Source organism: Chiloscyllium plagiosum, unplaced genomic scaffold, assembly GCF_037043375.1.
Source record: "Chiloscyllium plagiosum isolate Xiang-an unplaced genomic scaffold, Cpla_swu_hap1 HiC_scaffold_37, whole genome shotgun sequence".
NCBI lineage: Eukaryota > Metazoa > Chordata > Chondrichthyes > Orectolobiformes > Hemiscylliidae > Chiloscyllium > Chiloscyllium plagiosum.
This window is the reverse complement of record NW_028270175.1, coordinates 97,208,783-97,280,871: the sequence shown is the minus strand read 5'-3', so window position 1 is coordinate 97,280,871 and position 72,089 is coordinate 97,208,783. Positions and strand designations below refer to the sequence as shown.

General features: G+C 44.6%; 1 long non-coding RNA gene across 2 annotated transcripts; it reads left to right on the top strand.

Moving 5' to 3' along the window:
• Positions 1 to 30,330: 30,330 nt before the first annotated feature.
• On the top strand, positions 30,331 to 61,631 carry LOC122551872 (uncharacterized). 2 transcript variants are annotated; one of them, XR_015753398.1, is made up of 6 exons: positions 30,331 to 30,375; positions 34,106 to 34,210; positions 39,106 to 39,212; positions 46,903 to 47,011; positions 52,274 to 52,380; positions 61,527 to 61,631. It is a non-coding gene; the product is annotated as an uncharacterized LOC122551872 (long non-coding RNA). The 2 variants fall into 2 exon arrangements; XR_015753399.1 differs by lacking the exon at positions 39,106 to 39,212.
• Positions 61,632 to 72,089: the final 10,458 nt, after the last annotated feature.

The window sequence follows — 72,089 nt, the reverse complement described above, 5'->3', positions numbered from 1 at the left end:
TGTTGAAAGCGGCAATTGGTACACTTGTCTTCATTGGTCAGAGCATTGAGTACATGAGTTGGAGATATTGGTAACATTGTCGTCTATATTTCTCCTGGGCAGAGGAGGCCACGGGGTGACGTTATAAAAGTTTATGAAACCATGTAGGGTCTAAGTAAGGTGAATTGCCAAGGGTAGGTGAGTCCAAAGCTAGAGGCATAAACATGAGGTGTGAGACCAAGGATTTAAAGAGGGAGCTGAGGGTCAACATTATCCACAGAGGATGGTGCATAGACGGAATGGACTGCCAGAGGAAATGGTAAAACAAGTACAATTACAACATGGAAAAGACACTTGGGCAGGTACATGGAGAGGAGAAGATTTGAAGGGATATAGGCCAAACACAGGCAAACGCAACTCATTCCATTTAGGGAACCTTGGCCGAAGAGTCATGCCACACAGAAACAGACCCGATGTCTCCAGTTATTGGAGGAGGACAATATCGAGACAAGGCATGTTGTAGAGACTGAAGCAAGGTACAGCAATAAGGATGGTCATCTGGACTGGAAGTTTCAAATATGTGAAATAATTGGTTAGAGGGGAGGAGATGACAGAGATAGGAACTGTTGCAGGAGTTAGAATGATTGAAGACGCTGGTCCTCAATACAAGACATTGATACAGTGTTGGAGAGGGAATAGGGAACAGAAAGATCCCGGGGCAGCATTTCCCCTCAGTTGTTCTGATGCTCCCTAAAAAGCACAGGTAGGACATATAACTGTGAACTCCCGATGCTGTCTCATTACAACAAAACTTGTAGCAGGCGCGGTGATTGAGCCTGGGGTGTGTCTGTACTGTGCTCCCCCTCCAGCACTTTATGTCATGTCTTGTTAGCTGATGTTTGGATCCCCCTTATTACTTTCTGCTCTGTGCACTGGAATGATCTTACCTGGCAGCAGGATTTATTGAAGACTCCCGACCTCCCTGACTTTGTCTTTCTGGCTGACCAACCATCGTCCCAACCAACAGTTGGCAAGTCTATTGAGTCAGGAACTCCATGAGTACCTGTAGAAGACACAGAAATAGGCAGAATGGGAAATTAGACTAATGCTTTGGGGGTTACACACATGGAATGGCACTGAGCCCACAGAGATCTGGAAAATCCAGTCTACATTCCTGACCTGTGGTGCCTCATCTCTCTGGAGTGGACAATTCTGTTGGCTCATGATCTGGAGTAACTTCAAGAGTGAGAGACGCTGACAGAGGCAGCAATTAGACCACACAGTGATGGAGACCACATGCAGAGGTACTGAGTAACATCACCAGATTGCTGGGTCAAACAATTGTGCAGGAAGAAAGAGTTTTGATTCATGTTGCACTGGGATATACAAACTGTTAGCAGGCGAAGTGATGGCCTAGTGGCATTATTGTGTGACAATCTATCCAGAAACTCAGCAAGTGCTCTCTGGAAACAGGTCCAAATCCCACCATTGCAAATGTTTGAATGTGAAGTAAATGCTTCAAAAACGTTGTAATTAAAAACCTGTAAATGAGTATTAAACAATTGCTGATGTTAGTAAAAATCCATCGGGTGCATTCCTGTCTTTAGTGAAGTAATCGAAGATGGGACTGGGATATCACAGTTATTACAGAACAACAGCTGAGGGAGGGACAGGACAGGCAGCTCAATGTTCCAGGGGACAGATGCAGCAATTAGACCCACACAGTGATGGAGACCACATGCAGAGGTACTGAGTCACATCACCAGAGTGCTGGGTCAAACAATTGTGCAGGAAGAAAGAGTTTGGATTCATGTTGCACTGGGATATACAGGAAGGACAGAAGGGGAGCTGAGAGAGGAGGAGAGCTGCTGGCTCTGATTGGGTGAAACATCACAGCAGGACTGAGAGAGGATATTCCTGTGGGACCGCCCAGTGACGCTGTGTTCGTGGGATTAATCAATAACAATGGATCTTCCCTTTCCTCTGATTGTTCTACAGACCCCAATAACCCCGCCCTCCTGCACCTTGACCTTCTCAAGTTGGCGGCCCTCAGGCCCGCGCTCCCTCTTGCCTCAAACAAATGGCGGCCGTGACCCTGAGCCGCTTCCCTGATCAGAGACTGCCACCTCCTTACACGGGCCTGGACGGTCTTTTTCGAGTTATTTTTAACCTATATCCAGGACTTGTGAAATCTCCCCGCACCTTTCTCCCAGCGCGGCTCCCGCACACCGGCTCTGAAGCCGATCGCAGCCGCTGCCGGAGAAAGCAGCTCCATGTCTCTCTCTCTCTCTGTACCCTGATCAATGTGACATTGCGCATGCTCCACATCGAAACCAAACTGCGCGTGTGTCTGACATTACCGGTGAGTTTATAGAGAATATTCATATCTGCACGGGATCATGGGTGAAATATTAGTCATTAACAATTGCTCTGACGAGTTACAGTCATTGAGATGATTAGTATGCAAATAGATTGTTCGGTCCAATTTAACCATACTAGCCAGGTATGCAAATTACCAATGGTTCTGGGAATTTGAAAATAAGTTTCTTACTCGAGTTGTGTAAACAGACCTGTGAATTATTCACACCGACCTGCGAATTACTCTCAGCTCGTCCCCCTACACTATTGCAAAATCACTTAAGTGTTTATCTAAGGATTGCTTAAATCTCCCAAATGTACGTTATCAGATTTACATGTCAACTATTTCTTTAAAATCTCACATTGATTCATGGGTGAGATTTAATGCTCCACTATGTAGTAAGAATGATCACTCCTGCAAAATAGTTTGCTTTCTGACCAATCCTGAAGCGTTCACTCCCCGAGAATGCTTTGGCCCCGTTCGTCACTCACTCTGGTCAGACGACCGGCCGCTGCTCGGTCCTTCTGTTCCGTCCCTTCCTCCCAATTGCAGAGTTGTTTCAGGCGTGACTCAGCAGGCTAAGGGACAAGGGAAGTTAGAGTCGATGCCTTGTGATGTGGTGAAAAAATCCCGAATCTTGGATCGAGAGACCTGAGTTCATTTCATAGCTTGCGCAGGTGTGTGTAATAACAACTTTATGAAGAAAAAACAAGGGAAGGCAGGAACAGAGTAAATACAATAGAACATGCAAACAATGTGGTAGGGCTCTCAATGCTCTGGTGATTTTAGTCTTTACCATGTATTTCAGGGCCCCAGGGCATCCCAGTACAGACTGTGCCACTCCTCCTTGTGCACAGCCAGTTACCACGATTGTGGGGCAAAGTGATGTGGTGGGGTACAGATTCTGGATTAGTGGTGCTGGAAGAGCACAGCAGTTCAAGCAGCATCCGAGGAGCATTAAAATCGACGTTTTGGGCAAAAGCCCTTCATCAGGAATAAAGGCTGAGAGCCTGAAGCGTGGAGAGATAAGCTCGAGGAGGGTGAGGAGAAAGTAGCATAGATTACAATAGGTGAGTGGGGGAGGGGATGAAGGTGATAGGTCGGGGGCAGTCGGAGGATGTAGTGGATAGATGGAAAAGAAGACAGGCAGGTAGGACAAGTCAGGTCAAGTCACGGGGACAATGCTGAGCTGGATGTTTAGAACTGGGATGAGGTGGGGGAAGGGGAAATGAGGAAACTGTTGAAGTCCACATTGATGCCCTGGGGTTGAAGTGTTGCAAGGTGGAAGATGAGGCATTCTTCCTCCAGGCATCTAGTGGTGAGGGAGTGGCGGTGAAGGAGGCCCAGGACCTCCATGTCCTCGGCAGAGTGGGTGGGAGAGTTGAAATGTTGGGCCACAGGGCGGTGGGGTTGATTGGTGTGGGTGTCCCGGAGATGTTCCCTAAAGCGCTCTGCTAGGACGTGTCCAATCTCCCCAATGGAGAGGAGACCGCATTGGGAGCAACGGATACAATAAATGATATTAGTTGATGTGCAGGTAAAACTTTGATGGATGTGGAAGGCTCCTTTAGGGCCTTGGATAGAGGTGAGGGAGGAGATATGGGCGCAGGTTTTGCAATTCCTGCAGTGGCAAGGGAAGGTGCCAGGTTGGGAGGGTGGGTTGTGGGGGGCGTGGACCTGACCAGGTATTCACGGAGAGAACGGTCTTTATGGAAGGCAGAAAGGAGTGGGGAAGGAAATATATCCCTTGTGGTGGGGTCTGTTTGGAGGTGGCGGAAATGTCGGCGGTTGCTTTAGTTTATGCGAAGGTTGGTAGGGTGGAAGGTGAGCACCAGGGGCGTTCTGTCCTTGTTACGGTTGGAGGAGTGGGGTCTGAGTGCGGAGGTGCGGGATGTGGACGAGATGCGTTGGAGGGCATCTTTAACCAGGTGGGAAGGGAAATTGTGGTCTCTAAAGAAGGAGGCCACCTGGTGTCTTCTGTGGTGGAACTGATCCTCCTGGGAGCAGATACGGCAGAGGCGGAGGAAATGGGAATACGGGATGGCATTTTTGCAAGCGTTAGGGTGGGAAGAGGTGTAATCCAGGTAGCTGTGGGAGTTGGTGAGTTTTTTAAAAATGTCAGTGTCAAGTCGGTCGTCATTAATGGAGATGGAGAGGTCCATGAAGGGGAGGGTGGTGTCATTGATGTTCCAGGTAAATTTAAGATCAGTGTGGAATGTTTTGGTGAAGTTGATGAATTGCTCAAACTCCTCGCGGGAGCACGAGGTAGCGCCAATGCAGTCATCAATGTAGCGGAGGAAGAGGTGGGGAGTGGTGCCGGTGTAATTATGGAAGATCGACTGTTCTACGTAGCCAACAAAGAGACAGGCTTAGCTGGGGCCCATACGTGTGTCCATGGCTACCCCTTTGGTCTAGAACATAGAACATAGAAAAATACAGCGCAGTGCAGACCCTTTGGCACTCGATGTTGCGCCGATCCAAGCCCACCTAACCTACTTTGGCCCACTATCCTCCATATGCCTATCCAATGCCCGTTTAAATGCCCATAAAGAGGGAGAGTCCACCACTGCTACTGGCAGGGCATTGCATGAACTCACGAATCGCTGAGTAAAGAATCTACCCCTAACATCTGTCCTGTACCTATCACCCCTTAATTTAAATCTATGCCCCCTCGTAATAGCTGACTCCATACGTGGAAAAAGGTTCTCATGGTCAACCCTATCTAAACCCCTAATCATCTTGTACACCTCTATCAATCACGCCTAAACCTTCTTTTCTCCAATGAAAACACCCCCAAGTGCCTCAGCCTTTCCTCATACGAACTTCCCACCATACCAGGCAACATCCTGGTAAACGTCCTCTGAACCCGTTCCAGTCCATCCACATCCTTCCTATAGTATGGCGACCAAAACTGCACACAAAGCTCCAGATACGGCCGCACCGGAGTCTTATATAACTGCAACATGACCTCAGGGCTCCGGAATTCAATTCCTCTACCAATAAAAGCCAGTACACCATATGCCTTCTTCACCGCACTATTTACCTGGGTGGCAACTTTCAGACATCTGTGTACATGGACACCAAGATCCCTCTGCTCATCCACACTGCCAAGTATCCGACCATTAGTCCAGTACCCCGTCTTTTTGTTACTCTTACCAAAGTGAATCGCCTCACACTTACCTACATTGAACTCCATTTGCTACCTTTCTGCCCAGCTCTGCAACATATCTATATCCCGCTGTAACCTGACACATCCTTCCTCACTGTCAACAATTCCACCGACTTTTGTATCATCCGCAAACTTGCTCACCCAACCTTCTAGCCCCTCCTCGAGGTCATTTATCAAAATGATAAACAGCAATGGTCCCAAAACAGATCCTTGCGGAACACCGCTAGTAACTGCACTCCAAGATAAACCTTTACCATCAACTACTACCCTCTGTCTTCTTCCAGTCAGCCAATTCTTAATCCAAACCTCCAACATACCCTCAATGCCATACCTCCTTTTTTTTAAAAGTAGCCTACCATGGGGAACCTTATCAAACGCCTTACTAAAATCCATATACACCACATCTACCTCCTTAGTCACCTTCTACATGAATTCAATAAGGTTTGTGAGGCACGACCTGCCCTTCACAAAACCATGCTGACTATCCTTGATCACATTATTCCTACCCATATGTTCATAAATCCTATCCCTTCTCTCTAAAACTTTGCCCACAACAGAAGTGAGACTCACTGGCCTATAGTTACTCGGGTTATCCCTACTCCCCTTTTTGAACAAGGGAACCACATTTGCTATCCTCCAGTCTTCTGGCACTATTCCTGTAGACAACGAGGACATAAAAATCAAGGCCAATGGCTCTGCCATCTCCTCCCTTGCTTCCCAGAGAATCCTAGGATAAATGCCATCAGGCCCAGGGGACTTATCTATTTTCACCCTTTCCAGGATTTCCAACACCTCTTCCCTACGTACCTCAAAGCCGTCCATTCTAATTAATTGTGACTCAATATTCACAGCGGCAACAATGTTCTGTTCCTGAGTAAACACTGACGAAAAGTATTCATTCAGTGTCTCCCCAATCTCTTCAGCATCGACACGCAACTTCCCACTACTATCCTTGACTGGGTCTATTCCTACCCTCGTCATTCTTTTATTGCTGACATACCTATAGAAAGCCTTAGGGTTTTCCCTAATCCTACCAGCTAAGGACTTTTCGTGTCCCCTCCTTGCTGCTCTTAGCTCTCTCTTTAGATCCTTCCTGGCTACCTTATAACTCTCAATCGCCCCAATTGAACCTTCACGCCTCATCTTTACATAGGCCGCACTCTTCCATTTAACAAGAGATTCCAATTCCTTATTAAACCACAGCTCCCTCACACGACCCTTTCCTCCCTGCCTGACAGGTACATACTTATCAAGGACACTCAATAGTTGCACCTTGAACAAGCTCCACATATGAATTGTGCCTATGCCTTGAATCCTACTTTTCCAAGCCACGCATCCTAGGTCGTGCCTCACTGCATCATAATTTCCCTGCCCCCAGCTATAACTCTTGCCCTGCAGTGCACACTTATCCCTCTCTATCACTAGAGTAAAAGTCACCGAATTGTGGTCACTGTCCCCAAAGTGCTCACCGACCTCCAATTCTAACACCTGGCCTGGTTCGTTACCCAGAACCAAATCCAGTATGGCCTCACCTCTTGTTGGCCTATCTACATATTGTGTTAGGAAACCCTCCTGCACACATTGGACAAACACCGACCCATCTAACGATCTCGAGCTATAGCTTTCACAGTCAATATCTGGAAAGTTAAAGTCCCCCATAACAACCACCCTATTACTTTCACTCTTCTCCTGAATCATCCTCGCAATCCTTTCTTCTATATCTCTAGGACGATTCGGAGGCCTGTAGAAAACTCCTAACAGGGTGACCTCACCTTTCCTATTCCTAACCTCAGCCCAAATTACCTCAGATGGCGAGTCTTCATCCATCATCCTTTCCACCGCCGTAATATTATCTTTGACAAGCAATGCCACACCTCACCCTCTTTTACCCCCACCTCTGACCCCACTAAAACATTTAGACCCTGGACCTGCAACAGCCAATCCTGTCCCTGTTCTGCCCATGTCTCCGTAATAGCCACAACATCGAAATCCCGGGTACCAACCCACGTTGCAAGTCTGGAGGAAGTGGGAGGATTCGAAGGAGAAATTGTTAAGGGTGAGGGTCAGTTCGGCCAAACTAATGAGAGTGTCAGCGGAAGGGTACTGTTGGGGACATTGGGAGAGGAAAAAACGGAGGGGTTGGAGGCCCTGGTCATGGTGGATGGAGGTGTAGAGGGATTGGATATCCATGGTGAAGATAAGGCGTTGGGGGCCGGGGAAACAGAAGTCTTGGAGGAGGTGGAGGGCGTGGGTGGTGTCTCGAACGTATGTGGGAAGTTCCTGGACTGGGGGGATAGGTCAGTGTTGTGTTAGGTAGAGATGAGATCAGTGGGGCAGGAGCATGCTGAGACAATGGGTCGGCCAGTGTGGTCAGGCTTGTGGATCTTGGGAAAGAGGTAGAACTGGGCAGTGCAGGGTTCCCGGACTGTGAGGTTGGAAGCTGTGGGTGGGAGATCTCCTGAGGTGATGAAGTTCTGTATGGTCTGGGAGATGATGGTTTGGTGATGGGGTTGGGGTCATGGTCGAGGGGGCAGTCGGAAGAGGTGTCCTCGAGTTGGCTTTTGGCTTCAGCGGTGTAGAGGTCAGTGCGCCAGACTACCACTGTGCCCCCTTTATCTACTGGCAAAATGGTGAAGTTGGGATTGGAGCAGAGGGATTGGAGGGCTGCGTATTGTGAGGGTGAGAGGTTGGAGTGGGGGAGGAGGGTAGACAGGTTGAGGCGGTTAATGTACCAGCGGCAGTTGGAAATGAAGAGGTCGAGGGCAGATAATAAACCAGCACGGGGTGTTCAGGTGGATGCAGTGTGTTGGAGGTGGGCGAAGGGGTCCTCGGAAGGTGGGCGGGAGTCCTGATTGTGAAAGTAAGCTCGGACGCGGAGGCGACGGAAGAATTGTTCGACGTCACGGCGTGTATTAAATTCATTGATGCGTGGACGGACGGGGATGAAGGTGAGGCCTTTGCTGAGAACTGATCGTTCGTCCTCAGTGGGGGAAGGTCTGGAGGGATGGTGAAAACTCGGCAGGGCTGGGAGCTGGGATCTGGGAGTGGGGGCAGAGCCTGTAACTGGAGTGGGAGGAATGGAGGTGGAGTCATGAGCAGGGTTCCACCCCCATTCCCCCCACGTTGACGTCATCATCCTAGGAAAAATACTTCCACTCTCTACCTTTCTAATCCTCTGATCATCTTGTATGTCTCTATAAAATTCCATCGAGCCTTATTCTTGCCAATGAGAAGAGTTTCAAGTCTCTCAGCCTTTCCTCACAAGACCTTCTCTCCAGACCAGGCAACGTTCTGGTAAATCTCCTCTGCACCTTTTCCAATGTCTCCAGATCCTTCCGGAAATATGGGCACCAGAACTGAACACAATATTCCAAGTGTGGCTGCACCAGCGTTTTGCATAGTTGCAGTATGGTATTTCAACTTCGGAACTCAATCCCTCCACGAATGAAACCTAACACACCGTTTTCCTTCTTAACAGCACTACCAACCTGGGTGGCAACTTTCAGGGATCTATGTACATGGACTCAAAGTTCCCTCTGTACACCACACTACTAAGCATTTTTCCATTGACCCAGTATTCAGCCTTCCTGTTATTCTTCTCAAAGTGCATCACCTCACATTTAGTTGCATTGTACTCCATTTGCCACCTCTCAGCCCAATTCTGCAGTTTATCCAAGTCCGCTTGCAACCTGTAACATTTTTCCACACTGTCCACTACTACACTGACTTTAGTGTCGTCCGCAAATTTCCTAATCCATTCACCTATACTTGCAGTGGTCCCAAAAAAAATCCTGGTGGCACGTGACTAGTAACTGGACTCCAGGCTCAATATTTTCCATTAACCACCACTCGCTGCCTTCTTTCAGAAAGCAAGTTTCTAATCCAAACTGCGAAATCACCCTCAATTCTATGTCTCTGCATTTTCTCCAACGGCCTACCATGTGGAACCATGTCAAAGGCTTTACTTTTGTCCACGTGTACCACGTCAAATGCCCTACCCTCATCTACAAGTTTGGTGACCTTCTCAAAATACTCAATGAAGTTTGTGAGACATGACCTGTCCTTGACAAAACCAAGTTGACTATCTGAAATCAAATTGATGTTTGCCAGATGATTATAAATCTTATCTCTTATAATCCTTTCCTAAACATTTCCTACAACAGAAGTAAGGCTCACTGGTCTATAATTACCTGGGTCATCTCTACTGCCCTTTTTGAACAAGGTCACATTTCCAAACTTCCAGTGCTCTGGTACCAAATCTGCAAACAATGACAACTCAAATATCCAAGCCAAAGACTATGCTACCTTCTCCCTAGCTTCCCAGAGAATCCTCGGATAAATCCCATCCAGCCCAGGGGACTTCTCTATTTTAACTCCTTCCAGCATTGATAACACCTGTCCGTAACTAACCTTGATAATTTCTAGTCTAATATCTCATACCTCATTCTCTTCCTCTACAGTATTCTCCTTTTCCTGAGTGAAAACCGATAAGAAATGTTCATTTAGCGTCTCTCCGATCTCCACAGGGTCAACACTCATCTTCCCATTCTGTCTGTGATCGGCCCTATTCCTACCCTCATCATCTTTTTTATTTCTCACATACCTATAGAAAGCTTTAGGGTTCTCCTTTATTCTATTTGTTAAAGACTGCTCGTGTCCTCTCTTTGCTCTTCTTAACTCTCTCGTTAAATCCTTCTTAGCTGATCTGTAATTCTCCATCGCCTCATCTGAACCATCTTGCCTCATCAACACCTAAGCCACCTTCTTCTTCGTAACAAGAGATGCAGTTTCCGCAGTAAAACAAGGTTCCCTTACCTTATCACTTCCTCCTGCCTGACAGGGACATACCTATCAAGGACACGCAATATCTGTTCCTTAAACCAGCTACACATTTCCATTCTCTGCATCCCCTGCATTTTGCTACCCCATTCTGTGCATCTAATTCTTGCCTAATAGCATGATACTTGTCCTTGCCCCATCAATAACTCTTGACCTGTGATATGTACTTATTCCTTTCCATCGCTAAACTAAACTAAACTGAATTATAGTCACTCTCTCCAAAGTGCTCACCGACAACTAAATCAAACACCTAGTCTGGTTCATTACCAAGGACCAGATCCAATGTGGCCTCCCCTCTTGTCGGCCCTTCAACATACTGTGTCAGGAAATCCTCCTGTACACATTGGATAAAATCCGATTCATCCAACATATTAGAGTTATAGCACTCCAGTCAATTTTGGGGAAGTTAAAGTCCCCCATAATGACCACCCTGTTACTTTCACTCCTATCGAGAATAATTTTGCTAATGCTTTTTTCCACCTCCCTGGAACTCTGCGGAGGCCTATAAAAAACCACCAAGCAGTGTGACCTCTCCTCTTATATTTTTAACATCAGCCCACAATACCTCAGGAGACTAGTCCTCATCAAAAGTTCTCTCAGCCACCGTTATACTCTCCTCGACTGACGTGACATGCATGGACCCATTGCAGAGCTTCAAACTCCACGAGGCAGCCATTCTCTCTCACAGACAGACTCAGTCTGTAACCACCTCTGTCCTTAAGACCTTATGCACTGCCTGTGCTCCTCCATTTCCCCTTTGCACGTTCCTTTTCCAACGCACCTCACCTGCATCACTCAACGAATGGTGCTGTCAAGGGCAGAAGTCTATGGAATAGCCTCCCTAACCTTCTCTATCCTCCTTTAAGATGTATTTTAAAATCATTCTCTTTAATCAATGTTTTGATCATCCAGGAAACACCTTAGGAGATTTGCCATTGTGAAAGATTCCATACAAAGCAAGTAGTTGTTGTTATTGCCGTACATTAGGAGAAACAGGAATGATGCATTCAAAATTCTAACAAGAAAGTCTCTGACAGGTGTAATGTGCAGGCCACCAAATAATAACATCACATTGTGATGGGCAATAAACAAAGAAATAACTATTGCCTGTAAAAATGGTATGGTTATGGGTGATTTTAATCTACATGTAGATTGGTCGAACCAGCTCAGTCAGGTTAGTCTTGAATTTATTAAGTGTATCCATGATAGTTTTTTTGACGAGGATGAAATGGAACTGACAAGGGAGCAATCTTTCCAGCATCTGGCCCTGTGCAATGAGACAGGAATAATTAATGACCTCAGAGTTAGGGATCCTCTTGAAAGAAGTGATTACTGTATGGTTGAATTTAGAATACATATGGAGAGTGTGAAGATAAAATCTAATACCTGAGTCCTGTGCTTCAACACAGGGAGCTACAATAGAATGAGGGAGAACCTGGATAAAGTAGACTGGAAACAAAGATTTTATGGTGGGACAGTTGATGAGCAGTGGAAGATTTTCAAAGGCACTTTACAAAGTGCTCAACAATGATATATTTCAGTGAAAAGGAAGGACTATAAGAAAAGGCATACTCTGCGATGGGTATCTAAAGAAAGCGATCAAATTGAAAGAGAAGGCATACAAAGTGGCCACAAACAGCCTGAAACTAGAACTGGGAAAACTTTAAATGTCAACAGAAAGCCACAGAAGAGTTATAAAGAAACGTAAGATAGAACAGGAGAAAAATAAACTAGCACAGACTATAACGACAGATAACAAAATTTTATATTGAATGAGAAAAGAGTGGCTAAAGTAAATGTTGGTCCTTTGGAAAATGAGAAGGAACATTTAATTATGGGACATCACAGTGGAGGAAACTAATATCTTGCCAATAATTAGCAAAGAGACAAAGAGAGGTGAGGATTTGGAAACTATCATTATTACGGAACAGCTAGTGATGGACTGTTGGAGTTAATTGAGCTAATGACAGAAAAGTCTTCTGACCCTGATGGAATGCATCCCAGGGTACTAAAGGAGATGCCAGGAGAAATAGCAAATGCACTGGCAGTAATTTTCCAAAATTCACTGGACTCTGTGGCAGTCCCAGCAGATTGGAAAGCAGCAAACGTGATGCCACGTTTTTAAAAACGAGGTGGTCAAAAGGTAGGGAATTATACACAAGTTAGCTTATTCTCTGTAGTGGGAAAGATGCTTGGGTCTATTATCAAGGAAGAAATAGCAGGCAATCTAAATAGAAATTGTCTCATTGGACAGACAGAGCATGGGTTCATGTAGGACAGGTCATGCTTCACAAATCTTTTGGAATTCTATGAAGACATTTCGAGCAAGGTGGACACGGGGACCCAATGGATGCGGTGTACCCGGATTTCCAAAAGGCATTCAACAAGATGCTGTGCAAGAGGCTGTTGCATAATATAAAGGTGCATGGCGTTAGGAGTAGAGTATTAGCATGGGTAGAAGATTGGTTGACTAACAGGAAGCAAAGTGTGCGGATAAATGAGTACTATTCTGGCTGGCAATCAGTGACTAATAATGTGCCTCAGGGATCAGTGTTGGGACTGCGATTATTTAGAATTGATACAGATGATTTGGAGTTGGTGACCACATGTAGGGTGTCAAAGTTTGCATATGACACTAAGATGAGTAGCAGAACAAAGTGTGCGGAGGATTGTGAAACTTTGCAGAGGAACATAAATACATTGATTGAGTGGGCAATGGTCTGGCATTTGGAATAGAATGTTCATAAATGTAAAGTCCTACTGTTTGGTTGGAGTAACATTAAAAAAGAGATTATTACTTGTATTTTAAAAAGTTGCATCATTTGCTATGCAGGGGCACCTGAGTAACCTTCTGCATGAAGGTTGGTCACCAGGGACAACAATCAATTCAGAAAGCAAATGGAATTTTGGCCTTCATTGCTGAAGGGATTGTGTTTAAAAGCAGAGGTTATGTTCCAGCTGTATTGGGTGCTAGTGAGGCCACACCTGGAGTACTGCATGCAGTTTCTGTCTCCTTACTTGCTCAAGGATGTACCGGCACTAGAGAGGGTGCAGAGGAGGTTAACTGGGTTGATTCCGGAGTCGAGGGGATTGGCTTAACTGAGGCTGAGTAGATAGGGATTATATTCCAATGGGAAACATATAAGATAATGAATGGAATGGATAAAACAGAAGTAGAGAGAATGTTTCCACTGGCAGATGAAGCCAGGACAAGAGGGCATCACCTCAAGATTAGAGGCAGCAAATTTAGGACTGAATTGAGAAGGAACTTCTTAAATCTATGGAATTCATTGCCCAGGGAAGTAGTTGATGCTAGTTCAACAAACGTTTTTAAAGCTAAGGTAACTTTTTTTTTAAAGAAATAACTAATTAATTAAGGGATATGGTGAGAACATTGGTAAATGACTCTGCGTTCACAAAATGATCAGCCATGACCTTAATGAATGGCAGAGCAAGCTCAAAGGGCAGGACGGCCTTCTCCTGTTCTTAGTTCATTTGTTGTTGTACTTTGCATTCCTCCCGCACTCTTGACTTTCAGGTGCTGGTGTTGGATTAGGATGGACAAAATTAAAATTCACAGAACACCGGGTTATAGTCCAACAGGTTTATTTGGAAGCACTCGCTTTGCAGCTTCTTCATCAGGTGGTTGTGTGATTTTTAACTTTGTGCCTCACTCTTGTAACTGACAAACAGCAACAAAAGCCACGAAGCAGTGTGCATGCTCCAGGCAACAATGGGCCCCTGGTGGTTGATGTCAGGGGAAGACCAATGGAAAGGCAGGGGCACAGCTGGAGGACCTGGCGGGGCATTTGGTCCTCCGACCAATCAGAGTAAATAAGGGACTGGACTGGACTAGACTATACCACGTGATCATCGTCACGTGGGCGCGGATGTGCGGGACGTGTGGATGGAGAGCTGTTGGAAGGAAAGAAATAAACAGCAGGACGTTGGACGGAAATGGTGTTGGTATGGGCAGAGAGGTTTGACAAACATTTGCTGAACATCGGAAAATACAAATTTGAAACTTACAGTCCTGTATTTGCAGTAAACTGGAAAATAACCTGATCGTGTGATCGCCGCCATCTTTATTCGGGGCAATGATTCACTGGTCACGTGCGCGGCCGCCAGCGTTGTAGGGGGCAAAGTTCAGAGGTGTGTCTGTGCAGCCCTCCCTGGTGGAGAGTCATAGGGCAGGATTTACACAGACCACATTCAAACCCAGAGAAATGGATATTTGTTTCTGGATTTGTTTCTTCATCCTTTTAAATGATTTGGATGTGAATAGAGCCGGTACGGTTCGTAAATTTGCAGATTACACCAAAATTGGAGGTACTGTGGACAGTGATAAAGGTTGTCTCAGAATACAATGGGATATTCATCAGATGGGCCAATGGGCTGCGGAGTGGCAGATAGGGTTTAATTTAGATAAATGTGAGGTGCTGCACCTTAGAAAAGCAAATCAGAGCAGGACTCACACTGAATTGTAAGGTCTTGGAGAGTCGTGCTGAACAAAGAGACCTTGGAGTGCATGTTCATAGTTCCTTGAAAGTAGAGTCACAGGTAGATAGGATAGTGAAGAAATTGTTTGGGATTCTTCCCTTCGTTGGTCAGAGCATTGAGTAAAGGAGCTGTACAGGACATTGGTTAGGCCACTTTTGGAGTATTGTGTGCAATTCTGGTCTCCCTCTTATCAGAAAGGGGCACTGAAACATGGAAGGTTTGACAATTGATTTTTTAAGGATGTTGCCAGGGTTGGAGGATTTGAGTTGCAGGGAGAGGCATAATAGGGTGGGACCATTTTCCCTGCAGTGTCATAGGCTAAGGTGTGATGTTGAAGAGGTTTATAAAATCGTGAGGGGCATGGATAGCGTAAATAGACAAGGTGTTTACCCTGGGGTGGTGGAGCCCAGAACTAGAGGATACAGGTTTAGGGTGAGAGGGGAAAATTCAAAAGGAGCCTAAAGGGCAACCAAAATTGTAACATTTAAAAGGCATTTAAATAGGAAGGGTTCAGAGGGATGTCGGTCAAGTGCTGGTAAATGGGAATAGTTTAGGTTAGAATATTTGGTTTGCATGGATGGGTTGGACTGAAGAGTCTGTTTTTGTGCTAGACATCTCTGGCCGTGGGATCATAAAAGTGAACACTGCTCTGATTCACCTCTGGGCTCCTTGATGTCCACATGTTCGTTATCTAGCTTCCTCAGTCTGACATGTGTATTTTTGCCATGTTTAGTATTTTACTACTACGTTCACAGACCTTTTTGTAAATGGATTGTCCACTGCTGCCCGACTCCTGACCGTATGCTGCTCCATTATCAGATTATTTTTTCCACAATATCTTTGACAGTCAATAATTCTTTTTTCCAATAGTGAGTGGATTTTTCTTCCACTTCTGACAGTCAAATTCTGCACCATTTTCATTCCCTACAATTCACTACCTGAAACATCATGTGTATTTCTCCTTCCACAGATACCAGTGATCATTACCAAAGCCCTGTTGTCTGTGGAGAGGGTGATGTTTGACTTCCTTGTACAGCTGCAGTTTGAATGGTGAAGGCACTCCCACAACATGGTTGGGTAAGAGACATTACAGATTATTCACTCAGCAATCGTGAAAAGTAGAAGATATCTGTACAATTCAACATGTTTTTAATTTCACAAAAACATTGAGAACGTTTGACATAAGGCCACAGCTGGAGAATATTATGTCCAGTGACCAAAACCATTGCCAAATAAGCAATTTTTCAGGAATGCCTTAAAGGAAGAAAACAGATCTTAGAGGGTGGGAATTCCAGACCGTGTTGCCGAGGAATCTATAGAAACAGTCACTTGGCTGAACTCAAAAATAAACACATCATTGGGAGTCTAAACTAAAATTAGTTATTGAGATATGAAAGGGTGTGTGGTGCAGGAAGATAGGAATGATTACAGCCCGGAATTAAGTCAAGGGTGTGAAAGTAAATTATTGTTGCTTATAAATGGGAGCCTTTTGATGGATCAGCAAGTTCTGGTACAAGTGAGCACTTGGGCGGTACAGTTTTCAATATTCTGGAGATTATAGGGAGGGTGATTGTGGGATGCTGGCCAGGAGTGGGTTTAGATAATGAAATCTAGAGTTAACAAAATGAATGAATGAGAGTTTCAGCAAATGAGCTGAGACTGTGGTGAGGTCAGATGATATCACTGAAGTCGAAATAGTGGTCTTGGAGTGGGACTGGGCTATCACCCTCCCCTCATCTCTGGAATTCAGCTGTTTGTCAGTTTGTGAATCAAGTCTGGAAAAAGATCAGGAACTGAGTGACCCTGGCAGAACCCAAACTGGGTGTCACAGAAGGTTATTGCTGAGCAGCTGCGTGACAACACTGTTGATGACACCTTCCATCACTTCACTGCTGAGCGAGTGTCGACTGATGGAGGGAAATTGGCTGAGTTGGCTCTGTCCTGCATTTTTGTGTTGAACAAACCTGGGAAATGTTCCACAATATCAGTAGGTGCCAGTGCTGGACTTGCCTTGGTGGGCAGCAATTTCTGGAGCAGAGCCATCAGTATTATTGCCACAATGTTGGCAGGGCTGACAGCCTTTACACTACTTCTCCATTTCTTGATCTGATTTGAAATAAGTTTTCAACCAAGTTGAATCACGTCTGCGATGTCAGGGACCAATGTAGAAGTGTCATCCACTTGGCACTGCTGGCTGAAGATTGCTGCAAATGCTGTTGTCTTGTCTGTTGCATGGATGTGTGAGACCCCTCCATCAGTAAGGTTGGGGATATCTGTGATGCTTCCTGCAGTGAGTTGTTTAATTGCCCATCACCATTCCTGACTAGGTGTGGCAGAACTGCAGAGCTCAGATCTGATCCATTGGTTGTTGGATCACATAGTTCTATTTGGTGTTGCTTGCGCTGTTTGGCGTGCAAGTTGGGTAGCTTCACCAGGTTGGCACCACATTTTTAGGGATGCCTGGTATTGCTCCTGGCATGCTCTGCGGAACTCTCCATTGAACTACGGTTGATCCAGTGGCCTGATGTTAATGGTTGAGTGGGGAATATACCAGACCATGAGAGTTCAGATTGGGCTGGAGTACAGTTCTGCTGCTGTTTTAACCCACAGTGAGACAGAAGTTGCAGGGTCAAGAGGGCTGATTGAGTTGTTGTATTTTCCAGTGCATTGGTAGATGTAATGTGGTCCATCCAGTTTCGTACCTTTGTTGAGACTGTGCAGTGATTAATACAATGAGTGATTTGATGGGCCACTGTCAGGAATGCAACTTTTAAAAAAAGGTTTTGTGATTTACACATGAAAGAAGTGAACCTATCATGGTATTCGAACAGATGAAAGACTCAACAGACAATCAAGGTATTTTTCAATGGATAATTTCAGTTACATCACACTAAATTTTTGCTATAAACTCTGTGCCTTAGAATTGTGCCCTCCACAATCACCTGATGAAGGAGCGGTGCTCCGAAAGCTAGTGTGCTTCCAATTAAACCTGTTGGACTGCAACCTGGTGTTGTGTGATTATTAACTGACAATATTACAGCACTACTAACAGGGCTGCATGTAAACAGGCTCAGTCCAGTTAATCAATACATTCAGAAGGATTTCCTCCAAGTTTGATGAGGCATTATTCGTCAAAACCGTCAACTTCAACCTGCAATGTTGTTATTCACAAAAACTTCAGGCTGACACAAAGCTCCCCACCCCACTGCAATGTGGTAACCGGGTCCGGCCCAGGAACTGGAACTGGGACATTTGTGGACTGTGATCTCAAAGGAAGGGAGCAAACACAATTCTGACAGATTAGTCCTCAAAGATGAGTAGCAAGTTTGAGACAAGGCAGGTGGTATGCTGCCTTGCACTTACCTTAATTGCATTTCTTATTTACAGTCGTGTTTTGCAAAGTATAAAGAACCGGTTTGTTTTCTGTGGTTGGGGAGTTTTATCCTCGTTGATCACAGTTGCTGCCTCTCGCTCCCCATGTCAAACCATAGGATCGATAACAAAACAATAAACTGCAGGTGCTCGAGATCTGAACCCCAGAAACAAAGTGCTGGAGAAACTCAGCAGTTCTGAGGGCATCGGTGAAGAGAAAAAAATGTTACATTTCAAGTTCACTGACTCTTCATCTGAACGGACAAAGGTCACTGGACTTGGAACTTACAATGTTTAATTCCCCTCAGATATGCTGCTGGACCTGCGGTTCTCCAGCACTGTGCTTTCTATATTGAACTTGAGTATTTTTCCAATCTGTTCGTAAATAATCTCCAAAAGTGAAAGGTTCATTGCAAACATGAGCATAGTTTCCACACGTGAGTTACACAAGCACGTCTCAGTTTAAAAACAAGATTTAACTCAAAGTAACATTCCATCTCAAAATTAGCCAAGTTACACCAGTAATAAAGCTCATCCACCCAATGAGGCACTTCACAACATACTGCAGTGTTGTACACAGCCACCTTTACCAAAGAATGATCACGTCACAAAATTGAAGGCCAAGAGCATGTCTCTTTAAAGGAGCTGAAGTCAAACTCAATTTTTGGAAGGATTTTTATTAAACCTGATTGAACATTTAAACCTCAGAGCATAATCTTTGCTTTTTTAAACAAAGTGTGTGGGAAACATCCCACATCTTGGTAAAAGTTCAGTGCGGCCTGATACATAGAGCCAAAGTCAAGCAAACATCACACTTTCCATTCACTTCTACAAAGGGCTGACATCACATTTCTTCAGGATTCATAGTATTTTATAAATTGTTTGTAAAATCATTTGTCACATTAAAGAACTAGACAATAAATGTCATTGTATACAATAAGAGTGAAGCCTGTGACAGCAAATTGAGCTTTGGAGGGCAGTGTATGCGCTTTCTAAATTCTGGGAGCACTTTGGGAGATTGCTCCCAGATGGTGATAGTGAGCATATCTGGAATGCACGTTTTAGATTTGAGAATCATTGGGAGACAATCTGTGGTTTAAATAGTACTTGGCTTGCGTTGTTGGTGTACAGTAAGCAATTCATAAAGTTACCTATATATTGTTGTTGACTACCTGCACGGTATTCAAATCTACCAGGTTGCCTTCAATCGTGTGAATGCATCTATTGTAAATATTTGGAATATTCCAGAACTGCCCAGTGCTTGACAAATTCAGGAGGGACAAAAAATCACATTGAGTAATTTGAAATTAAGAATCCAAGAGGATGTAACCACTGAAGTATTCAATTCAAATAGTTAAATGGAGTGCTCACATTTAAAATACCTCTTATCCATAGGAATAGAGGGACTGACAGAATTGGGATCAAAATCCTGGCTGGGGAGTGTGAAATGTGCTTTGATAAAGTCACCGCATTTACCAACAATAATTTGGCAAGCTCAGAAATTTAAAAAAAAAAATATGAGCTTCATTGCGACTCCAGTCGGGTCCCAAGCTCTGTGAAAACTATAGCAATGTTCAGGTTTATTGCATACACTCTGAAACACATGTTTCTTCTACAGATCCTGCAAGTTTCCCCAATGAGCATAGTCCATCCAAATGATGTTGCTAACTTTGGCCAACTCCTTTCTTTCCGAGCCTCTATAACCTGAAGAGTGACCAGAAGCAATTACTCCACATATGTGGGAACATTACTGACGAAGATTCTTTCCTTCAGAATTGACTTCCATATTTTCAGTGCCCAGAACAGATAAAAATCTTGTTATCTTTTATAAAGCAACCTTTTCTTGCTTAATAATCAAGCTGCCTAAATTTTAAATTATGAACACTTCTTAATAGTTGACTAGATACTAACGAAATATTTTGTGTGAAACAAATCACATGATACATAGTTATTCAGATAATAAAACAAGTTTGTTCATTGAAGAACCCAGAGGAAAAGGTCATGAAACAATGTGACTTTGATACACCTCAATCATCATTTCAAGTGCATTCTCTGCATAAATTCTCCTTTTCCTCCTCGAAGTATTCAACTTCTTGAATAACTGAGAGAATGAAGTCACAGTTGTAGAACACAAAATCAGACCCTTCAGTCCAACTTGCTCATGCTGACCAGATATCCTAAATTAATCTAATCCCATTTGTCAGCATTTGTTCCATATCGATCTTAAACCCTTTCTACTGATTATCAATTTATTTTACTTTATCAGCACTTGAAATACTGACTTTTTTTTCTCCCAACATTGGTTAAAGAAATTATAAGTTCATTCATCCAAGTTAATTTTGTAATCTTTCACTAAGAAACAAGTGAGAACAACATATAGCTGAGTGCAAAACAAAATACTGCAGCTGCGCGATATCTGGGAACATTCTAAAGGTGAGGCACTGATACTGCACAAGTTTGTCAGTACGGTTTCAATTACTGACAATAATTTAGTCATGCCTTCGCCTTCACACAGTTAAGGCAAATGTGAGATATCTGAATTTCATGAATTGGTTTGTGTTGCACTTCGTGACGATTAAACCAAGAATAATTTTTGTTGATCAAAGGAAAAAGTGATGACCAAAGAAGCTGGACATCAGAGTCGAAAAGTGCCATGCTGGAAAAGCACAGCACGTCAGGCAGCATCCGAGAAGCAGGAGAGTTGATGTTTCAGGCATAAGCCCTTCATCAGGAATCACAGGCTTCAGAAAAATAACTGACATAGACTTATACCAATACATATGTAGAAGGGTCAGAGCATGTTACTATCAGATTAGAGACTAATTTCAGATTTGGTACCATTCATGCAACATTTCATATGATATTTACATATGTACCTAAAAGAGAAGTTGTCTAAAATTACAAGCTCCAGAATGATTATACGATTAAATATGGAAATAAAGCTGGTGAACAAGAATGGCAAAGTAAAGTCCCATCAGTATCGCCTTGGACAGTGTCAAGTAAGAATTTGACAACAGAGTTATCATTTTGGTGTAACCTGCTCTCTGGACAAATTGCAGCAAAAATCTGTTCAATTTTATCTGCAAACTATTGAATGCAAAATCCTCCTTGCATAATAATGAGGCAGCATTTTGGGATGTCATTTTTAAAATATATTATTTTCAATGTTACTCACAATGAAGAGTGATCACTTGGTGCTGTCTACCTGACACAGTACGCAAAGGAATTAACAAAAAAAAATTATAACCCAAATTCAGAGTCACTAATTCAGTGCTATTGCATGGGTCCAGCATTTATAAGTAATCATTTTTTTAAAAAATAAATACAGATACATTTACTAACTATATTGGAGTACAGTCAAGTTTCTTACTGAACAGTGACAGGATTGGACAAAGTCTGCATGGATTTAAGAGAGGGGAATCATACTTAGCAAATCTACTGAAAGAACCTACAGAGTCGAATATTAAAGAAAGAAATTGCAGGACATTTAGAAAAGCTTATCATTAAACATGGTAGACGGGGTTTTGTGAAAGAGAAACTATATTTGACAAATTTGCGACAGTTCATTGAGGAGATAACAAGCAGGGCTGATAAAGGACAGTCCAATGATGTTCTGTATTTGGTTTTTAAAAATGTAAATGATAAGGTGCTACATAAAAGTTAATTGCACAATTTAGGAGCTCATGGTATTGGGGTAATGTATTAGCATGGACTGAGGATTGGTTAACCACACTGGCTGTTGCGGAGTCCTCACTTGGAGTGCTGTATACAATGTTAGCTCCCATATTTAATGAAGGATAAACCAACATCGGAGACCATTCAAAAAAGATTCACTTAGGTGCTTCAAGGATGAAAGGGTTGACCTATCAAGAATAGATAAGCAGGGGTGAGCTTATGGAAACAAGATTCTGATGAGCTTGACAGAGTAGATGTTGACTAGATCTTCTAGCACCAATGAAGTCTCAAACCAGGGGACATTACTAAGGGAACATTCATTTTAAAAAACATAAAGAATTTTTTACTCTCAGTGAATGGCTAGAATTTTCTCACCTAAACAATTGTGAAAGTTAAATGTGGGAGAGGAATGTTTGGGTTACTCTTCAGAGCGTTGTTCTGGCTTGTTGGGCTGAAGGGCCTGTTTCCACATAGAGGGAATCTGCTATTCTATCTCAAATTATTTTAAAAGAGGGCAGATAGATTTTTGAAATATTGAGTAGTTGAGGGCTATGCGGATCAAGCATAAAAGAGGTGTTGAGGTCTGGGTTGGCCCAGCCATGATCTGATAGAATGGGTGAACAAACTGAAGGGAATGAATGCATTACTCCTGCTCCGATTCCTTGAGTCTCCGTTTCATGTTTTTTTTTTTGTTTCCAAAGAAGAGCGTGATACAATGTGCTAAAGATCTCAGATGTTGTGAAAAAGTGGTGTTTATGTACTGATTCAGATGGCATTGATTCATCAATCATAGCTATACAGTCATGAGTAGGAAGGCAATTCCCTCCATGAATAAAGAAAATCTACTGCAGAGCTCACACAAAGGCAATTCTTGCCCTCAGCAAACTCTCCCATCACATTACCCAACATATCAGCAAAAGCAGGACGCACTACGCATGTTCTCGCCAACAAAGGGACTCCGGGTGATTGATGTCAGCACCGGACCAATGAATGGATGGCGGGCGGATCTGGAGGACCTAGCGGGATGTTGGTCCTCCAACCAATCAACGTGAATGAAGGGCTAAACTAAACCATGTGATCACCCTCGCGCGTGGCGCACAGTCGCTGTAATGAATGCTCGGGAAGTTATGGAGAGAAAGGATACGGTAAGGAAAGAAATAAACAGGGAAATGGGAGAAAGACTGTGTTGCTATGAGCGGAGAGGTTTTACAAACAAATTGTGCACATCGGAAAACACAAATTTGAACGTCCCAGTCCCGTGTTTGCAGTAAATGGGGAATTGCCTCAGCATAGCTGCAGGCCTGAGTGAGCGCCGCCATCCTTATCCGGGACACGTGCGCGGCCGCCATCTTTGTAGGGGGCAAGGTGCAGCCAGGCGCATGTGCAGCCTTTCTCGAGTAAAGAGTCTTTGGGATCATAGCAGCCAATACTGCTCTGATTCACCTCTGGGCTCCCTCATCACCACTTTGTCAATATCTAGCTTCCTCAGTCTCGAACCATGGGTGTATTTTTGGTCTGTTTACTACTGTATTATTACTTTTTTAGACCCTTTGTAAATGAGTTTGTGGGATATAAATGAATTAATGTTATTTCTGCAAGTATAAATTCTGATACAGAACAGGAATGAGAAAATACATATTCAGCAAAAAGAAAGGATATGTTAGCATGAGACGTGAATACAGAACAATGGTGGATATATGGGCAAACAGGAAAGCATCTGTTTCCCCCTACTCGGAGACACAGGAACAAACCCTAATCAAAGAGGTCAAAGTGGCCTCTGGATAGAAATAGCTGCTAATAGAATAAAAGATATGCCTAATCAATAATCTACAATAGACTGACGTCAAACACCCTTATGGGAGTCAGAGATAAGAGTTTGTCACGGACAAGACAGGATAAACAGAAGTTGTGGGATAAGTCTTAAGGAAATGAGTGACGTAAGCGAAGCAGGGAACAGACAATGGAATAAGGAAAACATATGGGAAAAAACAGTATAAATTGCAAGGGTTTTTTGGGATATACTGTGCATTTTGTCATTGCCTTACCTGGTAATTAGACAAACCACCCACCTATAGGTGTATAAATAAAACGACGCTGTTGTTCAGATATTTGTCTCGGACTGAAATTATTAAAGTGAGTGAGCTTTTGTTTCTCACAAGTTTTTCGCTGCGGCCCAGCCCCTGACCATGTGCTGCTCTATTATCAGATTACTTTTTTCTTGAATATTTTTGACAGTCAAGAATTCTTTTTTCCAACAAGCAAGTGTATTTTCCTTCCATTTCTGACTATCAAATTCTGCACCATTTTCATTCCCTGTAATCCGTTTTGCACTCCCTGAAACATCAACTGTGTTTCTCCTTCCACAGATACCAGTGATTAATGCCAAAGCCCTGTTGCCTGTGGAGAGGGTGATGTTTGACTTTCTTGTACAGCTGCAGTTTGTGTGGTGAGGGTGCTCTCACAATGTGGTTGGGTAAGTGGCATTATAGATTATTCATTCAGCAACAGTGATGATTTGAAAATAATGTCAAATCAACAACAGTTTGTATTTTTATTATCATACTTATAATTTCACAAAAATACTATTGAGAACTTTAAACATATGGCCAGAGATGGAGATATTAGGTCAGGTGACCAAAAGCATTGCCAAAAAGCAGGTTTTGAGGGATGTCTTAAAGGTGGAAAGCAGACCTGTGAGGTTTTGGCTACGAATTTAAGACCATGCTGCTTCAGCAACTGTAGAAACAGCCACACAGGTGAAGTAATGAATTAACAAATGGTTGGGAGTCTCGAAGAAAAAGGGTTGTCGAGGTCTCACAGTGTGTGGGGTGCAGGGAGCTAGGGATTATCACAGCCAGGAATTAAATCAAATGTGAGACTTTTAAATTGAGGGATATTGGCCAGGTGCTGGCAGGTGAGACTAGATTGGGTTCGGATATCTGGTCGGCATGGATGGGTTGGACCGAAGGGTCTGTTTCCTTGCTGTACATCTCTATGGCTGTATGCAGTTCATTTTAGTTAGGAGCCTTTTGATGGATCAACAAGCAGAGATTTAGACTTTTTTGAGATTACAGGGAGGTTGAATGTGGGAAGCTGGCCCTGAGTGTGTTTGGAAAATGAAAGTATGAGCTGAGACAAGGGTGGAATCAGCTAGAAATAGTGGTCTTGGCGTGGGACTGAGTTATCACACTCTCCTCACCTCTGGGTTTCAGCTGGTTGCCAGATTGTGAATCAGGGCGGTAACACAATCGGGAGCTGAGTGGCCTTGGTGGAGCCTAAAGTGAGTGTCGCTCAGCTGGCTGTTGCTGAGCAGCTGCTGCTTGGTAGCCCTGTAGATGACACCTTCCATCACTTTACTGCTGATCGAGTGTGGACTGACAGAGGGAAATTGCCTGGGTTGGATTGCCCTGTGTTGTTGTGTTGAACAGCCCTGGGCAATGTTCCACATTGTCGGTCGATGCCAGTGCTGGAGCGGTACGTGGCTCGGTGGGTGGCAAGTTCTGGAACACAAGCCATCAGTATTATTGCCAGAATATTGGCAGGGCCCGTAGCCTTTGCACTACTTAACCATTTCTTGATGTTATTCAAACTGAACCGAACTGGCTTAAAACTCACATCTGTGATGTTAGAAACCAGTGGAGAAGGCTGAGATGGATCATCCCACTTTGCACTTCTGGCTGAAGATTGCTGCAAATGCTGTCTTCTTATCTGGTGCATGGATGTGTGAGGCCCCTCCATCAGTAAGGGTGGGGATTTCTGTGATGCTTCCTCCAGTGAGTTGTTTAATTGTCCATCACCGTTCACAACTGGGTGTGGCAGAACTGCAGAGCTCCAATCTGTTCCATTGGATGTAGGATCACTTAGCTCTGTTGCTTGCTGCTGATGCTGTTTGATGCAGGTAGTTCTGTTTGATAGCTTCACCAGGTTGGCACTTCATTTTTAGGTCTGCCTGGTGCTGCTCATGGCATGCCCTCCTTTACTGTCCATTGTGATGGGTGAGAGCAGGATTTACAAACCCATGAAATTACAGATTGTGCTGGAGTACAGTTCTGCTGCTGTTGATGTCCCACAGTGCCTCAGAGATACCCAGTTTGAGATCCTACATCTCTTCGAAGTCTGTCCCATTTTGAACTGTGATAATGTCACTCAACACGATGGAGGTTTTTCTCAACTTTAAGGCAAGACTTTGTCTCCGAAAGGAATGTGTGATGGTCGCTCGTACGGATACTGTCATGGACAGATGTATCTCCGCTGTTCAATTCATAACAATGAGATCAAGTATGTTTTACACTCTTGTTGGTTCCCTCGCCACCTGCTGCAGACTCAGTTGAGCAGCTATGTCTTTTAGGACCTGGCCAGCTCAGTCAGTAATTCTGTTGCAGAGCTCGTCTCGATTGTGGACATTGAAATCCTGTACCCAGAGTACTTTTGACACCATTTTACTTCCTCAGTGCTTCCTCCAAATGTTGCTCATCCTGAAGGAGAACTGATCCATCAGCTGTGGGAGCACGGTACGTGGTAATCAGCAGGAGCCATGAGACTTTCTGGTCTCCGGAGCCAATGCTGTATACTCCCAGGGCAAATCCTCCTTGCCTGTACGCCACTGTGCCACCACCTCTGCCTGGTCTGTCCTGCCAGTGGGACAGGACATATCCAGAGATTTCAGGAGAAAGTGAAGACTGCAGATGCTGGAGATCAGAGTCAAGAGTCTGGTGCTGGAAAAGCACAGCAGGTCAGGCTGATAAAGGGCTTAGGCTCGAAACGTTGATTCTCCTGCTCCTCAGATGCTGCCTGACTGTTGTGCTTTTCCAGCACCACACTCTCGATATCTTGGGATGGTGATGGTGGTGTCTGGTCATTGTTTGTAAGGGATGATTCTGTGAGTATGAGTATGTCAGGCTCTTCCTTGATTGATCTGTGAGACAGCTCTCCACATTTTGGCACCAAAAACCATGTTTGTGAGGAGGATGTTGCAGCATTGAGAGGGCTGATTCTGTGGTTGTAATTTCTGGTGCCTTGTTAGTTGCCAGCTGGTCCATCCAGTTTCATTCCTTTGTTGATACTTTGGAGTGATTAATACAGTGAGCAGCTGGCTGGGCCGCTGTCAGGTTGGCAGGATTTTTTTCGCCATTGACAATGGTTTCATGGAGATCAGGAGATTCCTAATACGTTGTTTTTTTTTTTCTTGAATTCAGATTCCACCATCTGCCTAGATGGGATTCGAACCAGGACTTCAGCCGTTTGTTTTAATATTCTGGATAAAAGCTAAATACATCAGGTTTGTTCACTCATTTTAAATATCACTTACCCTGGTTTTGTTTCTTTGTAAAACACTGTCCATCATCCTCCATCCTCCCCTCTAACAACGAGTGAGGAGCACATGGAGTTTCTCTGACACTAAGACTGAGATAATCCGATCTACTCCTTCCCTCCCTCCCACTAGCCCACTGAGCCAAACTGCATCACGTGGTATTCCTGGTTTTTATCCTAAACCTACATCTTTCTCCAGTCTCTTGTAAAGCCTTATCAGAGCTCACCTTGACCCTTTACTCTAATCTCACTAAACTCACTTTCCAACTCTCTTTCCTCCGCTGCCGCCTCATCACTCCCCCTCGCCAATTCATAGATTTTGTTCCTTGTTCTGTCTGTTGGTCTTTTTTGGTTCTGTCCTTCTCTCCCATTCTGTGGAAAACTAACATTTGACCTCACCGTTGTTGGAAAATCCTGCTCCATCTCCACTCTCCCTTTCCTTTCTGAATTCCTTGCATTTGGTGTCCCTCAACGATCTATCCTTGGTCTCTCCTGTATTTCACGTACATAGTGCCAGGAAGTGATATCGTCCAAAAACACTGTTAGGTTTGACATGTACACTGACGATGCCCAGCTCTCCCTCCCCATCATCCATTACTCACCTGTTACTCAGTTATCAAACTGCTTATCACATTCCCACTACTCGATTAGCTGCAATTTCCTCCAATGAAACACTGTCACGGTTAAACCCATTGCCTTACCTTTACCTTTCTGCTGAGCCCCTCCCTCCCACTGGGAACTCTGAGGCAGAACGACCCTCTTCACAATATTGCTGTTATATCTGACCCCAAGGTGACCTCTACACAATCACAACACCAGGAATTCCAATCTCAAACATTTCTTTTTTCCACCTCACCCCAGCTCCATTGCTACTGAAATCCCTTACCCGCGTCTGTGTCGCCTTAAACTTGAATCCAAAACAGAACCCTTGATTCCGTGACTCAGAATCTGGTTTCAGACTCCCCTCTCAATATTAACCCTCAGACACAGCCTCTCTCTATTTATCCTGTCAAACCCCTTAAGAATCCCATCTGTCTCAATGAGATCGCCTCTCTTTCTCCAAAATCCAGTGAGTAGAGTCCCAACCTTTTCAGCCTTTATTTAAAGGATAATCCCTCCAAACCAGGGATCATCTCATTGAATCTTCCCTGAAATGCCTCCAATAAAGTGACACATTTTCTTATCTAAAGGGACCAAAACTGCTCTCATTACTGCAGATATGGTGGTCTCACCAGCACTTCCACACGTTACTCTCAGGTATATACTCCAAACTCTAGTACTGAGAACCTTTGAATCAAAACATTCGATTCCCCTTCCTGATTCCCTGTTGTAACTGTGTGGTAGCTTTCTGTGTTTCCTGAACAATTAACCCTGGTCCCTTTGTTGTGCAGCTTTCTATAGTTTCCACCATTTAAATAATACTTTGTTCTTTTATTATCTCCTCCAAAATGAGCAACTTCCCGTTTTCCCAAGTTACATCCCATCTGGCAACTTGTTGCCCCCTTCTCCTGAGCATCTCTCTCTTTTCATAATCCTCTTAGACCTTTACAGTTATGCCTTTTCTAGCAGATATCCCCCCCTTCCCATTCTTCCAAACATTTACTGGGAGCACTGGGCAGTGGGAAGCAGGCAGAGTTGCTATCTTTTTAGGGATACGCTTTGGAGTTATTGAAAGGATCTTCCTCTCCATTGGTCAGGATGGAGACAACTTGCCCATCGTTAGCCTTTCACACCCATGTCTTATTGATGAGGCAGAGCGGCAGCATGGAATGAAAGAAAAGAAAATAATTCTTGTTCCCCATATCTCACTGACGCTTGGATCATTTTCTCCAATGTGTCAAAGAACTGCTGTGTTCAGTCACATGAGATCTCCAGTTGGAATCTCCTAGAAACCCGCAGATTTCCCCCTGAGTTGACTGCTGTTGTCCTCAAGGGTAATATGTACAGTAATCCTGGGCCACGAGGAGGGGATGGTGTAGGTTTCTAACTTGAACTGATAGTGATGGATTTTATAAACTTGTATTACAGGATATTACAGGTGGACATTCAGATGGTAATCTCAGTAAATGTTCTGCCAAACTCTGATTGAATTACTCAGTATATCAGGACCTGGATATTCGCGTTGTGTGTGTGAGTATTGTGTTCCAGATCAATCCCATTTGCTGCTTAAAAATTCTCCTTTGAATTATCGCATTCTCTCAAAAGGTCTCCCCAAACCTTCAATGTATCATGTAATCCTTTTATGATGACCTGATGAGTGTAAGGTTTATTGTTCGAATATGTAATTTTTGTATAAGGATGTCTCAGAGAGGGAGCAGAATATTCTTAAAGGGGAGAATAACCATTTTCAGGGGAGGCTGTTGTTTATTTGTATCAATGACATAGGAATAGAAGAGTTCACATTGTTGGATCATTGGAGTCTCTTGTGGGGTAGAATTGACCTCCATCAGAAGGATGGATTGTACCTGCACTGGAAGGGAACAGTTGCTAGTGCTATTCAGGAGGCATTAAACCAGTGAAGGAATGTGGGTAAACCCAGAGAGAGAGTGAGGAAGAGCTAAGTCTGACGCTGGTACAGTTCAGACATCAAACAGTCAAGGCAGACAAGGGCAAGGCACAGAATGGGCAGTTACACTGCATTTATTTCAATGCAGGAGGCCCGATAGGTCGGGCAGTGGAGCTCTAGGTATGGTTTTGAACATCGCACTGGGATATTATAGCAATTACATAGGCATGACTTAATGATGGATAGGACCAGCAGCTTAATGTTCCAGTGTATAGATGCTATAGCAAAGATAGGAAGGGGGCAACAGAAAGGGGGCGTGGTATTTTTGATTAGGGATAACATTACAGCCGGGCTTCAACAGGGTATTCCTGGGAGTACATCCAGGCAGGTTATACAGGTGGAACTGAGAAATAAGAAAGGGATGATCTCCTTATTGGGATGGTACAATTGACCCCCCCCCCCCCCCCCTTCCCCAATAGTCAGCAGGGAGTTGAGAAGCAAATTTACTAAGAGATCACTTCTCTGTAAGAATAGTATGGTTGTGTACAAGACTTGACCTTCTTTGTTATTCATTCACAGGATGAGGGTGTCACTGGCTGGGCCCAAAGGGCAGTAAAGCGTCAGCCACATTGCTGTGGGTCTGGAGTCACATGTAGGCCAGACCAGGTAAGGATGACAGATTCCTTCCCTGAAGGATATTAGCGAATCTGATGAGGTTTTTTTTTCTCAATAATCAACAATGGTTTCATGGTCTTTAATAGATTCTTAATTCCAAATTTTTATTGAATTCATATTCCACTCTCTGCCGTGACGGGATCCAAACCCTGGTCCCCAGAACGTTATCTGGGTGTCTGGATTATCCATCTAGTGATAATCTCACGAGGCCATTTGGCAGGGTGAGTGACTGAGGTATCCGTAGGGCAGCACATCAGCACCAAATATCCCATGGTCTCTGCGGAAGATAGAAAGGGCTGGGGAGGGAGATATATCCCTGGTGGTGGGGTCTGACTGTAGGTAGCGGACATAGCAGAGATTAATGGCGATTTGTGGATGGCAGGTGAGGACCGGGGGATTATATTCTTATTGTGGTTGGAGGGGTGAGGGGAAGGCGGAGGTACAGGAAGTGGAGGATATGCGTTGGAGTGCATTGTTGATCAAATGGGAGGGAAATCCGGTCCTTGAAAGAGGAAACCTTTCTGGGATGTCCTGGAGTGGAATTGCTTCTGCTGGGAGCAGATATGACAGAGGCAGAGGAATTGGGAGTACAGGATCACGTTTTTACAGGAATATACTCGATGGTAATCATGAGAGCAAAAAGGGGACTTGAAATATCTCTATGAAATAGTTTTTAAGGAGAATCCAGAGAGATTCTAAAAATACATTAAGGATAAAATAATAACCAGATGGAGAATAGGAATTCTTAAAGATCAACAAGGCCATCTATGGAGCAACAGGAGGTGGGAGAAATACTATGCTATTCTATTCTAGAGAGTTTGGAGAAATAAATAGTGATAACTTGAAAAGTGTCTAGATTACAGAGGAGGAAGTAGTGGATGTCTTAAACAGTAGCAAGGTTGATAAATCCCTGGGACCTGATCAGGTGTATCCCAGAAATTTGTGGAAAGCTCGGAAGGTGATGGCAGTGCCCCTCCCTGAGGTATTTATATCATTGTTTGTGACAGATGAGGTGCTGGAAGATGGGTGTCATTATTTAAAAAAGGTGGTAAGGAAAGGCCAGGGAACAAGAGAACAGTCCATCTAACGTCAGTGGTAGGTAAGTTGTTGGAAGGGATTCTGAGGAACAGGATTTACATGTATTTGGAAAGACGAGGATTGATTAGGGATAGTTAACATGGCTTTGTGTGTGGGAAATTCTCTCTCTCTAACTTGATTGAGTTTTTTTGAAGATGTGACAAAGATGATTGATGAAGGCAGACTGTGGACGTTGTCCATATGGACACTGAACAATGTTCCACAAAGCAGACTGGTTAGCAAGGTTAGATAACAACATGAAATGGCGGGAGAACGAGCCATTTGGATACAAAACTGGCTTGAAGTAGGAGGCAGAGAGTGGTGATGGAGGGTTGCTTTGTGGACTGGAGGCCTGTGAGCAGCATTGTCCTGCAGGAATGGATATTGGGTCCTTAAATAAATGACTTGGATGTGAATATGAGATATGGTCAGTGGGTTCACAGAAGACACCAAAATTGGAGGTGTAGTGGACAAAGAAGAAGTGGACAAGTTCAGAATGCAACAGTATCTTGACCACATGAGCCATTGGAGCGAGGAATGGCAGACTGGGTTCAATTTAGATAAATGTAAGCTGTTGGATTTTGGAAAGGCAAATCAGAGCAGGACTTGTACATTTAATGGTAAAGTCCTTGGGAATGTTGCTGAACATAGAGGCCATGGAGTGCAGGTTCATTGTTCCTTGAAAGTAGAGTCGCAGGTAGGCAGATTAGTGAAGGTGGGGTTTGGTATGCTTATATTTATTGGTCAATGCATTGAGTACAGAAGCTGGGACGTCAAATTGTGGTTGGACAGGACATGGATTAAACCATTTCAGGAATTATGTTTTAAGTTCGAAATTCCCTGTTCTGGAAAGGATGTTGTGAATCTTGAAAGAGTTCAGACAAGATTTACAAAGACTTTGCTAGGGTTGGAGGATTTGGACTACAGCGAGAGGCTGAATAGGCCAGAGTTAATTTCCCTGGAGAGTCAAAGACTGGGAGGTGACTTCATGGAGATTTATAAAATCATGAAGGGCATGGATAAGGTGAACAGCCAGGATCCTTTCCCCCCAGTTAGGTGGGATCAAAATAAGATCCCATGGGCTTAGGTTGAGAGAGCAAAGATTAATAACAGATCTAAGGGGCAAAGTTTTCAAGCTGTGTGTGGTGTATGTGTGGAAAGAGCTGCCAGATGAAACAGTGGAAGCTGATACAATTACAACATTTGAAAAGCATCCGATTGGGTACATGAATAGGAAGAGTTTCCAATGATACGGACCGATAGCTGGCAAATGGGGCTCCATTTGATGAGGATTCCTATTTGGCGTGGACAAATTGGACCAAAGGTCTGTTTCTGTGCTGTACATCTCTATGACTGTAATAAATTAAATAAGATGTGTTCCTCTTTTGTGGAGAGCTAGCAGAAGCACAGATAATTGTCCTTGGAGCTGAGAAGGTTAAGCAGTGATTTTGACCAGGTGCAAATTTGTTTCTAGGATATCTAATCTGCAGAGAGAGTGGAAATGTTAACAATGTCACAATTTTAGAAACTATTTTCAGGTAATTGGCAAATAATGTGAACATTATTTTATTCAGTAAGTTCTGAGTATCTGGAACAGTCTGAATGGCAGCTGGACACAGACTCAGCAGTTATTCATAAACAGATTTGGAATTTTACTTTTTAAGGGAAGATATGGGGGGCTATGGGCACATGGGAAGGGAATTTGGACAGATTTGCAGCATCTCCAGAGGGAGAGTGTACATCCCAAATGGGCTGAATAGCCCCAACCCCTGTGCTCTGTGATACTGCCCCATTGAGTGTGAATGTTGTAGCTCATCCCAGGGCAGAGAGAGGGAGGATCCCACCACTCACCTCACAATGGGCCCCGATGATTGATGTCAGCGCAGGCCAATAGGGGGCAGAGGGCCGTACTGGAGGACCAGGTCGTACCAGTTTGTCTTCCAACCAATCGGAGTGAATGAGGGCATCCTCAAGGCTGGAACTAAAGAAAGGCACATATCGCAGAGATTTGAGAAACTGGAGGACATGAGATAGGGAGCGTTCTGTGGCTGGTGAGGAATTATATAAATAAGGAAGAGTTGTGAGGCTGGATGAGGTGGCAGTGAACGGGAGAGTTGAGGATGGAGGAATTTAGATTAGTGAGGATTAGAGTCATAATGTTATACAGCAAGGAAACAGGCCCTGTGGTCCAACCAGTCCATGCCAACCATAATTGCAAACTGAACTAATTGTACCTGCCTCCGCTTAGTCCATATCCATCCAAATGTTTCCTATTTATGCACTTATCTGAATGTCTTTTAAATATTGTAATTATATTGACAGCTACCACTTCCTCTGGAAGTTCATTTGACACATATAATTTTTTTTTAAAACCATAATGTCTTTTCTCAAATCTTTCTCATTTCATCTCAAAATGAATGCATCCGAGTTGTGAATTCCCCTCTCCCTCGTCCATTCACCTTATCTACACTCTTTCTGATTTTATAAACCTCTAATAAGGTCACCCCTCAACCTCCTGCACTCCAGTGAAAAAACTCCCAGCCGATCCAGCCTCTCCTTAGAACACAATCCCTCCATTCATGGCAACATGCAGGTAAATCTCTCCTGAACCTGCTCCAATTTAATAATATCCTTCCTATAACAGCACAACCAGAACTGGACAGAGTATTCCAGAAGAGGCCTCCCCAACGTTCTGTACATCATCAACATAACGTCCCAACTCCTGTACTCAAAGGTCTGAACAATGAAGGTAAGTGTGCTAAGCACCTTCTTAACCACCCTGTCTACATGTAACACAAACTTCAAAGACGTGAAGCCCTCGGTTTCTTTATTCCCATATCACTACTCAAGGCCCTCCTTTTATTGAGTGTAAGTCCTACCCTCGTTTGTATTGTCAGGATATTATATTTTGCATTTATTCCAATCCAAAAAAATTTTGAGTATAAAGGCAGTAGGAGTATAATTAAGAGGAAAATCAGGAGGCAAAAAAAAGGGACATGAGATAGCTTTGGCGAATAGGGTTAAGGATAATCCAAAGGGCTTTTGTAAATACATGAGGAGCAAAAGGCTAACTAGGGAGAAAATAGAGACCCTCAAAGATCAGCAAGGCAGCCATTGTGTGGAGCTGCAGACGATGGGCGAAATAGGATACAAGTATTTTGCATCAGTGTTTACTGTGAAGAAGTACATGGGAGCTATAGAATGTGGGGAAATAAATGGTGACATCTTGGAAAATGTCCATATTACAGAGGAGGAGGAGGTGCTCATTGAGTGGCTAAGGAGCTGGTGCAGGGGAAAAGGATTCACGTTTTTTGGATCGTTGTGATCTCCTCTGGAGTAGAGTTGACCTGCGTAAGAAGGATGGATTGTACCTGCATTGGAAGGTGTCTAATGTCTAGGCAGGGAGACTTTCTGGTGATACTCAGGAGGCATTAAACCAGTGAGAGAGTGGGTGTAAACCCAAGAAGATAGTGAGTAAAGAGATATGTCTGAGGCTGGTACAGTTCAGAAGTCAAATAGTCAAGGCAGGCAAGGATAAGGCACAGAATGAAGTCAGACTGAGCAGTTGCACTGCATTTACTTCAATAGAAGAGGCCTGACAGGGAAGGCAGAGGAGCTCAGGGTATGGTTTTGAACATGGCACTGGGATATTATAGCAATTACAGAGGCATCACTCAGGGATGGATAGGACTGGCAGCTTAATGTTCCAGGGTATAGATGCTATAGGAAGAATAGAAAGAGGGACAAGAGAGGAGGGGGAGTGGCATTTTTGATTCGGGATAGCATTATGTTTTTGCTTAGGGAGGATATTCCTGGGAGTACGCCCAGTGAAGTTATTTAGGTGGAACTGGGAAATAAGAAAGGGATAATCACCTTATTGGGGTTTTCTGCATGGTTTCGTCCGGGTGCTCTGGTTTCCTCCCACAGACCAAAGATGTGCAGGTTGGGTGGATTGTCCAGGCTGAATTGCCCATAATGTTCAGGGATGTGTAGGTTGGCTGGCCCTGAGAAGTGCAATGTTATAGGAGGAGGTTAGGAGGCTTTCCAGGTCAGTATTAGTATGATGAGCTGAATGACTTGCTTCCACACTGTTGGGAGTCTCTGATAATTCTACTCGTTTTAAAATAGTTACAGAAAATAATATACCAGATCTAAGAGTTAAGGTTCTGAATTGGACAAAGGCCAATTTTGATAGCACAAGGCAAGAACTTTCATCTGGCGCCTCAAGCCTGCTCTACCATTCAATAAGATCAGGGCTGATCTTCTCATGGCCTCCGCTCCACTTTCCTGATCTCTCACCATAACCCTTAATTCTTTTCCTATTCACAAATCTACATTTTGCCTTAAAGGCATTCAAGTTGATAACGTTAAATGCTGCACTCGGCAGGGAATTCCACAGATTCACAACCCTTTAGCTGAAGAAGCTCCTCCTGAACTCAGTCCTAAATCTGCTCCCCCTTATTTTGAGGTAATGCTCTGTAGTTTGACCCACCCCCAGTGGAAATAGCCTCCCTGCTTCTGTCTTATCTACTCCCTTCATAATTTTATTGTTTCCTATCCAACCTCCCATTCTTCTAAATTACAATGACTAAAGAACCAGTTTTCTCAATCTCTCCACATGCACCAATCCTCAACTCCTAACCCAAACTAGTGAACCTCCTCTGTACTCCCTCCAGTGCCAGTACATCTTCCTGAAGTAAGGAGACCAAACCTGTACACAGTACTCCAGGTGTGGCCTCCCCAGCACCCTGTACAGCTGCAGCATAACCATCCCTCTAGCAAGGAAGGACAATATTCCCTTCACTGCCTTAATTACCTGCTGCACCTGCAAACCAACTTCCTGTGATTCATGCACAAGGACACCCAGCTCCCTCTGTACAGCAGCCTGCTGCACGTTTTCACCATTTCATAATCCAGTTTGTTGTTAGTCCGACCAAAATGGATGACCTCACATATCCCAACATTGAACTCCATCTGCCAGATCCTTACCCACTCACATAACTGATCTGTATCCCTGTGCAGACTTACAGTGGCCTCTGCACACATTGCTCTACCTCATCTTTGTATCAAATGTGAACTCTGACACCGTACACTTGGTCCTCAACTCCAAAACATTTGTGTAAATTGCAAACAGTTGTAGTGCCAACACAAATCCAAACACCCATTTATCCCCATTCTTTACATTTTGTTGGTTAACCGATCCTGTATCAATGATAATTACCCATAATGCCATGCATCTTTACCTTATTCAGCAGCCTTTTATGTGGCAACTTATCGAATGCCTTCTGGAAATCCAGGTACACCACATCCACCGAATCCCCCTTGTCCAACGCACTCGTCGTATCCTCAAGTAATTCCAGTAAACGCGTTAAACGTGACCTGCCGTTCATGAATCCATGCTGTGTCTGCTCAATGAGCCAATTTCTACCCAGATATCTCACCACTACTTCCTTGACAGGTTCAAGCATTTCCTCCACTACAGAAGTTAAGCCATCGGATCCTTTTTGAAAAATAGTGGCACCACATTTGCAGCTTCCAGTCTGTCAAAACCAGACATCCAACAAATTTTAGTGAATTATCACGAGGTCTATTTGTTATTCTCTCCCCCCTCCCCCACCCCTCCTCAACATTTCTTTTAGTCCCTGGGATGCATTCCATCAGAGTCAGGAGGCCCATTACCTCTTTACTGAGAATGATTGCTTCTGTATCCTCATCTGCCATTGCCTCCCTCGGCCTGCGACAATGAGAGTATATAGACAGTATGTTCCTGTTAAGGCCAAGGCTGGTAGGTGTAAAGAGTGCTGCCTGACGAAAGAAATTGAGGGCCTGGTTGCAAAAATGAAGGAGGGATATGGCAGGGACAGAAAGCTGTGTTTGTGTGAATCCCTAGAGGAGTGTAGCGGCTGTAAGAGTATACTCGAGGTAAACCAGGAGGGCAAAAAGGGGACATGAGATAGCTTTAGGAAATAGGTTTAAGGAGAATCCAAAGTGATTGTACAAATACACTAAGGACAAACGAGTAACCAGGCAGAGAATAGGTACCCGCAAAAGTCATCAAGGCTGTCTGTGGAACCGCAGGAGGTGAGAGCGATTCTGTATGAGCGGAGAGGTTTTACAAAAAAAAAATGCACGTCAGAAAACACAAATTCGTACGTCCCAGTCTCGTGTTTTCAGTAAATGGGGAATTGCCTCAGTGTGGCTGCAGGCATGAGTGCGCGCCACCATTTTTATTCGGGGCAAGAATTCAATGGACACGTGCGGAGCCGCCAGCTTTGTAGGGGGCAAGGTGCAGCCAGGCGCGTGTTCAGCCTTTCTCTGGTACAGAGTCATTGGGCAGGATTTACACAGAGCACATTCAAACTCAGAGAAATGGATGTTTATTTCTGGATTTGTTTCGCCATTCATTTAAATGATTTGGTATCGTAAATGAGTTTGCAGGTCATACAGAATTGGAGGTATTGTGGATAATGAAGAAGGTTACGTCAGATTACAATGAGATATTGATCAGATGGGGTTTAATTTAGATAAATATGAGGTGCTGCAGTTTGGAAAAGCAAATCAGGGCAGGACTTGTACACTGAATGGCAAGGCCCTGGAGACGTTTGCGGAACAAAGAGACCTTGGATTGCAGATTCATAGTCCTTGCAAGTCAAATTGCAGGTAGATAGAATGATGAAGAAGGTATTCAGTATATTTTCCTTTATTGGTTCGAGCATTGAGTATAGGATGTGGGAGGTCATGTTGCTGTACAGGACATTCGTTAGGCCACTTTTGGAATATTGTGTGCAGTCCTGGCCTGCCTCCTATCAGAAGGGTGCTGTGAAACTTGAAAGGTTTCAAAAAAGAATTACAAGGATGTTGTCCGGGTTGGAGGATTTGAGCTGTAGGGTGAGGCATAAAAGGCTTGGGCTGTTTTCCCTGGAGTGCCATAGGCTGAGTGGTGATGTGATGGAGGTTTATACAATCATGAGGGGCATGAATAGAGTAAATGAACAAGGTGTTTTCCCTGGAGTGGTGGTGGCCAGATGTAGAGGGCATTTAGGGTGAACGGAGAAAATTTCAAAGGGCCTAAAAGACAACTCTTTCATGCAGTGGGTGGAATGAATGCCAGAGGAAGTGGTGGAGGCTAGTACAATTAAAACATGTTAAAGGCATCTAAATAGACACATGATATGATTAGGAAGCATTTACAGGGATATGGGCCAAGTGCAGGCAAATGGGAATAGATTCGACTTGGATTCCTGGTTGGCATGGATGAGTTAGACTGTAGGGTCTGTGTTGGTGCTATGACTGTGGGATCATAACAGCTTACACTGTTCTGCTTCATCTCTGGGCTCCCTCGTGACCACTCTGTCAATATCTAGCTTCCTTAGTCTCAAAAAAGCGTGTATATTTGGTCTGTTTAGTATTTTACTATTACTTTTACAGACATTTTTGTAAGTTGATTTTTCACTGCGGCCCAGCCCCTGACCATGTGCTGCTTATTGATTTTTTTCTGGAAAATCTTTGACAGCCAAGAATTCTTTCTTCCAATAAGCAAGTGCATTTTCCTTCCATTTCTAACTATCAACTTCTGCACCATTTTCATTCCCTGTAATCCGTTTTGCACTCCCTGAAACATCAACTGTGTTTCTCCTTCCACAGATACCAGTGATTAATGCCAAATCCCTGTTGCCTGGGGAGAGGGTGATGTTTGACTTTCTTGTACAGCTGCAGTTTGTGTGGTGAAGGTGCTCTCACAATGTGGTTGGGTAAGAGACATTAGAGTATTCATTACAGCAACAGTGATGATTTGAAGATAATGTCCAATTAAAGAACAGTTTGTAGTTTTGTTATCCTGCTTATAATTTCACAAAAATATTATTGGGAACTTTAGACATAATGCCAGAGAAGGATGATATTAGGTCAGGTGACCAAAAGCATTGCCAAATAAGCAGGTGTTGAGGACTGTCTAAAGGAGGAAAGCAGATCTGTGAGGTTTTAGCTGTGAATTTCAGACCTTTTTGCTTTGGCAACTGTAAAAGCAGCCACACAGGTGAGGTAATGAATTAACAGATCATTGGGGGTCTCGAACAGAATGGGTTGTTGAGGTCTCAAAGGGTGTGTGTTGCAGCGAGCTCGGGATGATCACAACCAGGAATTGAATCAAGGGTGAGAATTTTAAATTGAGGGATGTGGGCCGGATGCTGGCAGGTGAGACTAGATTGGATTGGGATATCTGGTCGGCATGGATGGGTTGGATTGAAGGGTCTGTTTCCATGCTGTACATCTCTGTGGCTCTATGTTGTTGATTATGAATAGGAGCCTTTTGATGGATCGACAAATTTTGGTACGAGGGTGTACTTGGACAGCAGAGATATAGTGTTTCTTGAGATTACAGGGGGGTTGAATGTGGGCAGCTGGCCAGGAGTGTGTTTGGATAATGAAGTTTGTAGATAACACAAGGTGGATGAGAGTATATGAGCTGATACAAGGGTAGAATCAGCTAGAAATAGTGATCTTGGAGTGGGACTGGGCTGTCGCTCTCACCTCACCTCTGGGTTTCAGCTGGTTGCCAGATTGTGAATCAGCGAGGTAACACCATCGGGAGCTGAGTGGCCCTGGTGGAGCCTAAAGTGAGTGTTGCTGAGCTGGCTGTTGCGGAGCAGCTACTGCTTGGTAGCCCTGTAGATGACATTTTCCATCACTTTACTGCTGATCGAGTGTGGACTGACAGAGGGAAATTGCCTGGGTTGGATTGCCCTGTGTTGTTGTGTTGAACATCCCTGGGCAATGTTCCACATTGTCGGTAGATGCCAGTGCTGGAGCGGTACGTGGCTTGGTGGGTGGCAAGTTCTGGAGCACAAGCCATCAGTATTATTGCCAGAATATTGGCAGGGCGCGTAGCCTTTGCACTACTTAACCATTTCTTGATGTTATTCAAACTGAACCGAACTGGCTTAAAACTCACATCTGTGATGTTAGAAACCAGTAGAGAAGGCTGAGGTGGATCATCCCACTTTGCACTTCCGGCTGCATATTTCTGCAAATGCTGTCATCTTATCTGGTGCATGAGTGTGTAAGACCCCTCCATCAGTAAGGGTGGGGATATCTGTGATGCTTCCTCCAGTGAGTTGTTTAATTGTCCATCACCGTTCACAACTTTGTGTGGCAGAACTGCAGAGCTCCGATCTGTTCCATTGGATGTTGGATCATTTAGCTCTGCTTGCTGCTGATGCTGTTTGATATGCAGGTAGTTCTGTTTGATAGCTTCACCAATTTGGCACTTCATTTTTAGGTCTGCCTGATGCTGCTCATGGCATGCCCTCCTTTCCTGTCCATTGTGATGGGTGAGTGCGGGATTTACAAACCCATGAGATTACAGATTGTGTTGGAGTACAGCCCTGCTGCTGTTGATGTCCCACAGTGCCTCAGAGATACCCAGTTTGAGATCCCACATCTCTTCAAAGTCTGTCCCATTTAGAACGGTGATAGTGTCACTCAACACAATGGAGGTTTTTCTCAACTTTAAGGCAAGACTTTGTCTCCAAAAGGAATGTGTGATGGTGGCTCGTACTGATACTGTCATGGACAGATGTATCTGCAGTTGGTCAATTCATAACAATGAGATCAAGTATGTTTTTCCCTCTTGGTTCCCTCACCACCCGCTGCAGACTCAGTTGAGCAGCTATGTCCATCAGGACCTGGCCAGCTGTCAGTAAATCTGTTGCAGAGCTAGTCTCGATTGTGGACATTGAAATCCTGTACCCAGAGTACGTTTGACACCATTTTATTGCCTCAGTGCTTCCTCCAAATGTTGTTCAACATGAAGGAGAACTGATCCGTCAGCCAAGGGAGGACACGACGTGATAATCAACAGGAGCCATGAGATTTCCTGGTCTCCGGAGCCAATGCTGAGTACTCTAAGGGCAAATCCTCCCTGTCTGTGCCACGACCTCTGCCTGGTCTGTCCTGCTGGTGGGGCAGGACATATCCAGAGATTTCAGGAGAAAGTGAAGACTGCAGATGCTGGAGATCAGAGTCAAGAGTCTGGTGCTGGAAAAGCACAGCAGGTCAGCCTGATGAAGGGCTTAGGCTCGAAACGTCGATTCTCCTGCTCCTCAGGTGCTGCCTGACCTGTTGTGCTTTTCCATCACCACAATCTCAATATCTTGGGATGGTGATGGTGGTGTCTGGTCATTGTCTGTAAGGATTGATTTCATGAGTATGACTATGTCAAGCTGTTCCTTGATTGGTCTGTGAGACAGCTCTGCACATTTTGGCACCAAAATCCAGATGTTAGTCTGGAGGACGTTGCACCATCTAAAGGGCTGATTCTGTGGTTGTATTAAATGGTGCCTTCTTAGATGCCGAGTGGTCCATCCAGTTTCATTCCTTTGTTGAGACTTTGCAGTGATTAATATAGTGAGTAATATTGTGAAACACTGTTCATTATCCTGTCTCCTCCACCCTTCGCTCCAACAAGAGTTTGGAGTACATGGAGTTTCTCTGTCACTAAGACTGAGATAATCCGATCTGCTGCTTTCCCCACTCCCCCCTCCCCCTCCCCCCCTCCCTCCCTCCCTCCCACTAGCCCACTGAGCCAAACTGCCTCACGTGGTGTTCCCGGTTTTTGTCCAAACCTACATCTTTCTCCAATCTCATCTCATGTCAAGCCTTATCAGAGCTCATCTTGACCCTTTACCCTAATCTTACTAAACCATAGACTTTCTAACTCTCTTTTCTCCTCCTCTTCATCAGTCCCCCTCACCGATTCACAGACATTGTTCCTTGTTCTGTCTTTTCTGGTTATGTGCTTCTCTCCCATTCTGTGAAAAACTGACATTTGACCTCATTTTTTTGGAAAATCCTGCTCCATCTCCACTCTCCCTTTCCTTTCTGAATTCCTTGCATTTGGTGTCCCTCATGGATCTATCCTTACTCTCTCCTGTATCTCACCTACATACTGCCAGGAGGTGACATTGTGTAAAAGCACCATGTTGGGTTTCACATGTACACTGATAATGCCCAGATCTCCCTCCGCATCATCCCTCTCCATTACTCTACTGTTACTCAGTTATCAAACTGCTTACCACTTTCCCACTACTCGATTAGGTGCAGTTTCCTCCAATGAAACATTGTAGTGGTTAAACCCGTTGCTTGACAAATTCCTTTCCCTTACTGCTGAGCCTCTCTCTCTCACTGGGAACTATGCAGCAGAACTACACTCTTCACAGTATTGCAGTTATATTTGACGCGAAGCTGACCTTCTGATCAGACATCGACACATCCCAAACACCAGGAATTCCAATCTCTTAAACATTGATTGTCTCCTCCTCACCCCAGCTCCATTGCTACTGAAACCCCTTACCCGTGTCAGTGTTGCCTTAAACTTGACGAATCCGAAACAGAACCCTTGATTCTGTGACTGACTCAGAATCTGGTTTCAATTTCCCCCCACAGTATTTACACTCAGACACATCAGTATTTATTCTGTCAAACCCCTTAAGAAGCTGGTGGTCCGGTCTGATTGTAGCTGGTGGAAATGGCAGAGGATGATATGTTGTATCTGGGTGGAAGGTAAGGACATGGGGGGTGGGGGGGTTCTATCCTTGATGCAGTTGGAGGTGTGGGTTTCAAAGGCAGAGGTGAGGGAAGTGGAGGAGATGTGGTGGATGGTAGTGACACATGGGAGTGGAAATTGCAGTCCTTGAAATACGGGGCCATTTTGTATGTTCTGGCCTCACTGGAACACTGCAGTAAGCATGAGACAGAGATGTTGGCTACGGAACAGGCTTGTGTGTTAAAGTGGCAGGCAGCTGGAAGCTCGGGGTCTGTTTTTGCAGCAGAACGTAGATCATCAGTCGCCATTTCCACCACCTCCACGGAGATGCTGCCAGACACAGGTTCCTGTCCCTCCATTAACAGCTACGCACCCTCCCAGTCAGATCGTAATCCACTCCTTTGTCTTTCCAAATGTTCCGGTCTGTCTTTGGGTTCTGTCCCTGCCGATGATTTCCTCTTTAACCCCTATCTCCTGCAGTACAAAGATCTGCAGGTTAGTTGAACTGGGGGTAAGGTACAGTGAGGCGCATGTGCATGTCCCTTTCCGAGGATTTGGGGGGGGGGGGGGGGTGGGGGGAGGTGGCGGTGTGCGATTTGAAGAGAGGCATTTACACATCAAGCACATACCAGGAAAAAAGTATGTCTTTATATTCTTCCTGTACTGACTGTGAGTTTTGTTTCGTGAATTCATTTAATCGGATATTAAATCAGAATAATTGAGGCTGGGATCTCAAACGCAGTTTTTACAGTCAATGGAGTCATCGGGATCTGAATATCATTGGCAGTTAACTGTGGAAGGAGAAAGGTTTTGTCTGTTCTGTTTGTGGGAAGATATCTCCAATATTTTTGTTAAGCAGAATGATGTACAAATTCGTGGTTGGATCACCCTTTGGGTGTGTGCTCTGTTCTGGGCCCTGCAGCTGAGGAAGGAGATATTGGCCTGCGAGGGAGCACAGATTTATCCAAATTACACCTCGTCTCTTTGTAAGTACTCTCAGATTTAGACCCAATCACCCACTTCATGATGTTAACCTGTAAACTTCAATTACCTGCAAACTTCCCATTAAAAATCCTTTTGGACTCAAATTCCAGTACCTTTTCAGGTGGAATGTCCCAGCTTCTGACAACTGTCTGTACATCCAGAAACTGCTGGATGACTCTGGGGTAACAAAGGGCTGAATTGAAAGATGAGGTGCTTCACTGAGCTCCCATTGAGATGCATTCGAACAGTACAGGAGGCTGAGGGCAGTGTAGGTATGAGCAGACAATGAAAATGACAGGGCTGCACTGTGAGGGTTGCTTGGCTCAATGAGAGTGTTCTGGAGTTGGGTGTAAACAGACTGATGTGAGACGGGGAGAAGGTGAGGCTGAAACTCAGTTTTAGTTCAGGCCGTTCAGAAATTCACATGGTCCCAATGTGAACAGCCAGTTTTTAAGTGATACCTGCGGATTATTTGTTAACAGTTTTAAAAGTATTTTTCCTGAGGGCAGTTGAGAGTTAACCACATTGCGTGGGTCTGGAGTCACATGTTGGCCAGACCAGGTGAGGATGACCGTTTCCTTCCCGACAGGACATTAGTGAACCAGCTGGGTTTCGAACAATTGACAATAGTTTCATGGTCATCATTCGCCTTTTCATTCTAGATTGTATTGAATTCCGATGCCACCATCAGCCATGTTGGGATTCTATCCCTAATCCTCGGAACATTGCACATGTCACTCATTTGGCAGGAATACCATTAAGCCATTGCCTCCCTTTTAGCAATGTTTAAAAGAAAGTTCCATCATTCTAGGTGTACAATGTGAGATAAAATACTGCAACGTCCGTGTGTCAGCCTCTCCGAAAGGTCAATCAACAGAAATTTGTTTGGGAGCGAAATATTTCACTTTTTTTTGGGGGGGAGGGGGGGGTTATTAAACAAAAATGAATCCAAATAAAAATCTTATGCCACAGACATGTAATTTCTGAAGCCGGAGGGGGATTACAGAGACAGGGAGGGATGTGGGGCCACAGGGGGATTGTTGTCCAAACATCACTGTGGTGTACATGGACTGCAGCATTTCAGGGAGGCGGTTAAACACCACTTTCTCCAAGAAAGTAAAGGTGGCCAAGAAATACTGGTCTGGGCAGCAAAGGCAACCCCCAGTGAATAAAACCAAGCAGTGACCTCTCTGAGCTGACTTGCTGTGAATTTAAAAACCTCTCTGGAAATGGAATGGGCAGAGAAGAGAAACAGAGACGTTTCACAGCTGCCCTCAGAGAGACCTCACCCTTGGAAGTACTCCGAGCCGGGGATCAGCTCAGTGAGTTTCAGTCTCTTCAAATATCAATCTTCGTCGGTTTTATTTTATTCAATCTACAATCGTGAGTAAGGTGAGGATTTCTTTTTAATGTCTTACGGTCCCTTGATTAAATGTTTAAGATATGAACCGAAAGCATTAAGTTATTCTCGGGCAGTATTTTTCGAGCAGTAAGACTGTGCCTTTGTCTTGGTCTGTAGATTGTTAAGGCGGAGAGATGGCCTGTTGTCGAGTGGCGTGCTGTTCCTGTCGGATGTGGGAGATTAGGGAAAGTTTCAATGATCCTGATGATTATGACTGCAGCAAGTGTGATTGAAAATCCTATTGGAACGCATGGATTGGTGGAGGAGTGATTAAAGGCAGTGAGGAATTGACAGGAGCTGGGGGCTGTGATAGGTGGCAGTCTCAGAAATGCAGGATACTGCAGATACAGTCAGGTAGATGGGTTACCGCCAGGAAAGCTAGGGGGGATAGGTCGGTACTGCAGGAGTCTCCTGTGGCTATCCCCATCTCAGGCAAGTGTATTGTTTTGGAAAATGTAGGTGGTAATAGACTTTCAGGGGAATGTAGCACTGACAGCCAAGTTACTGGTACTGAGACTGGCTTCTAACATAATGTGAGGTATATCCAGTTCCACATGATCGATGGTGATAGGGGACTCTCCAGTCAGGAGCACAGTCTGCCATTTCTGCAGCTGACAGTGAAACATCAGAATGGGGTGGTGCTGCCCTGGTGCCAGTGTCAAGGATGTCTCTGAGGGAGCAGAATATTCTCAAAAGGGAAAATAACCAGTGGGAGGACATTGTATATTGGTACCAATGGCATAGGAAGGGGAAACCATGGGGCCCTGACGAGCAGGGAGATTTGCTAGTGCCATTCGGGAGGCATTAAACCAGTGAGGGAGTCGGGGTAATCCTAAAGAGATAGTGAGAAAAGAGGTGAGTCTGAGGCTGGTACTGTTCACCAGTCAGACTGTCAAGGCAGACAAGAGCAAGTCACAGAATGAGGTGCGACGGACCAGTTGCACTGCATTTATTTCAGTGCAAGAGACCTGACAGGTCAGGCAGGTGGGCTCAGGGTATGGTTTTGAACATGTGACTGGGATATTACAGCAATTACAGAGGCATCACTCAGGGATGGATAGGACTAGCTGCTTAATGTTCCAGGGTATAGATGCTATAGCAAGTATAGAAAGGGGGCAACAGAGCAGGGAGAGAGGTGTTTTTGATTAGGACAACATTATGCTTGGGCTTCGGGAGGATATTCCTGGGATTACCTCCAGGCAAGTTATTTGGTTGGTACTGAGAAATAAGAAAGGGATGACCATCTTACTGGGATTGTATAGACTCTCTCCCAATAGTCAGCGGGGAATTGAGACACAATTTTGCCAGGAGACCTCAGTTATCTGTAAGAATAATATGGATGCAATGATAAGGGGTCTTAACTTTACCAACATGGCCTGGGAGTGCTGTAGTGTTAAGGGCTTGGATGGAAAGGTATTTGTTCAGTGTGAACGAAAACATTTCAGATTCAGTTTGTAGGATGTACCTACTAGAGAAGGAACAAAACCTGACCTGTTTCTTTATTCATTCACAGGATGAGGCTGTCACTGGCTCGGCCAGCATTTATTGCTGCGTTTACCCAGAGGGCAGTTAAGAGTCAACCACGTTGCTATAGGTCTGGAGTCCCATGCAGACCAGGCCAGGTAAGGATGGCATTTTCCTTCCCTAAAGGTCATTAGTGAACCACATTGGTTTTTCCAACAATTGACAGTGGAATCCTTGTTGTCACTAGATTATTTTTTCCAGATATTTATTCAATTCACGTTCCAAAATCTGCCGTGATGGGATTCAAACCCGGGTCCCCAGAACCTTATCTGGGTCTCTGGATTAACTGTCTAGCGATAATTTCACTCCGTCATCACTGCCTCTTAGGAAATGTGGCAGGGTGAGTGACCGAGGTATCAGTGGGGCAGCGCATCAGCACTAAAGATCCCACAGTATTGTGGCTCAGTGGTTCGCACTGCTTCCTCAGCACCAGGGACTTGGGTTTGATTCCACCCTCGGGCAACTGTCTTTGTTGGAGTTGGCACATTCTCCCCAGTGCTGAAACTGTGCTGCTGGAAAAGCGCAGCAGGTCAGGCAGCATCCAAGGAACAGGAGAATCGACGTTTCTGGCATAAGCCCTTCTTCCCATAGTGTCCAGATGCAGTATATGAGGTTTTGGGATGTGCAGGCAAATCTCTGCCTGATGTGAAAAGATCCTTTTGGGAACTTGGACAGATGTCAGAGGGAGGTGTGGCCGCATGTTTTATATCTCCCATGGCGGCAAGAGAGGGTCAAGGATGTGGAGCGTGGGTTGGTGGGAGGGTGTGGACCGAACAAGGAAGGCGCAGCGGGAATGGTCTCTGCGGAACGCAGATAAAGGTGGGGAGGGAAATATGTCTCTGGTGGTGGGGTCTGAGTTTAGGTAGCAGAAATGAGAGGTTAATGTGCTGTACCTGGAGATTAGTGGGGTGGAAGGTGAAGACCGCAGGGATATATTCTTTATTGTGGCTGGAGGGGTGGGGTAAAGGCGCAGGTGCGGGAAGTGGAGGGTATGTGTTGATCAAGTCAGAGGGAATTTACGGTCCTTGAAGTAGGCCTTTCTGGGATGTCCTGGAATAGAATCCAAAGAGATTAAACAAATATATCACAGACAAAAGATTAGCTGGACCAGAGAATAGGACCCCTTAAAGGTCAACAAGGCTGTCTATGGAACCACAGGGAGTGCGAAAGATATGCAAATATTTCACGTCATTTTTACTGGAGAAGTGTACGGAAGCTCGAGAGTTTGGAGAAATAAACAGTGATAACTTGAAAAGTGTCCATGTTACAGAGGAGGTGGTACTGGATGTCTTAAATCGCATCAAGTTGGATAAAGCCCTGGAAAATGATCAGGTGTATTCTGTAACTTTCTGGAAATCTAGTGAAGTGATTGTTGGGCCTCTCCTGAGGTAAAAGTGAGGTCTGCAGATGCTGGAGATCAGAGCTGAAAATGTTTTGCTGGAAAAGCGCAGCAGGTCAGGCAGCATCCAGGGAACAGGAGAATCGACGTTTCGGGCATAAGCCCTTCATGAAAAAGGGCTTATGCCCGAAACGTTGATTCTCCTGTTCCCTGGATGCTGCCTGACCTGCTGCGCTTTTCCAGCAAAACATTTTCAGCTCTCCTGAGGTATTTGTATCGTTGATAGCGACAGGTGAGGTGCCATTATTTTAAAAAGGTGGTAAGGAGAGGCCATGGAACAAGAGAACAGTGAGCCTGAAGTCAGTGGCAGGCAAGTTGTTGGAAGGGATTCTGAGGGACAGGATATCAATCTATTTTGAAAAGATAAGGAATGACAGGGAGAGTCAATGTGGTTTTGTACATGCACAATTGTGTCTCACTAACTTGACTGAATGTTTTGAAGTGACAAAGAAAATTGATTAAGCCAGGCGGTGAATGTTGTTTATATGGACATTCAACAAGGTTCCACAAAGCAGACTGGTTAGCAGGGTTAGATAACATGGCATGCAGGGAGAGCAAGCCATTACAAAACTGCCTTGAAGGAAGGAGACAGAGGATGATGATGGAGGGTTGCTTTGCGGACTGGAGGCCTGTGAGGAGCAATGTGCTGCAAGGATGGATATTGGGCCCTTAAATAAATGACTTGGATGTGATTATATGAGGTATGGTCAGTAGGTTTACAGAAGACACCAAAATTGGAGGTGTCGTGGACAGTGAAGAAGGTTAGTTCAGAATGCAACAGGATCTTGATCAGATAGGCCACTGGGGCGAGGAATGGCAGACGGAGTTCAATTTAGATAAATGTGAGTTGTTGTATTTTGGAAAGGCAAATCAGGGCAGGACTTATAAACGTAATGGTAAAGTCCTGGGGAACATTGCTGTACAAAGAGACCTTGGAGTGCAGGTTCATAGTTCCTTGAAAGTAGAGTCACAGGTAGGCGGGGTAGTGAATACAGCATTTGGTACCCCCCCCCCCCCCCCTCCCCCGTTATTGGTCAATGCATTGAATGCAGCTGTTGTGATGTCATATTGTGGCTGGACAGGGCACTGATTAAGGCTCTTCTGGAATTCTGTTTTCAGTTCCAATCTCCCCGTTCTTGGAGTAATGTTGAGAAACTTGAAAGGGTTCAGAAAATATTTGCAAGGATTTTGCCAGGGTTGGACGGTTTGAGCTATTGGAAAAGGCTTAATAGACTGGGACTATTTTCCCTGGAGAGTTGGAGGCTAAGAGGTGATCTTATAAAATCATGAAGGGCATGGATAAGGTGAGCAGTCAGGGACTTTTTCCCAAGTTCGTTGGGTCCAGAACTAGATGGTACAGGCTTAAGGTAAGATGGAAAAGATTTAAAAGGGATCTAAGGGGCATCTTATTCATGTTGAGGGCATTGCAAGTATGGAATGAACTGCCAGAGGAAGTGTGGAAGCTAGTACAATTGCAGCATTTAAAAGGCATTTGATTGGGTATATGAAGAGGAAGGTTTTAGAGGGATAAGTGTGAACCGCTGGCAAATGGGACTCCATTAACACTCTCCGTTATTGGTCAAAGCATTGAATACAGAAGCTGGGACGTCATACTGTGGCTGGACAGGACGTTGATTAAGCCACTTCTGGAATTCCGTTTTCAGTTTGAATTTCCCCGTTCTGGGAAGGATGTTATGAAACCTGAAAAGGTTTGGATAAGATTTACAAAAACGTTGCCAGGATTGGAGGATTTGGCCTACAAGGAGAGGCTGAAAAGGCTGGGGTTATTTTATCTGGAGAGTCAAAGACTGAGAGGTGACTTCATGGAGATTTATAAAATCACGAGGGGCATGGATAAGGTGAGCATCTGGCGTCCTTTTCCCTCAGGTTAGGTGCGTCCAAAACGAGAGCACATGGGTTGAAGTTGAGAGGGCAAAGATTGAAAAGGGATCTAAGTGGCAACGTTTTCAAGCTGAGTGTGGTGTGTGTTTGGGAGGGGCTACCAGATGAAGTAGTGGAGGCTGACAAAATCACAACATTTAAAAGGCTTCCAATTGGGTACATGAATAAGAAGGGTTTCGATGGATACAGGCCAATAGATGGTAAATGGGAATCCATTAGTTTAGGATTCCTTGTTGGCACGGACGACTTGGACCGAAGGTCTGTTTCTTTGATCTTAATAAATTAAGATGCATTTCTCTATTTTGTGCAGAGATAGGTGAAGCACAGATAATTATCCTTGGAGCTGAGAAGGTGAAGCAGTGATTTCGATCTGTTGCAGATTTGGTTCCAAGGTCTTGAATTTGCAGAGAGAGAGGAATTGTTAACACTGTCACAATTTTTAGTAACTACTTGCAAGTAATTGGCAAATAGTACAAGGTGAAAATGTGAACACTATTTTACTCAGTAAGTTCTGAGCATCTGGGACAGTCTGAACGACACAGATTCAGCAGGTATTCTGAAACAGACTTGGAATTTACTTTGTAAGGAAAGATTTGGGGGGCTGTGGGCACATGGGAGGGGACTTGGGACAGACTTGCAGCATCTACAGAGGGAGAGAGTACAGCCCCAATGGGCTGAATAGCCCCCAGGCCCTGTGCTCTGTGATACTGCCCCATTCACTGTGAATTATGAAGCTCATCCCAGGGCAGAGAGAGGGATTAGCCCTCCACTCTCATCACAATGGGGCCCGGCTGATTGACGGCAGCTCTAGACCAATGGGAGGAGAGTCTGTGTGGTCCTGCAGCCAATGGGATTGAATGAAGGGTGTGGCCAGCAAGACAACAACTGTCCATGAGCTGTGCAGGTGCAGTGTCACTGTTTGGGGTTGGGAGAGACAGCAGAGACTGTGACAGAGGCTGTTGGACCTGAAATACAAACTCCCAGTAAATTAAAACCAAAAGAACTACGGAAGATGTGAATCAGAAACAACAACCAGGAGGTTCTGGAAAAGCTCAGCAGGTCTGGCAGTATCTGTGAAGAGAAATCAGAGTTAAAGTTTAAGATCCGGTGTCCCTTCCACAGAACAGATGTTACTGAGAATAAATGTCAGTTTATGTGCAGAAAATAGTGTGGGGGGAAGGATAAAAGGAGTAAAGGATAGGTGGGGATAGAGTGAGAAGAACAGTTGGAAAAAGGATAACCATCTGGCTGGGGGAGGGTGACTAGCTGTTCATGGAGACTGTTAGTGGCTAACCATAGGCAGTGTGTAATGGCAGGCTGTGAGAACAAGGCCTGGTGTGTGGGGTAGGGGGCTACGACATGACGTTGTTAACCTATGGTTAGCCACTGTCTCCATTGTAAGCTGTTGCCCACCGATATCACTCCATGATTGAAGCTGCCAAGGACACAAACCTTTGGAATATCCTCCCGAACCCCCTCTGTCCGCCTTAAAGATGTATCTAAAAATCGTTCTCTTTAATCAATGTTTCCATCATTCATGAAGCATTGTTGGAGATTTGTCAGTGTGAAAGGCTCCATACAATGCAGGTAGTTGTTGTTATTGTCTGACATCAGGAGAAACATGGATGAGCCCTCTCTTTCTCACACCTGATGAACAGCAGCAAAAGCAGGAAGCACTGAGCATGCTCCAGCGCACAATGGGCCTCGGATTATTGATGTCAGCGCAGGACCAATAAGAGTGGGCGAACGGGGGCGAGAGGTGCTAGTTGGGCCTTCAACCAATCGGAGTGAATGAGGGGCGGGACTATACTCAACCACGTGATAAACTTCACTGACAGCACAGTGTTGTTGTGGCCAAGGCATTGGCAATGTGAAGGTGAATGGCCGGGGAAAGGAAAGACATATTGACCAGGAAGAGAAGGAAATTTTCATGGTATGGGATGAGAGGTTTTACAGAACTTAGTGCACATTCTAAAACGCACATTTGAAAATCCCAAATTCTGCACCATTTTCCATTTGCACTCCCTGAAATATCAACTGTGTGTTTCTCCCTCCACAGATACCAATGATCAGTGCCAAAGCCCCATTGCCTGTGGAGAAGGTGATGTTTGACTTCCTTGTACAGCTGCAGTTCGTGTGGTGAAGGTGCTCCCACAATGTGTTTGGGTAAGAGCTGTTTTAGATTATTCACTCAGCGACAGTGAAGAGTTTACAATGTATGTGCAAATCATCAACAGTTTTTTTTTTATCATGTTTATAATTCCACAGAAATACTATTGAGAACTTCTGACATAAGGCCACAGATGGGAATATTAGGTCAGGTGATCAAAAGAATTGCCAAATAAACAGGTTTTCAGGAATACCTTAAAGGGGGACAGCTGGTCTGAGAGGGTTAGGATGGGAATTCCAGACCGTGTTATCTTGGTAACAGTAGAAACAGCTGGACAGTTGAAGCAATGAATAAACACATCGTCGGGAGTCTGAAAGAAAATGAGTTGTCGAGGTCTCGCAGGTTGTGTGGTGCAGGGAGACAGGGATGTTCACAGCCAGAATTTACATCAAAGGTGAGAATTTTAAATTGTTGCTTGTTAATAGGAGCCTTTTGATGGATCAACAAGTTTTGGTACAAGTGAGCACTTGGGCAGTAGGGTTTTAGATACTCTTGAGATTACATGTAAGTTGAATGTGGGAGATTGGCCAAGAGTGTGTTTGGATAATGAAGTCTGGAGATAACACAGGGATAGACGAGTATTTCAGTAAATGAGCTGAGACTAGGGTGGAGTTGGGTGATGTCACTAATGTAGGAATAGTGCTTTTGGAGTTTGGCTGCTCCTCCTCTTCATCACTCCCCCTCGCCAATTCACAGATATTGTTCCTTGTTCTATCTGTCTGTCTTTTCTGGTTATGTCCTTCTCTCCCATTCTGCTGCAAACTAATATTTGACCCCACCGTTGTTGGAAAAACCTGCTCCATCCCAACTCTCCCTTTCCTTTCTTAATTCCTTGTATTTGGTGTCCCTTAAGGATCTCTCCTCGGTCCCTCCTGTTTCTCATCTACTCACTGCCAGGAGGTGATATCGCCCAAAAGCACCGTGTTAGGTTTCACATGTACTTTGACACTGCCCAGCTCTCCCTCACCATCATCGCTCTCCATTACTCAGTTATCAAACTGCTCATCACGCTCCCACTACGCGATTGGCTGCAATTTCCTGCAACGGAACGTTGCAATGGTTAAAGCCATTGTCTTCAGTTGCTATTACAAATTACTTTCCCTTATTGCTGAGCCCCTCCCTCCCACTGGGAACTATCTGAGACAGAACCGCACCCTTCACAATATTGCTCTCATATCTGATCCCAAGATGACCTTCTGATCAGACATCTACACAATCACAAACACCAGGAATTTCAATCTCTCAAAATGTTGCTTATCTCTACCTCACCCCAGCTCCATTGCTACTGAAACCCCTGACCTGTGTCAGTGTTGCCTTAAACTTGACGAATCCAAAACATAACCCGTGATTCCGTGAGTGTCCCAGAATCTGGTTCCAGACTCCCTCATGATGGGAAACATCCGCTCAGTATTTACCCTGTCAAACTCCTTAAGAATCCTACATGTTACAATGCGACCACCTCTCATTCTTCCCAAATCCAGTAAGTAGAGACCCAATTTCTTCAGCCTTTTCTTAAAAGATAATCCCTGCAATCCAGGGTTTATCCCAGTCAATTTTCTGTGAAATGCCTCTGATGAAATGACACATTTCCTTAAATAAAGGGACCAAAACTTCTGTCATTACTCCAGATGTGGTCTCACTCGCACTTTATAAATTTACTCTCAGGTATATACTCCAAACAACTCCGTTTAAACTTGCAAAGATGTTGTTGGAAATGCTCAGCAGGTCATGCAACATCTGTGAAGAAAAATCAGTTAAAGTTTCGGGTCTGGTCACCCTTCCTCAGATACATTAACTCTAATTTCTTTTCACAGATGCTGCTAGACCTGCTGAGCTTTCCAGAAACTTCTGTTTCTCTTCCTGGTTTACAGCATCTTCAGTTGTTTCGGTTTTCATATCCTTTAAACTTACCATCTCTCCTCTAGAATTTGTCATTTCCACCTTGGAAAAAAGATTCATATATGTTTGGTCTCCCCTACCTGGGAAAAACGAAACCATGACTAGTCACCCTATCATTGCTCCTCATAATTTTATAAAGATCGATAAAGCCACCTAAAGTGTCCAGTGCTGCAGGGAAATAGGCTCAGCCTATTCAGCCTCTCCCTATAGTTCAAATGTTCCAATACTGGCAACACCGTAGTAAAACTTTTCTGAACTCTTGCAAGTTTCCCAACATCTTTCCTATAGCAGGGAGACTGGAATTGAAAGCAGTATGGGACTCCAAAAGTGGCCGAGCCAATAAACTATACAACCGAAACATGATCTCCCAACTCCTATCCTCAATACACTGCCCAATAACAGCTAGCATACCGCACACCACCTTCACTGACCTGTCTACCTTCAACCACACTTTCAAGGAACTATCAACCCACACTGCATGGTCTGTTTGTCTGTCAACACTTCCCAGGAACTTGTCATTAAGAGGTTGAGTCCTATTCTTGTAACATCTTTCTGAAATCAGGGAGAGCACAATTGAATGCAGTATTCTAAAACTGGCCTCACCAATGCCCTACTCAGCCACAACATGACCTCCTAATCCCTATACTCAGTGACAGGATCCCTACAGTGTGGAAGCAGGCCTTTCGGCCCATGAGACCATACCAACGATCGGAACAGCATTCCACCCTAACTCTGTAACCTACCATTACCCAAAGCTAATCCAGCTAACCTGCATGTCTTTGGATTTGTGGGCGGAAATTAAGAGCACCCAGAGGAAGCCCACGGAGACACACAGGGAGAATGTGCAAACACCACACAGAGAGTGGAATCGAATCGAACCAGCACATTCCATTCAATGTTAGTGTCCCAAATGCCACTTTCAGCACCTGATCTCCCTGAAACTCTACTTTCCAAGAACTATACAGTTGTTCTGAGCCCTCCAGAGGGAATTAAGGTGAGGAGGAGAAAACAGGAACAGGGTTGAGTTTTAGATCTATAAAATAACTCTCCATCTTCCCCCTCTGTTCCCCCCGTCTCTCCCGCTCTGTCTGCTCCCCCCCTCCGTCTCCCCCCACTCTGTCCATCCCTCCCCTCTGTCTGCCTGTTTTACCACCCCCCCCCCGTCGGCCTGTTCCCCCTTTCTGTCAGCCTCCCCCCGTTCCCCCTGTCTGTTCCCCTCCTCTCTAATCCCACTTTATGTCCCCACCCGTCTCTGTGCCGCCCTCCCTGTCACCCCCCTCGTTCCCCAGCCATTTCTGTCTCACCCCTCTCCCCAGCCATTTCTGTCTCACCCCTCTCCCCAGCCATTTCTGTCTCACCCCTCTCGATCCACACACCCCCTGTCTGCCTACCCTCCCTCCCAGTCCCCTAGTTCTGTACTCCCCCCACTGCAGGGCAAATATCTTGTCTATTTACCGTATCCATGCCAAGCCTGATTTTATAAATCTCTTTCAGGTCACCATTCAGCCTCTGACGCTCCAGGGAAAACAACCTATCCAACCCTGGCAACATGCTATAATTCTTTTCTGATCTCTTTAAAGTTTAAGAACATCCATCTGATAGGAAGGAGAACAGAATGATATGGAATATTGATTCAGCAACTTTTGTAATGTCCTGTACAGCCGCAATATGACCTTCCAACCCCTATACTCAATGCTCTGACCAAGAAAGACAAGCAGACCAACTGCCGTCTTCACTATCCTATCTACTTGCTACTCTACTGTCAATGAACTATGAACCTGCACTCTTTATTTAGCAGCACTCCCCAGGAACTTGCTATTAACTGTATAAATCCTGCTAAAGTTTGCTTTTCCAAAATGCAGCAGCTCGCATTTTTCTAAACTGAACTGATCAGTCCATTCACCCATCTGATCCAGATCCTCTTGTACTCTGAGGTAATCTTTTCACTGTCTACTACACCTCCCATTTTGGTGTCACCTGCAAACGTACTTACAATACCTCTTATGTTCACATCCAAATCATGGATATAAATGGCGAAATTTTGTGGATCCAGCACCGATCCTTGTGACACTCCACTGGTCACAGGCCTCCAGCCTGAAAAGCACCCTCTGCCTTCTACCTTCGGGCCAGTTCTGTACTCCATGCGATCTAACCTTGCTGACCAGTCTCCCATGGGGAACCTTGTCAAACACGTTACTGAAGTCTACGTAGACCATATCCATGCTCTGACCTCAGCAATCCTCTTTGTTACTCCTTCAAAAAAACGGAGTCAAATTCATGAGATATGATTTCCCATGCACAAAGCTGTTATTAGTATCCAGGATTTAACTCTGTACATTGGGGTCTGCGTTGCCCAGTTATAGGTGTTAATATTCTTGATGAAATTCAAGTACACCAGCATTTTGTCAGTGACTCTGTATTGAGTCTTGTTAATGTCACCAATACAGGTGAGTTCCTTTTGAAAGGCAGTGCCTGTATCCCTTGTCCACCTGGAAATAATGTAAGTGTCGTTACTTCTGGACTACGAGGATCAGGCTCAGAGTTGAGTAACAGCATCTTTGAAGAGGCTGATTAGTAAACCTGCCCAAGCCACCAGGCCATTCTATCTCCCACCTGTCCCTGCCTGAGCCTCCAAACAGAACCTTCCTGTAGTTTCTCTCCTGTCAGACTCTCCCATTGCTTAATTTGTCCAGTATCCCCTCCTGCTGCTGCACTGATCCTGTCCCTCACTGACCTGTCCATCCCTCAGTGTCCTCCGCATTCATTCATTGTTAACAATCCCATTGACCCAGTCCTCCAGCCCCGCCCCCTTCCCGTCGATAGAGACGGCTCCGTGGTTAGCACTGCTGCCTCACAGCAGGTACCCGGGTTCGATTCCAGCCACGGTGACTGTGTGGAGTTTGCACATTCTCCCCGTGTCTGAGCGGGTTTCCTTCGGGTGCTCCGGTTTCCTCCCACAATCCAAAGATGCCCAAGTCAGGTGAATTGGCCATTCTAAATTGCCCATAGTATTAGTTACATTAGTTAGGGGGAATGGGTCGGTCTGGACTTGTTTGGCCGAAGGACCTGTTTCCATACTGTAGGGATTCTGATATATTGGGCAGCAGCTGCTGTCAATCACCCGGACTCCTATATGATCGGGATCACGTGCTGTAGGAGGGCAGACCAGTGCATGGGTGCAGTGCTGGCAACTGTGGGAGCATGCGCAGTATAGGTCAGTGCCTGGGAAGGAGGCTGTGGGTGTGAGGGATTAATCTATCATTAGCAGCTTCATCCCTCTGGGAGCAGGACCCAGAGGAATGGTCCTTTTCTTGCTACCCTGACATGTGATCAGACTATCAGTGGTGCAGCGTTTTGCAGAAAGTTATCAGAACTCTTTTGTGAAGATTCAGGGTTGTTATGGAAAGGGACAAGGATGGGTCTGCAATTAGAATTCTAATTTGGCTCATTTTAGTAAGATGGGTCTTGGCCAGAGTGTGCAGGAAGCAGTGTCTGCAGGATGGTTCTCATCAGGAGTTAGGAAACTGAATTCGAAGAGAGAGTGTGTGAGAACTGGGTGTGGAGGAAAGGGGTGGGGGAATTGGTTTGGATTTCAGTTCATAGAAGAGAGAAATTGTGAGACTGAGGTTTAAAGCTTTGGGGGAACAAGGAAACTACAGTTTAATCTACAATTGTCTTATGAATTTCCATCCTGTATTAACAGTGGTAACTTGGGTGCTCTGTTGTATGGTACTGAAAGGGTGGATTTGCGGATGAGAAATACAAATTGAACTTCATGTTCAGATCTGATCGTTACTTGAGCCGTGCCGATCTGAATATCATTGGCCTTTTCATCTGGAAGGAGAGGTGTGTATTCTGTCCGTGGGCGAATATTTCAAATCTCAGTGTGACTGCAAAAGTACTGAGACACAGCCAAGTCCATGTCAGCATGGTGAGTGTGGAGAGAGATTTCATTTGTTTTTGAAAGTCTGAAAAATCATGGCACATTTCCCAGGAACAATTAAGACACAACTTTGCTTTGTAGAAGGATTAACCATGCAACCAGAAAGAGACAAGGCTACCTGCACCATGGGAAACACTATGAAAACGTGATTGTTGTAAAGGAGTTCATTCTCGATCATGGATTGTAATCCATTGGCGTTGTCACGTCGTTTCCAGTGCCGTGGGGAAATACTTGAAATATGATGAATGTAATGTAGGTTTCAGTTATTAAACTGTAAAAATTGCAGAACAATTTACAAGGATGTTGCCAGGGCTCAGGGGTCTGAGTTATAGGGAGAGGTTGGACAAGTGAGGATTTTATGTTTAGAGCAGAGAAAACTGAGGGGGCTCTTTTCTAGAAGTGTATAAGACCATGAGAGGCATGGATAAGGTGAATGCACTCAGTCTTTTTCCCAGGAACTCAAGGATTGGACGGCTTGATTGGATCAGTTTAAGGTTAGAGGAGAAAGAATAAAAGGGAAGCTGAGGGGCAACTGTTTTACACAGAGGGTGGTATGTATACGGAATGAGCTGCCAGTGGAAGTGGTTCAGGCAGGAACACTCACAACAGGTAAAAGACATTTGGAGAAATACATGGATAGCAAAGGGTTAGAAGCAAATGGTGGAAATGTGTTGCTGGAGAAGCGCAGCAACACATTTCCATCTCTGACTCCAGCATCTGCAGACCTCATTTTCTCTTAGAAGCAAATGGGCCAAGTGCCAGGAAATGGGGTTAGTGTGGAAGGACAGTCTGGTCGGCATGGGCCAGTTTGGGCGAAAGGGCCTGTCTCTGCTGTAGGCTTCTATGACTCTAAGTGCATTTGCTATTTCTCCCATTAACTCTGTTGGTTTCCTGGGATGTATTCCATTTGGGCATCGAGACTTGTCTACCTTTAGCTCCATTAGCTTGCCCAGCTCTAACTCTTTCACGATAATGGTTATTATCTAGGTTCTCACCTTCCTCAGTCTCCTTATCAATTACTGGCATGTTCTTCGTATCCTCCACTGTGAAGACTGACTGCTGTGTTCTCATATTCCTGAACCCTGCTGGATAGGAATAACTAGGCACAGAACTCTGATTGGTCTTCTTTGAGTCTTTATTGATGAGACATGGCAGTTACCTGGATAGTGTACATGCAGAACACCTCCAGGCAGCATCAGGTAACTCCACGCCTGTCCGATGTGCCGCTCCCATTCTTATACCTTTGTGGTTTGTGGTTTTGAATGGACGCTGTCTCTCAGTATTCTCTCCATGGCAACGGCAGTTAGAAAGTCTAGTTCAGTTCAGCACTTTGTAGTTAAACCACACACCCCTCCCCCACGCCCCCGTGGCTCCCTCAAGTATCTGACAGGTGCTTCAGTTTCAGTGGGGTATCTATCAGGATTCTGATGTGGAGGAGCCGGTGTTGGGGTGCGGTGAACAAACTTATAAATCACACAATACCAGGTTATAATCCAACAGGTTTATTTGGAAGAACAAGCTTTTGGGGTGTGCTGTGATTTGTAACTTGATCAGGATTATCTCTATGGTAACAGTTAAGTGCTTCAACAATTACAGAGGCCATATGTTCCCCACACAATAGGTTCCCCTCTAGCAGTGTAAACTGCTATTCTGGCCCTGGGGATAGGTATTAATCACTTTTCTCCCCCAATCCCATCTCGCTTTCTGTTGATCTTTAAAGTTTTTCTAATCTCCTTGGTCTTTGGCAATTTGTATGCATTTTATTTCAGTTTGATAGACTCTCTTATTTCCTGGGTAAAACCAATGACTGCAGATGCTGGAAACCAAATTTTGGATCAATGGTGCTGGAAGAGCACAGCAATTCAGGCAGCATCGAGGAGCTTCAGCAAAATCGACGTTTCGGGCAAAAGCCCTTCATCAGGAATCGATTTTGCTGAAGCTTCTCTTATTTCCTGAGCCACCTATGGCAGATTATTCCTTTTCCTACAGTCCTTCTTTTTCCCTGATATATACTTTTGCTGAGCACTTCAAAAAATTGCTTTGATATTACCCCACAGTCCGTCAACTTTCCCACCGTAAAGTCTTTGTTTCCAGTCTCCATTAGCCAACTCCTGCCTCATCCTATTGTAGTCTTATTGTAGTTTAAGCACTGGATCTTGGGAGTGAATCTATTCTTCCAGCTTTCCATCTGTGTTCTAAGTTCAATCAGACTTATCTGAAGTCTTTTATCAGATTACGAGGGGAGGCGATGTTTCCTGGGTGTTTTGGTTTTCATTGTCAGTGACCTTGGCTTTGTAATAAAGTACAGGATATATATTCACAACAGCGTACTCTGGACGCTGCCAATGTACAACGCAATCTAAAACCATAAATCACTGTCTTCCCTCAGTTTAAAATTCCTCACTATCTAAGCTTGGAATGCTAATCCACCTGACTATCTGTCGTTTTCCGAAAATCTCCTTTGGTGAAGGTGGTGATTTTTGGATTCAGCATTCCAGTTATTACTGTAAGAAGATAAGCACTGGGCACAGGAGAACCAGCCCCACTATTTAATATGGTGATGATTGAGCTCACATCGGTCTCAGCTGGATTTTCCCGCCTGCTCTCTCTCACCCTTCATCTCATTGCAAATTCAACATCTGTATCTCTTCATTAAATTGGCTCATTTTCCTGGCATTCACTGCATTTTGAATAGGGAATTCCACAGATTCGCAACACATCGAGACAAGTATATTCTTCCTCATAGGAATAGAATAGAGTCTCTATAGTGCAGGAATAGAGTCTCTATAGTGCAGGAATAGAGTCTCTATAGTGCAGAAACAGAGTAATCATCGAGTCCACACCAACCCTATGATGAAAATCGCATTCAGACCCACTCGTTCCCTGTAACATTGCATTTCCCATGGCTAATTCTCTAACTGGCACGTGCATGGACACTGTGAGCAATGTAGCATGGGAAATCCACCTAACCTGCGTATCCTTGGACTGTGTGAGGAAACTGGAGAACTGCACGAAACCATGCAAACATGGGGAGAATGTGTAAACTCCACACAGTCGCCTAAGGTTCCTGACGCTGTGAGGCAGCAGTGCTAGCCACTGAGCCACCTCTTCTGAAAGCCTACTGCACCTTAATAACCTCCCTATCCCCCAATTGGCTGAATCTATGTTCCTTACGTCAGAAATCAGGTTGTCTAAGCGGATGTCACAGTAAATCCAAGTGACAGCCCACATGTCCCATGTGTCTGAATGGGAATCCGATGCACAACATCCTCCATCCCACACTTTTCATTCATGTTCCAGAGACAGGGCTCCAGTGCCTGCATGAGGACTGCAACTCCCAAATTCCGAGGCAGGGACCACACGTCTGTGGGGAAACCTGGCACTGCACACGTACAGAATGTGGGTGAGTTTTGGAGCATGTGCTTTGGGGTAACTAGTGGAAAGTATTTCACACTGTGATTGTCTGGAGGAGGAACGTATTTGCTTGTAGTATTGATCTGTTGGAGGATCAAAGTGTCACCACACCTACATGGGACCAAGTTACATTCCCAACTTGTCATAACACTGGAATCAACCAATGAGAAGCAAAGGATGTGAACCATTCTCCCAGACTGCAGGTTCCTGTTCTGTCCAAGATCTGCCATCTCCCTTTCTGTTTCCTTTTGTTTCATTCTGCTGTTACATTATTGACTTGCACCAACTGAGGGAAAGGAAGTGAACCCAGAAAGGGTGCAGAGTCTAACCAGGAAGGGAAGTGGTGGCATAGACCTGTTTATCAACAACTCCATGAGAATGGGGAGGGTGTACATTAGGGGATAGTAGAGTCAGAATGGTGGGAGAGAGTAAGTGGGCTGGAGGGTTACAGCTTTTGGCGTAGAAAGTGGAAAAAGATATTCCAGAGAAACTAGAATTGTCTGCTCTGAATTTCTAATCTGTACATATTCCTTTATACAGGGTGTTAGATAGTGAAGATTTGCAGACTGAAATCTCAAAATCATGTGCAGATCGTGATAAAGTTAACCAGAATTTGAAGAACCAAAGATGGAGAATCACTTGGCCAAAATCCTGCAACACTCTCCTCACGGCATTGTCGGTCTATCTGCGCCAAATGGACTGTGAATGGTACAAGACAGCAGCTCACAACCATCTTCTCAAGGATAACGAGAGATGGGGAATAAATGCTGGCTGAGCCAGTAATGCCCATATCCTGGAAACGGTTTCTATCTCTCGTTGCTGAAACCCAATTGATGTTACTGCAGGATGAAGAGGGACGCTGAGTGCATCCTCCAGGAGGCAGCACCATCACATTACCCCTGCCTACACCCACACAGTAACACAACAACGCCACTGGAACAAAAGGCAGTGAAGCCAAAGAAGGACTTAGATATAGTTCTTCGAGTTAAAGTTATGAAAGGAGATTGGAACACAGCAGGATAAGGAGACTGAGCTTCATGGCTAGCTGTTTCCCTTTGAATGGTGGAGCAGGATTGAAAGGATGAATGGCCTCCTGCTGCTATCTCCCAGGTAGGTATAAAGCTAAGGAGTCCGGGTAGAAAGAAGTCGGCAGGGCAGGGATTCTCCAGGAGATTGCACCTCCACATCAGTTTTCAGTGAGGGATGGTTTGATGGATTTTATTTAACATTTGTCTTTAACACAAGATTTGTGAATTTGGTTTTAAAATATTGTAGCTATTTATTCCAAAATAAATAAAACTAAAAGAAAGGAAATGAAACTATCTGAATATAACAGTTTGTAAAAATTTCAAACGCACTGTAAAACAAAATCCTGTCTATTCACGGGCACCATCACTTTCCAGTTACTTAAACTCCAGGGAAGTATTCCCTCCCCATCTGAAACTTTGGTTTGATTTAACTGCTTTTCAGTTCTCCTTCTGTGAGCTGTGAAGTGTTCTTTTTCCCCCCATTTCTCCTACCCAGAAGTGTTATCTCACACAGCTGAGCAACATACCCACGTTCATCATTACACCATTTTGGGTTTTGTTAATATATAATTACCAGCAGTAATCCACCCGTGTAACCAATTGAATATTTACAAACAAAGCCCATTACGGGCAAAGCAACCCATTACAAATGACAGAGTGGGAATGGACCAATTTTGTGGGCGGCACGGTGGCACAGTGGTTAGCACTGCTGCCTCACAGCGCCAGAGACCCGGGTTCAATTCCCGCCTCAGGCGATTGACTGTGTGGAGTTTGCACGTTCTCCCCGTGTCTGCGTGGGTTTCCTCCGGGTGCTCCGGTTTCCTCCCACAGTCCAAAGATGTGCAGGTCAGGTGAATTGGCCATGCTAAATTGCCCGTAGTGTTAGGTAAGGGGTAAATGTATGGGTGGGTTGCGCTTCGGCGGGGCGGTGTGGACTTGTTGGGCCGAAGGGCCTGTTTCCACACTGGAAGTAATCTAATCTAATCAAATCAAAGTAGGGTTAGGGGTGAGGGGGCAGCAGTGGAGATAAAGCACTGTATCCCCTGCGATGCCCACGTCTATCTAAAGGCATCGAGAGCATTGATACATACCACATGCTCCTTCTCAAAGGGCACCCTGCTTTATCCTTAATCATAGAATAGCCTTTATCCTCAATCATAGAATAGAATCCCAATAGTGTGGCATGAGAGAATTGGCCCATCAAACCCCACCAACCATCTGAAGAGCATCCCACCTGGAGCACTCCATCCCTGTGACACTGCATTTCCCCATGGCTGATCCACCGAGTCTGCACAATCCTGGACACTGTGGACAATTTCGCACAACTGATCCACCTAACCCACAAATCTTTGAATTGTGGGAGGAAACCGGAGCACCTGGAGAGGGCCCACACAATCATAGGGGAATGTGCAAACACCACACAGGCTGTTGACCAAGGCTGGACTCCAACCTTGTACCTGGTGCTGTGAAGCAGCAGTGCTATAATCCCAATTTAAATCAAAACAGATGATCCCTGCTCACTGTCACATTGCTGTTTATTGGAGACTTAGTATCCAGAGAGACATCCTGAGATTCAGAAAGTGACAATATAAATTCAGTCAACTCCAGCCGAGTTAATGTGACTAACAACAACATAAATACTCCAATAGTGCCATCAGACCTCGTACGTACTCTATCATTTACGATTTTTAGGCCATGGGAAGTTTGTTACCAGCTTCGATGACAGCCATAATGCTCTGACCACTTTGACGGAGCCAGTGCTAGTCAGTTCTAATAGTTATCAATAGATTGAATCTAAACAGGATGCCCCACAACAGAAAGTGCTCTGACACTCAATGCCGGTAAGTCAAGGTCATTTTCCTAAAACCACTCACGTCTGGCAATACCATTGAAGGTATTTTATACAGTAACCTTTCAGTTTCAATTGCCAGTTCCAGTCCATGAAGCAGCCAGTAACATGCATCAGTGAATTGAATTCTAACAGCAGCATTGCCCTGGCAGGAGAGATTGAGGAGCTTGAAGCTGTCTTCTCTGGAGTATCTAAACATGAAACACTTCAAATGAACAAAACTCTTCAAGAGCTCGAGAGGACAGATAGAGGAAGGATGTGCTCCCTGGCTGGTGTATCTGGAATGAAATCAGCACTAACTACGGTACCTTTACCCAGCATCCCCTTTAGCTGCATAAATGTTTAAGATTTATTTGCTGCGACAATTATACTCTCTTGATCACTCCCACTTTTAACTGCTGTAAAGTTGATGACTATGCAAGTGTATAAAATTTAATTTAATCCATCCCAAAACCTCTCTGTACCTGTGTCTCACTTGTGTTCACCGAGACATTCATTCAATCTGACCTCTTTACAAATCCTGGACTGATATTTCCTTAGAGGGCTCAGAATGAAACATTCACAGAATTGTTACTGCACGAAAGGAAGCTGATTGGCTGATCAGCTCTCCAAAGGATCACCTCACCGAATGCCATTCTTTTCCCTTTACCCCATAAACCTTCCCATTCGTCCTCTTCCAATAACACCGGCGAGTTCACAAGTAACCACAGCGATTGGATTTGTTTTGTTTGTTTATGGGATCACGGCATCACTTGCTGGGGCAGCATTTGTCATCCATTCTAACTGCCCAGGAGATGGTTCACAGTCAACCCCATTATTCAGTGTCTGGATTCACATGTAGGCTGGACCAGGTCAGAATTAATACAGTTTCCCAGACCAAATGACATGAAGAGTTGATTTCTGGCCTATTATCTTATTTCTGAAAACATAATGAATAATGTTTGCTGTTGATTTAAAACTGAAAGGCCAAAATGGGGTTTATTCTGATTGAGTCCGTCCTGTTTTCTCAGTTGTTTTTGACAATCTCATTCCCATCGTACTAGAACCTGTTCCAGAGAGTGTTACAGAAAAGGCAGAATGGTCAGCTGCAGCTGGTCACCTGACTGGTCACTGGACCCAAAGGTTCACTCTCCACAGATGCTGGCAGATCTGCTGCATTTTTCTGTTTTTGTTCCTGATTTCGCAGCATTTGCAGATGTTTAGTTTTTCAATATTGATCTTGTCTGTTGCAGAGGAGATTATTGATGAGTTTGGAGAGCTTTGAAAATTACAAGTTAGGCCACAAATCAGCCATGATCTATTGAATGGCAGAGCAGGATTGAGGGGCTGAATGGCCTCTTCCTGTTCCAATTAAAGTTGTCCATCTGCAGCTCGTGGCAACATTTCCACTGACTGTTCACTTCACCTCCATGTCTAACACAGTGTTACTGACTAAACAAACCTCCTGTGTTTGAACTAAACCTGCTAAATTTCAGTGGCTCCCGCTCCTGCCACCCGGGTTTAACTCTCATCATGGAACGCTGTCTCCTATTACTGCGCGAATGCCCACAAAGGACTCAGCCTGGAGTCTGTATCCCCTGGGATCCATAAACCCCGTTTATTTCATTCTTCCTCTTTCATTCTGGCTATTGACCTCTCGGTTTCAATCCATTCTCCGTCATGTTCTTCAACGTACCCGCGGAAACACGAGGAGAGGCGACAGCAAAGACAGTTCTCATTGTAACGGCAGAGTTTCTCCATGACCCAGTGAGTGGTGAGGCACCTGAGATTGTGGGGGAGGAAGATTCAATTGGGGATTTGGGAAAACACTCTGATTGTTAACTCAGACAGATAGACAGAAAGAAAGATGCACATTTAAGTAGCACCTTTGATGACCTGGGGCAATGAAACATGCTTCCGACCTGATGATTTCAACCTCAAATCTCTGAAAACACAGACACACAGCTTCCTATTTGTACCAGGCTGTCTCCCAGCCTCCTCCTTTCTTGAGAAAAACGTTTTGAGCTCTTCAGCCTTTCCTTGTAATTATAACCTCTATTTTCCTGTATGATTTGTCATTAAACCTTTATTATTTTCCTGTTCCTTATTTGTGATGCCAGCAGCGGAAACAGGTCCTGACCTGTGAGGAATTTCAGTTGGAATATTTATATTTACAAATTCATTCCCACCCTCACATATGGTGTGAAATTGCTGTAAAACAGAAGGAAAGGAGAGTGTGAGAACCCACAGAAACACACAGGCAGCATGAGGACCTGAGCTGAACGAACCGGGCATTAGGAAAATGTGGCGACAATCTCAACCATTTATAATCACAGAAGCCCGCAGGTGCAGAAAGAGGCTATTCGGCCATCCAATTCTGCAATTACCTGCTCTTCCACCCTACCCCCATAACCCCACATTTACCATGGCTAACTCAACCCTCCTAACCTGCACACGACAGGGCATGCTCACACGGCCAAGAGAGCAAACCTGTACATCTGTCAGAGGGTCACAGATTATCCAAATGCTCGGAATTGTGGATGAAGGCTCACAAATACTTGACTGACACAAATTCTCTGTTTCCAAAATAAAATCTGGGGGAAACTGCAGCCAGAAAGATTTCCAATTATCTCTGGAGGAAGAGAATTTAAAACTCGTGCCATTGACCCAGGGGGGCGCAGTGAAACTTACAGCAGCCTGGGAACCATCAGAAATGTAACAGGTTGAATGTAAGGGGGGGGCGGGGGAGACAAGGACATAAAGACAGTCTGTCACATGGGTGAAGGCAGGAGAGATTAAACAACAGAAATGATAGTCCCTCAAGACCACAGGGAATGGAGTTAGGGCTGGGAAAGGAACAAAGAAAGAAGGTGTGCAGCTGCCAAAGAAATACTTTGAGAAAATAGATTATAACAACATAGAGGGCAGAGTTCACAGTCTGAAATTGTTGATCTCATTGGTGAGTACAGAACGGTATAAAGCCGGTTCGTTCCATCACAGCCAACACATACAGGATAGGCCAAGTGGCTTCGATCTGTGCTGTAACATTCTGATAATTTTATTCTGAATTTGGAGCTCAAGTCTAATGATGTTTAACTTCTCAAATTGGTCTGGAGTTTAATATTCTGGAGAAATGTCAAATAAATCACATTAATCCCATTCTGCAGACTTTAGTCCATCGCCCGACATGTTCCAGCATTTCAGTTACATCCACGTCCTTTTATTTTAATGTGATACTGGTTACTGCATCTACCACCCCGTCAGTGAGTTTCTGCTCGCCAACATCTCTGAGTGAAATGAATTCTCCCCTCTCCATCTCTCTGAGAATTAGTTTCAGTCTAAATTCTCCAGTTACTGACCTCTCTGTTAACGATTAGCTCCTTTCTATCCACTCGATCTGGACTCCGCAGCATTTTATCACTTCAATTAAATCTCAGCTCATCCTCCTCGGAAAACATCCCCAGCCTATCCAGCCTTTCGTCAGAGCAGAAATTCTCCAATCGGAGAAACATTCTGATCAATCTCCTCTGTACCCTCTCTGGTGAGAACACATCAATCCTGGAATGTGGGGACGAGGAGTGAGTTCAGGACTTGAGCCGTGGTCAGACTAGTGTTCCAGACCGATGCAATGTCACCTCCGTGTTCTTGTGGTTGTCGCTGACACAAGAAGTGTCCTGGTTTTCCCACATGGAACTGGATGTGCACTCCATGGGGCTGGGATTCCCTATCATGTGTTTATTTGGTAACCAATCCTAAATTAACTTCAGATTAAAACAAGATTATCAGCTACCCACCAATCAATTTCTTCCATTATACTCAAGTCAACTTACTTTTTAAAATCTCTTTAAATTTATTACTATCTAAACACAACAGGCTTTAATTTGCTGAACAAGTATTCAGATGTCTTCACTGTTACAAACACTTGAAGATTATCTTTACCTTCAGCTACATCTGGTAAATTGAACACTGATTGTAAATATATGAATACCAAATGGAGCTGAAATTATGTTGCTGGAAAAGCGCAGCAGGTCAGGCAGCATCCAAGGGGCAGGAGAATCGACGTTTTGGGCATGAGCCCTTCTTCAGTCCCGAAAGGTCGATTCTCCTACTCCTTGGATGCTGCCTGACCTGCTGCGCTTCTCCAGCAACACATTTTCAGATCTAATCTCCAGCATCTGCAGTCCTCACTTTCTCCTAGTTGAATACCAAATGGACTTGTGTTTTATGATAATTAATCCAATCTGACACTCTTGTTGATTAATATCTTGAAGAGAACAATCCTCAGAACTCCAGCTGTGCTCTGACTTCATTCACAACTGAATGTCATAGAGATGTGCTGCATGGAAACAGACCCTTCGGTCCAACCTGTCCATGCCGACCAGATATCCCAACCTAGAGATGGAAATGTGTTGCTGGAAAAGCTCAGCAGGTCAGGCAGCATCTAGGGAACAGGAGAATCGACGTTTCGGGCATTAGCCCTTCTTCAGGAATGAGGAAAGTTGGTCCAGCAGGCTAAGGTAAAAGATAGGGAGGAGGGACTTGGGGGAGGGGCGTCGGAAATATATCCCAACCTAGTCTAGTCCCACCTGCCAACACCCGGCCCATATCGCTCCAAACCCTTCCTATTCATAAACCCATCAAAATGCCTCTTAAATGTTGCAATTGTACCAGCCTCCGCTACATTCTCTGGCAGCTCATTCCATACACGTACCACCCTCTGTGTGAAAGCGTTGCCCCTTAGGTCTCTTTTATATCTTTCCCCTCTCACCCTAAACCTATGCCCTCTAGTTCTGGACTCCCCAACCCCAGGGAAAAGACTTTGTCTATTTATCCTATTCATACCCCTCATAATTTTGTAAACCTCGAGAAGGTCACCCCTCAACCTCTGACGCTCCAGTGAAAACAGCCCCAGCCTGTTCAACCTCTCCCTGTAGCTCAGATCCTCCAACTCTGGCAACATCCTTGTAAATCTTTCCTGAACCCTTTCAAGTTTCACAACATCTTTCCGATAGGAGGGAGACCAGAATCGCACGCAATATTCCAGCAGTGGCCTAACCAATGTCCTGTACAGCCACAATATGACCTCCCAACCCTGTACTCAATACTCTGACCAATAAAGGAAAGCATATCAAACACCTTCTTCACTATCCTATCGACCTGCGACTAACTTTCAAGGACCTTGCACTCCAAGGTCTCTTTGTTCAGCAACACTCCCTGGGACCTTACCATTTAGTATATAAGTCCTGCTCAGATTTGTTTTCACAAAATGCAGCATCTCACATTGATCTGAATTAAACTTCCATTTGCCACTTCTCAGCCCATTGGCCCATCTGGTCAAGATCCTGTTGTAATCTGAGGTAATCCTCTTCGCTGTCAACTACACCTTTGGTGTCATCTGCAAACTTACTAACTGTACCTCTTATGCTCATATCCAAATAATTTATGTAAATGACAAAAAAGTAGAGGGCCCAGCACCGATCCTTGTGGCACTCCACTGATCACAACCCTCCACCAATACCATCTGTCTTTTACCTTTGAGTCAGTTCTGTATCCAAATGGCTAGTTCATCCTGTATTCCATGAGATCTAACCTTGCTAATCAGTCTCCCATGTGAAACCTTGTCGAACGCCTTACTGGAGTCGATATAGATCACATCTCCTGCTCTGCCCTCATCAATCGTCTTTGTTACTTCTTCAAAAAAACTCAATCAAGTTTGTGAGACATGATATCCCACACACAAAGCCACACTGACTATCCCTAATCAGCCCTTGCCTTTCCAAATACATGTACATCCTGTCCCTCAGGATTCCCTCCAACAACTTACCCACCGCCAAGGTCAGGCTCACCGGTCTATAGTTCCCTGGCTTGTCTTTACCGCCCTTCTTAAACAGTGGCACCACGTTTGCCAACCTCCAGTCTTCAGGCACCACACCTGGGACTATCGATGATACAAATACCTCAGCAAGAGGCACAGCAAAGACTTCTCCAGCTTCCCACAGAGTACTCGGGTGCACCTGATCAGATCCTGGGGATTTATCTACCTTTAACCAATTCAAGAAATCCAGTACTTCCTCCTCTGTAATCTGTACATTTTGCAAGATGTCATCATCTATTTCCCTATAGTCTATATCTTTAATATCCTTTTCCACAGTAAATACAGATGCAAAATATTCATTTAGTATCTCCCCCATTTTCTGTGGCTCCAGACAAAGGCCGCCTTGCTAATCTTTGAGGGGCTGAAAATGTTTGCTGGAAAAGCGCAGCAAGTCAGACAGCATTCAAGGAACAGGAGAATCGACGTTTCGGGCATAAGCCCTTCTTCAGGATCCCTATTCTCTCCCTAATTACCCTTTTGTCCTTAATATATTTGTAAAAACCCATTGAATTCTCCTTAATTCTGTTTGCCAAAGCTATCTCATGATGTGGCTGGACTGCAGATCTTAGGTCTGCTCTGTTTTTTCCCAGATTGATTTTCTCTGTCTATCACTTGCTGCTTATGCTGTTTGGCATACAATTCGTCGTCTTTGGTAACTTCATCAAGTTAACACCTCATTTTTAGGTATTCATGCTGCTGTTACTGGCATACCCTCCTGAATTCTCTCAGTTGAACAAGGATTGATCCTCTGGTTTGATGGTAAGAGGTAAGTTGAGGAATATGCTGGGCAGTGATTCTGTAAGTTTTGTTGGAGTACAATTCTATTGCTTTTGTCGGAAGGAAAGAGCTAAACTCTTACACTGTCTGCCCCATATACAAGAAGCTACATGCAGTATTATGAACACTGATAGACCAAGACAGGAAATGCGAGCAACACTGTACAATGATGCAGGATCATAACTGCAGCAAGGGGAGATTAAGAGCCAAATTGACATAGGAGTAGGGAAAGAAGCAGCTGATCAGATTGAGTCTCTTTGCCACTATGAATGAGACAGTGAGATTATTGTACTGTTGGAGTGAGGATGGAGGAGGTTGGGGAGATAGAGAGTACTTCTACAGAAACTAATCTGCCTGAGAGTTATGAGATCGACTCGATTGCCATGCATTTAACAGAAAGCTAACTGAAATTGTTTTTATCCCCAAAAGATAACAAGACTGATGGTGTTTCCAATCATCACCAGAAACAAACCCCAGAATACATGTTTCCGAGATGGATGTCAATAGCCAATCAACACCCAACTCCTGCAATCATTCAGCAAACGTCTTGGTGACCCAGAAAATCACTGTTGACGCTGTGCAGATGGACAGTGATGTGGGGAGGTATTGGCCGAGTAGTATTGTCACTAGACAGTTAGTCCAAAGCCCCAGATAACGTTCTGGAGACCTGGGTTCAAAGCCTGCTGCAGTAGATGGGTTAATGTGAATTCAATTAAAGAAAAACTCTGGAATTTAAGAATCTAATGATGACCATTGATCGATTGTCAGAAAAACCCATCTAGTTCAGTAATGCCCTTTCAGGAAGGAAGCTGCCATCCTTACCTGGTCTGGCCTACACTGTGACTTCAGACACACAGCAATGTGGTCGACTCTTACCTGCCCCCTGGGCAATTAGGGATGGGCAGTAAATGCTGCCGGGCCAGCGACACCCTCATCCTGTG